The following is a 60,948-nucleotide window of genomic DNA, read 5'->3' on the forward strand; positions in this document are numbered from 1 at the left end:
TGCGCCCTCCCGGCGGCGAACGAGTTCGCTCGCCTGCTCGCAGAATTCCCGGCCCTCACGCGGCCGACGTTTTCGGCCGTCGCGGTGCGGCACGGGATCGAGCACCACATACCCACTATGGGCCCGCCGGTCTACGCCAGGGCCCGCCGCCTCGACCCGGCCAAGCTCGCCGTGGCGAAGGCCGAGTTTGACGCGTTGGAGCACCTCGGCATCGTGCGGCGCTCCGATAGCGCGTGGGCCTCGCCACTGCACATCGTGCCAAAGCCGGGGGGTGGATGGCGCCCGTGTGGCGACTACCGCCGTCTCAACGACGCTACCACCCCCGACAGGTACCCGATCCCGCATATTCAGGACTTTTCCGCCCGTTTGGCAGGACGGGTCATCTTTTCGAAAATTGACCTGATACGGGGCTACCACCAGGTACCTGTCCGGGCGGCCGACGTCCCGAAGACGGCCGTCATCACGCCGTTCGGCCTGTTCGAATTTTTGCGGATGCCGTTTGGCCTCAAGAACGCGGCCCAGGCGTTCCAGCGCTTGATGGACGGCGTGCTGCGCGACCTGCCGTTTCTTTTCGTCTATCTGGACGATATCCTCGTCGCCAGCACGTCCCGCGCCGAGCACCTCCTCCACCTCTGAACACTGTTCGGTCGCCTCAGCGAGCACGGCTTAATTGTCAACCCGGTCAAATGCCACTTCGGCGCGACGACCGTTGACTTTTTGGGCCACCGAATCACCAAGACCGGGGCCGTGCCGCTGCCGACCAAGGTCGAGGCCATCACCACGTTCCCGCGTCCCCGTTCCATCAAGGCCCTCCAAGAGTTCCTCGGCATGGTGAATTTTTATCACTGATTCGTGGCCCGCGCTGCTCAGCTCATGCGGCCCCTTTACGAGGCCCTCTGGGGCAAGCCGGCCAAGAATGACATTGTTTGGTCCGCGGCCATGGACGCGGCCTTCGCCAGCGCCAAACGGGCCCTCGCCGACGCAACGCTGCTGGCTCACCCGGTGCTCAACGCGCCCATCGCCCTCACTACGGACGCCTCCAACTACGCGGTGGGCGCCGTCCATGAGCAATGGGTGGACGGGGTTTGGCAGCCACTCGCTTTTTTCAGCCGGCAACTCCGGCCGAACGAGTTAAACTACAGCACGTTCGACCGCGAGCTGCTCGGGCTATTCCTGGCCGTTCGCCATTTCCGACACCTCCTGGAGGGCCGCCCGTTCAGGGCTTTCGTCGACCACAAGCCGTTGGTCTACGCCAGGGGCGGGCAACCTTTTCAGAGTGAGGGCCAGATGAGACTTTTGGAAGGAGATCGCGGGCCGGAGTGAAAAACGAAATCTCAGAATTACTATATTTTGTTTACATGAATAGATTGTACAAAAATTGCATTGAACACTCTACAAATCAATGAGACTGCTGGTGCTGTTTGCCATGAAGAAGTATTTCCATGTCTGGCTCGATGGTTGAGGTAGACAACAGAAGAATGTCATTGAGGTGGCGGTCCGAGAGTTGGGAGCGAAGGTGAGACTTCGTGTACTTCATTTTCGAGAAGAGCTGTTCACAGCAGTAGGTGCTGCCGAACATGGCCACAATGCGTTGGACATGGGCAATGTATTTTTGAAAATTGTTAGAAGGGAGAACGGTGTCGCGGAAGAAGGACAATGGAGAAGAGGTGCGGAACTTCGCCTTCATTTCATCGTTGCACTGCAGCTCCACCAACTCCATCTGTAAGGAGGCAGGGGCGTCTTCCATGGGGAAGTCAAAGGGAGCAGTGAAAAGCTTGAAGTCCGCAGCCAGCACCCTGACTCCTGCAAAACGGGAAGCAAATTCCTCACGTAGAGAGTTGACGACACTAACGCAAGTGCCCAGGTCCACATCGTCAGGGGCACATGCAGCAAGGCGAGGAAAATGCACAAACTGACCAGAAGCCAATTGAGCCTCCCACAAGCGCAGTTTAACCTCGAAGGCAGTGATGTGCGCGTACATGTCTGTCACGAGAATGTCTTTGCCTTGCAGCTTTATGTTGAGGGTGTTCAGGTGCGCCGTGATGTCCGTGAGCAGGGCCAGGCGAGCTAGCCACCGCGGATCAGAGAATTGATCAGCGTGGGGAAGGTTCTTCTGACGTAGAAAGGTGGCAATCTCCTGCTGTAGGTCGCACACCCGAGACAGCATGGCCCCACGACTCAGCCAGCGTACCTCACAGAAGTAGAGCAGGTCGTTGTAGTGCACGTTCACCTCGTCCATCAGTGCCTGGAACTGACGATGGTTAAGGCTGCGGGAGAGGATGGAGTTGACGACCTTCACCACGACAGACATGACACCAACGAGGTTGGCAGACTTAGCGCACAGGGACTCTTGGTGGATGATGCAGTGCATCTTGTTAATGGGCTGAGTGTATCCGGCGGCTGCACAGTGACGCACTAGCAGCGAAGCGGCGCCCTTCTTCTCACCAACCATCGCCGGGGCACCGTCGGTCATCACACACACAAGACGGGAGAGGTCCAGGGAGTGCTGATCAACACACAGAAGCACGGCGTCGCAGATGTCTTTCCCAGTGGTGGTGTCGCGCAGCGGGACAAGCTGGAGGAATTCCTCACACACTTGAAAGTCAGCGGTGACGCCACGGATGAAAACGGACAGCTGGGCCGTGTCCTTTGTGTCGGTGCTCTCATCCAGAGCGAGGGAAAAGGCGACGAAATTTGAGCTGCGTGTTTTGAGTGAGTCGTGCACGTTTTCCGACATATCCTCGATGCGGCGACGAACGGTGCGGGACGAAAGGCTCACGTTCTCAAAGGCGGAACGCTGCTCTGGACAGACGGAGTCCACTACAGCGAGGAGGCATTCCTTGATGAAGTCCCCATCCGCGAATGGCTTCATTCGGCGAGCAAGGATGCGGGAGACTTCATAACTGGCGCGCGTCACCTTTTCGGCCTCAGTATTCTGCTTGCGGAAGAGTGAAGTTTGTTTCTCCAAGTTGCCTGATAGTCTAACCATGGCGTCCTTCCTTTCGGTGGCAGACACCGACGCGAAGTTTGATGAGCGGTGCTCTGTCTCCCAGTGGCGGCGCACGTTGTACTCTTTTAGGACAGCCAAAGTCTTCAAGCATATGAGGCACTGGGCCTGTCCAAAGCGCTCGATGAAGAAGTACTTCTCCCACTCAGGGTTGAAGATCCGACGCTCGAGGTCCACTTTCCTCTTCTTAACACGCTGGGTCGCAGACATGATGAGCTGAAAAGGAAGAAAATTAGGTATATCAGCAATGAATAAATGATGTAACAGCAAGCAATCTGGGGCACAAAAAATCTCGGAAGACGCATTGTACAGATGAATGTATTTATTTTGCGCGCACGTGGCCAACGCTGAATATGACACAGTTTCACCGTAAAACTGAAATACAGGAAATGAATCAGTCTGCATACTTTTTTTTTTAAAGAGTTCGTTTTCCTTTTAAACAAAAGTTCGTCAATTTCGTTTTCCTTTTAAACAAAAGTTCGTCAATTTCTTTTTTCTTTTACAAACAGAAAGTTCGTTATATATTTTTTTTCTTTACAAATAGAAAGTTCGTTATATTTTTATTTTTACAAATAAAAAGGGAGAATAAAATTATTTAAACGCAGCAAATGAAAGATAATAACATGTTCTAACAAACAAAACAAAGCAAATTGAAAGAAAGTGAAAATTGAAATAGGTTTAGAGAACTCTGCGTCGCTTACCTCTTTGTTGCAAGTTATTTGTCCCAGACACCAACGTTTGTCGCAAGCTGACTGAATCGGAAGGACGTCCGTATCACATGCCGGCTGATTTGAAAAGACCGCCTATCAGCAAGCAGGCGGTGTCTAGGCAAGACAGTTCCCCGTGCGCATGTCTTCCGGAAGAGGACGGTGCTGAAGACAAAATGTCCCTTTCTTGAATTCAGACCGGCTAAATATAAACTCTTACATTTACAAATGATATGAGTTTTACTGGGAGGTCCGCGGGCCGGATTGCAATAATAAAGCCTAGCAGGGTGGCGGGCCGGACGCTAAGCCTTCGCGGGCCGGATGTGGCCCGTGGGCCGGGGGTTGCCCGCCCCTGGTCTATGCAATGGCTAAGGTCACGGAGCCGTGGTCGGCCCGCCAGCAGCGCCACCTCTCCGCCGTGTCGGAGTTCACCACGGACATCCGGCACGTCGCCGGCAAAGACAACGCCGTGGCCGACTGTCTTTCTCGGGCCAGCGCGAACGCGGTCCACCTCGGCGTGGACTTCGCGCTCATGGCGGCCGACCAGACCACCGACGCCTCGGTGCAGGCACTCCGTGCGGCGGACACGGGCCTCCGCCTGGCCGACATTCCCTTCGCGGGCACCGTCCTGCTCTGCGACGTCTCCCAGGGCCTGCCTCGCCCTATCGTGCCCGTTTCCTGGCAGCGCCGCATCTTCGCCTCCATCCACGGCCTTTCTCACCCGGGCCGGAAAGCTTCTCAGAAGCTGGTGTCGGCGCTTTTCGTCTGGCACGGCCTTCGACGAAACATCCGCGACTGGGCCAACGCCTGCACGGCCTGCCAGCGGGTCAAGGTCCACCGCCACACCCAGGCCCCGCTGGCACCTTTTGCCGTGCCTGAACGGCGTTTCGACCACGTCCACGTGGACCTGGTGGGTCCCCTGCCCCCCTCGCGGGGGTTCACCCACCTGCTCACCATGGTGGACAGGACCACCAGGTGGCCGGAGGCTGTGCCCCTCGCCTCCACCACCACCGCCGAAGTGGCACAGGCGTTCATCGCCACCTGGGTCACGCGCTTCGGCGCACCAGCGGACATCTCGTCCGACCGCGGCCCACAGTTCACGTCTGAGCTTTGGGGCGCGGGCGCCCGTTCATTGGGGGTCACGCTGCACCGCACCACGGCCTACCACCCCTAAGCCAACGGGTTGTGCGAGCGGTTTCACCGCTCCAGGAAGGCCGCACTCATGGCCGGCCTTCAGGACGACGGTTGGGCCGACCGGCTGCCGTGGGTCCTTTTGGGCCTTTGCACGGCCCCCAAGGAAGACCTCCAGTCGTCCGCCGCCGAGCTCGTCTACGGCCAGCCGCTCCGCGTCCCGGGCGAATTTGTGCCCGACGCTACCAGTCCCTGGTCCGCCGCTTGCCAGCGCTCGGACCTCCAGGAGGCCGCCCGACGATTTGCCCCCATGCCGACGTCCCGCCACGGTGGCCCCCAGTCCTACGTCCCCCCAGCACTTCGCACAGCGGAGTACGTCTTTGTGCGTCATGACGCGCACCGGGGGCCACTCCGACCGCCGTACGACGGGCCCTTCCGGGTCCTGCGACGGGGCGACAAGTCTTTCATCGTCGACTTCGGCGGCCGGCCGGACCGGATTTCTGTGGACCGCCTCAAACCGGCGCACATGGACGTCGACCGACCACCACGGTTGGCCCTTCCTCCACGGCGAGGTCGCCCCCCGTCCACAGTTCCCCCCGCTCGACCACCCACCACCACGTCGGACCCCTCCCCACGACCCTCCAGGGGTCGCTTCGGCCGGGTCATCCGGACCCCCCTTAAATTGACCCTGCCGGTGCAGGTCGATTCTGGAGGGGCGTGTGTAGCGGTTACCGTTGGATGCACACAATCGCCTTGCACCGGCCAGAACACGGCCAGACGCGCCTCTCCCGGGCATGCCCGGACTCACTGTTCCCGGGCACGCCCGAACCTCCCGGGCACGCCCGGTCTCGTCTTTCCCGGGCATGCCCGCTCTCGCCTTTCCAGGGCTCGCCCAGAGCGTCCGGGCATGCCCGCTATCGCCTTTTCAGGGCTCGCCCAGAGCGTCCGGGCATGCCCGCTATCGCCTTTCCAGGGCTCGCCCAGAGTGTCCGGGCATGCCCGCTATCGCCTTTCCAGGGCTCGCCCAGAGCGCCCGGGCACGCCCAGCCTCGACTTGCCAGGCCGCAGCCAAACACGCCCGGGCAGGTCCAGACTCGCCTTTCCAAGGCTCGCCCTTGACACCCGGGCATGCCCGGTATAGCTTTTGCCGGGCAAACTTCCCGACATAAATGTGTATATATATTGCTGCCCGATAAACGGGCTTGTCAGAATACCTGAGCTGTTTTGTTTCAATAAAGCAACTCGGACGAATTCCGTCTTTGGTCGCGTCAATTCTTTCGACTCGCGTTGGAGCGCAGTTCCTTCAATCTGATATTAAAATCCTGTTCAAATTTCAAGTCAATCGGATTTTTTTTTTTGTGTGTGTGCAAGTTCGAGGCTCGTGTAAGAGCAAACATTAATCACATAAAAACAAACCGACTCAAAAAACATATGATCAAGGGAGCGGGAGACAAGATGGGGAGAGGGAAGCACACAAGTACAACTGTGGAGAACAGGGACATCGGGAGATCTGTGGGAGCGAGAGGGCTTGGGGGGAGGAGGAATGGGAAGAGGGGGGGGGGGGGACTTATGTTAGAATTGAGTGACCTGATATGCAAATCCTGTTCAAATTTTAAGTCAACCGGATGAAAATAGATTTTAGAAATTACACCTAAGTTGTTGACCTTTGGCCTATGTTGACCTTCCTACCTAAAAATCAATAAGCTTCTTGCTTCTGATCAACTCTACCATTTTGTGAAGTTTCATGAAGATCAGTTTAAAATTGTGACCTGTCGACAATTGTCATACAGACAAACAGACAAACACAAAAACTCACACGAGCAATCAATATACGTCTTGAAAAAGCTTAACTTTTCTCAAGCAACAAACAAACAGGTGAAAACATAACCTGATGCACCTTCGGAGGTGGAGTGTTGAAGAACAATTTTGTGTACATAAACAAAGCCATGAACACTTGTAAATATTTTAATAACACTGGGAAAAATACTCATTTGGTTACAAACAGAAATACATTATAAAACTCACAGCACAGGATTCACAGCACAGGATTCACAGCACAGGACCCGGGTCGGAAATGAACATTCTTCCTCGATTACACGAACCTAGCTCAATTTATATCATTTTGAACAATAGGGGAATGATGACTGTGTCTCCACCGTTGGAGGGGATAGGCGGGAGGAGATCGGGGGCCGAGGGATTCTGATAATAGATTAGGGAGGGGTAGATCTGGGGGACCGGGATCACTGATTTGGAAGCATGAACTGGGGAGGGGATTGATCGGGGGCCGGGGAGTTATTGAAAACACATTAGGAAGTAGGGAGGGGGGAGATCGGAGGACGGGGAATTCTTGATAACCCATTATCTCACCAGTTGGTCACTTCAATCAGGAGTGTCAGAAGATGCTCCGTTTTTGTAAAACAAAGCATTAACAGATCTTATCCCCAAGTTAGTATTTACACAGCACTGCAAATAAGAGAGATGTGTCTATCTTTCCATCACAAGGCAACTTTTGAGTCTACCAGGGTCCGAGATATACTCTTGAATTCCTAAATTTGTAATGCATAGAAATACACACATCTCAATAAGATAATTACTCCTTTTCTACAAGATCATTATGGACCAGAGCATAGTATTATTAAGATTCAGTAAATGATGAAACTATTTCTGATTTTTGTCATTGCAATACATTTTATTAATTAAGTGGGTCAGGGACAAGTTTGAATTTGACTGCCTGCGATAACTTGCCGACTCCTAACAAATGTAGAGGGTCTTCATAACTTCTACAATTCCTCAATTTTTTATTTTTGTTGAAATTAAACAACTAATTTAAACAACAATTTACAAGGCACTCAAATTACAAAATTTGGGTGTTCAATCTGCATACCCATGTTCATGTTCAATCTGCATCCCCATGAGAAGATCTGGTCGACCATAGGCGTTTTCTTCTTCGTTGCTCCATCCGTTGTTGACAATTCAGTTTGTTGTATTCAGGTGACTCACTGTTGACCACGAAGCCATATGACGTTATCTGCAATGACTGATAGATGTTGTGCCAGCAGAAATCATACCACACACTACTCCATTGCTTTGACATCAGTAAGCAGCACAAGTATCTCTGCAAACAAACCTTACCTTTTGCACAAAAATGCACACAAATGCAAATGCACAACAATTTTATCAGTTCAACATAAAATCATTCCTGTTATTTTACTGTCAGCATGATTCAATATTCAAAATAAAACATCTGCAACATTTGGCAATTATGATTCCAGGATGCTTTGCTGCAGAGAGAATGTTGGAACTCTGTTTGAGAAAGAGACTGATCACTTGTGTGGTTGAAAATCAAGTATGGACCTTCTCCTTCTGTCGTCATGGTAGCACCTGCATAATTTTGCGTAGAAGGTGGGCAAGATCATAAAATGACCCTGCTCCGTAGGTAGCATCATTGCCACTCTTGCAGTGAGCCTTAGTAGACCTTGACCAAGGCTGTCATCCAGTTGCAGTTGATCTGCCTTTCACACAACGTGAGTGGGCAGAGGGTGCAGATGAGATGTTGCTTGATCATCCAAACGATGCCAGGTGTGGGCCTGAGATGAAAGGTGCATCGATGGAGACATTAGGATCATTGTGTCCAAGTGGTCCGTAGCCCATGCCAGAAACATGGAGGCCCAGTGTTGAAAAGGCAAGGCCATCCACTTACAACTCCACACTGGTCAACAGTCACAGGCAGGACTTCATTTCCTGGTCGTCGATGGAGTAATGACATCCAGCCCAAGCATCCAATAGGAGTAGAAACGCCCTTGACTGTTGACATTAATTCCCATTTGGCTGCTGCCTCAATGGGTCTTCCAAGCACCGAACTGAAGCAGGTGGCCGCTCTTAGCTCATGCATAACAGTGTGGTTCAACTGAATGGTCACATGAGTTCCCCGTGGTGATGGAGAACATCATTTCTCCAAATCTTCCAGAGGATGGTACCTTTTCCATGCTTTGGAGCGAGGTGTATACCTTTAGACCACCTTTAGACCACCTTTAGAGGCCATTTTTCCCCGCAAAGCGGGGGTTGGCCTTTTTCGGGCACCGTGGTTGTTGTTGTTTTTGTTGGTCCCCTTTTTGAAGCAATGTTTTACGGCCGGATGCCCTTCCTGCCGCCAACCCTGTTTGTCGCCTTTTACGACAAACAGGGAATTACCAGTGAACTGGTACTCAATTAGCCGACCTCGGAAGGATGACAGGCTGAGTCAACCCCCCTGGCGTTAATTCAGCGATCGACCGGGATTCGAACCCAGGATCCTAGGATCCTAAGCTGGCACCCTGCGCTAAGCCAACACCAGGCTCAAATTGTATGTATTGTATTGTATGTATGCCCTAAATTAAACCCTTCTGTCCAAATTTACTGCTCGTAGCTCATCCAAAAGCAGTTACCACTTCAGTTCTTTAAGTGCCAGCTGGTCTCTTCACCCAGCCATATATGAGTCTGCTCTCCACGCACTCTGAATCAGACAGAGTGAGTACACCTTAACATTAAGTTACCATGCTCCAACTGATCATGTTTATCTTATTACAGCTTCATTCAAACATTCAAAGATCATATTTTCATATATATCGCAAAGACAGAAGGTCCAACATCCGATGTATATTTATAATGGCAAAACACCAGATGTGTTTAATTTATGATATCTCCACCAACTCAGATATCTCTAACCTTCTGATTCATTAATTGAGTGTTTGTGTGCTTCCCCTTCTCTTGTCTTCCGCTCCCTCTTTTATATATTTTGTTTGTCTGGTTGATTTGTTTGTGAAGTAAATGTCAGCTCTTTCACGAGCCTCGATTCAGTATACAAAAAAAAAGAAGAAAAAAAAAAAAGAAGTTATTTTCACAATCTTCTGATATCCACTCTAATCCATTTCCCTATCAAATCTTACCGAGGAACCTGGAAGAGAATGGAAAATCAAAAGCTCTATAAAGTGAACAATATTGTCTTGTTGAAACCCACCAAAAAAAAACAAAAATACATCAGCAAAAAATTCCCAATAAAATCCAATAGAACACCATTTAGCTCAATGCAGCCTGATTCTTCATTCTACGAGTAGGAAACACAATACCGCTTCCTGGGGGCCCTCCAAGAAGCGACATATGCCTCTCTCGTCCTATTACCTCCGTCAAAAGAGAGGATATTACATGTAAATCTGTTTGTTTGTCTGTCTGCACAGAACAATTTTTATTTTCTCTGCATTCATTCATATGAATGACAGGAAACTTTCATCACAGGTGCAACATCACCTGTACAAGTTTGTAAAATCATGGTCATGTCATATATCACATGGAATAGGCACCATAATTGTTTCAACACGTCAGTCTTAAATCACTGAAAAAGACATCCTGACGAAGATCCGCAATCTCTAATTGCTGTTTCCTTAGCTCCTTACAATGGTGATATTACATACATAACATATTGTTGCGGTTTTCTCGCCGGCCTTCTGCCCTTAACAAGGGGGGATTAATCCCCTTGTCTTTACTGACCTGGCGCGAACCGAGACCTATTACATCCCTTCCGGACAGCGCAAAATAGGGTTTCGGGACCAAATACTCGCTCGTACCTAAGTACTCGCGCTGCCCTGGAAGCGAGGAAACAAGCCTCGCACGAACCAAGTGTGGTTGGAGTACGCCGAGCGGTTTGCGTACACGTGATCCGCGCAGTTATAGATAGTGGAATCCGATTGGAGCGATCTTATTCGTGCCACGCTTAGTCAATGGAGAAATCACGGGAACGATCGAATTCAGAAGAAAGGAAGAACAGAATGATTTAATGGTTATCACACGTATATACAGTTCAGGACGAAGAGACACAGAGCAATCCTTATACAGGCTTAATTATCCCAAAGACAACGGGCCGTCTACACAGTCACACGGGGTATTGCAGATGGTCAGGTGTTCCCCAGCACATCCAAGGATGGTTCTCGTGCAGCTCTCCACGGTCCCCGGCACGTCCGCGAAGATGGTGATCGACGAAGACAGGGCCACACAGCGCATCTCTTGAGCGAAGGCGATATATCGGGGCGAACGGCAGGGAGGGCTTTTATGGCAAAGGCGGGACGGCTTTTATGGCGAAGGGTGGTTACGCAGCCTCGTTCACTCGCTTGGCTGAAATGCGCAAGTTTGTTATAAACGCCCTGGCTGCGCCCGCGTATCTATAGCGATAGTCAAGTTCATACAGTGCGAGTGATGCAAGTCCTCTCCCTCTCCTCTGCAAGTGCTCTTCCCCAGCAAGTCCTTCCCTCTGCAAGTCCTTCCCTCTGCAAGTCCTGTTGAGGGCTTTGCGCATCGGGTTATATAGGCCCGCCCGCAAACCTTCTTTAACTCACCAGACTCTTCTCACCACGCCCTCTGACGCCGCCACCTCTGAGCTCTGATTGGCGACTCATTCTTACCGTCATCGCCTCTGCCGCTCCGACCTCAACACCGCCCCCACCTATTTAGGCTTACCTCGTGTTAACTCGACTAGAGAGCAAGCAAAGGGCAGCGAAATGAATCGTGCCTGTAGAGGTAGAATGGTTTGCAGAAGTGGGACCTATTCTCCTATCTTTACACAACGCAGGATTAACATTGGAAAGGGCCTACTCTCACACATACTAAGACATAACTATACTACAAACAAGGCGACATGTTGCTTTTGTGACTATCTATGGGGGGCAACCTTTAACCTTTATTGAGCTCACTGTACAAATCTCAAAACCGTAGCACTGCCCCCCTCCCTCGTCAGACTCGTCCCCGAGTCGAACCTACCCAAGTGGGAACGACCGGTTTTGAGAAAGACTTGGGACTAGCTTTTAATTACGTGTGACACTTAGGTGTGGCTCCACCTAACATTTACTCTAACCCGTGTTTGTGACAGTTTTACAACACTAGATATGTCCCACCTACTGCGTTGTGTAACTAACTAACAGATTCGCACCCACAATTAACCGAATTGCGGATTTAATTTCAAACTAAACATAAAGCCGGTGGGTGGCATCTATTTACAACCACAAAACCTAATTATTTACATTTCTATAACCCAGGACCTGTTCTTTGTGGAAAGAAGATTGGAGGGGAGAGAAAGCACATCATAGCACCAAGACACATAACACAGTTCAAAAAGCTCACAGTTCACCATTTGCTGCTGGGCCGCATCTTCTTCTTGCTTCATATTCTGTGTGCAATAAAAACTGAGAGTTCTTCTTTCCTGGCACACCAAGAATAAAATGTACAAAAACCCATGTTTGTTTTTATTTGATTTGCCAGCAGGGCCAACCCTATGTGGTCCAACTGCGTGACATTTATGCCACTGAAAATACGTGGTCCGAAGATGCGAGGGAGGTTTGCAGAAAAGTGTAAGGCCACAGAACGTGTGGTCCATTTGTAATGTGGTGCAGCAGAGTGTCTGTGGCAGCAACTGTGTACATGTGCAGCAAAGTTCTAATAAAGAATACGGCAGCAACGTTCTGCGCAGTTCATCTGCACAGGTGTAGCAAAATGCCACATGGGTGCTGCACAGGTGTAGCCATGTGCAGCTGCACATGTGAAGCGATGTGCAGCTGCACCGTTCGATGTTGCTGCACATCTCCTCCTCCAATGTGGGTCCATGGGTGGGGAGCAGAGACAAAGCACAGTCAGCAAAGCAGAAAGGGTGCAAAGGTACACCAAAACACAAGGTAATGCAGCATGAGGGGCGCGGGCGAGCGAGCAGAGCAAGCTCGTCGCTAACCGTCCGTGCCCCCCAATGTCAGCTTGCACTACCCTGGCCCTTCCCTATATTTACAAATTACAAATCCGTCTCTACGTCCTGTCTCCCATATCCCCCTCTAATCCAAATTCGTCTCCAATCCCTCCTAAGAAGGAGGAGATGGACCCAACACATTGTCTCATCACGTCATGATGCGTCTTACTCACTCAAATCGTTCACTTGGTGCTGGTGCGGAGCTTTGTCACCTTGGTGAATGGATGTGGATGGCGCGAATGGATTTCTCAATTCCTAACTACACTAATGACATTAACTTACTTACACTACCCGGGGTCATACCCTGCCAATCGGCCTCTTTAAACTAGGTGGTTCTAAAAACCTGATTCCCATTGACCACCTGGTGCCTTCCAAATTTGGGTCTCACTCCCCAATTTTTCACACTGTGCCTTTGCACAATTTCGGGGCTGGGTTGTGTGGCTCCACTAGCAGGTCTACCTACCTCCGCACCTCCGCCACTGAAGTCGCCACATGAGCTTACCTTGCTCCTTGTGACTACCTAAATTGGGGAAGGCCCCTCCTGGCTCTCTCACCCCCTGATGCCCTCTCTGGCATTGGGCTACCCGGGTCCTTCCCTAGGATCCTCGGGCCCCACTAAACACTACTCATGACTCTAACTGGCTCCCGGAGCCTACCTGCGGCCTTACCTGGCCGACCGACTACCAGTGACGGAGTACCCCAATAACCATACGCACCAACAAAGCCCACACGCCCAGCCATTTCATACACTCATGCACCCAACCAAGTACTTCTTGCTACTTCCCACACCACAGATGTCAATATCCAAACAATTTACCTAAACGCTCTACCTGGCTTTACACTACCCACCCTGGGTATTCATGAAGGGGTCCATCTCCCCCCATTCACTCCTTCGCACCATGCATTCCACACCTTTTATCTCCCACCAAGCATTCCACACACCATTTATCTCACACACCAAATCCTCACACCTTTTGTGCTCTTACACCTTTTCCCATACACTCCAAACACCACTCCATCTGTTCTCCATACAATTCCTGGTTACTCTCACCAATTCCTCATTTGCTCAAGCTCAGTAACAGCCTCACACACACAGCATCATCTAACTAACTACTTCCCCGAAAACTCGTGCTTCCCCGTCTTCCCTTACACTAAACACACCCTTCGTCATTAACATCCATCTAAGCTACCTACGTCCCCTCTACCTGTACAATGTCCCTACTTAACTCTCATGTCCTCTACTGTCATTTACTAAATCCCTAGCAATTAACCTAGCCCGCCCTTGGCGAGCTTCGGTGCCCCATGGAGGTAACCATCGCTGGTCCCTCCATGTGCATGTCACTGCCTTCCCCATACTCTAATGCACATGAGCCCAAAAATAGTGAGGAATGGCGAAACCACCACTCCCCCATGTAGGGTACCATTCGCCAACACTATCGCTATCCATCCACTCCACTTGAGCCTCTCGGTGCGGAAATACATTTTCACAGCTCGGCTTCAGAAAGCCGAGCGATGCATGCAGGAGGTTGATCGCCTGTAGGTTGGGTCCGTCCGGCATTTTCGATTCAGGGGAGGAGGCATGCTTGGGCCAAGGTTCAAGGCGCCATCCCTGCGCGGAGCCTTGCGGTCCCATGCACGATGGCCCAACCGCCCACGGTCAGAGCACCGCACCGGCCAGGGGGCGCGGTTCCGACCTCTCCTTCCTCCCCTGGAACCGTGCCGATCGCCTTTCCCGCCAAGGCGCGGCACCGACCACACAGGGCGGGGCCCGGCGAGAATCGTGCACGGCGCTCCTTGCGAGACCGCCGCGGCAATGATCCCTGCCGATCCCCGCTGCACAGAAAGCACACCATGCACCAAGGGCTCGCGTCGGCAAAACGTCGTGCTAAACGCTGCCCCGGTCTGCGTCGATGCTCGGGCCGCGTTCTCACGACACGCCACCCGTTCCTCACTCGCACAACGTGGCGCTCCAGCGCCTCTCATACACCCCCTGCATTCGATTACCGCACGCTCCCTCTGCACACGGTCCGGTGTGCCTTCTTCCTCGTGCTCTGTACTCGCATCTGCACACCAAGGCGCACTCATACCTTCCACACACTCCCTTACCGCACACTTCTCTGTTACACACTCCGTAACACACTCGGCCATCGCACACCCTCACGCACACTCTTTCGTTACACACTCAGTAACAACCATGGGTGTGCACTCTTCCGGTACACACCCAATCACATGCTCTGGTGTGCACTCCTGCACACTCTCTACAACACGCTGTGGTGTGCATCCTCTCTCACTCGTCTCGGCCATTGCGCACTCTGTTTCACACTCGTCTCCGACACACTCTCCCCGACACACTCCGTCATACACTCGCGCTCCGGTGCACACTTCTCTCACACATGCGCGCCAGTCACCCTCACACATCGCACCACGGACCTTCCACGAGCGCCCGGGCTCCGTCTCGTTCCCAAGCGCGCCAAAAATCCTTTCCCGCCATACACACTCCTGCTCACCTTAAGGACCTTCTTCCCCGGCAGCACCACCTGCAAACCTTCATTTTTGTTAGGAAGCACAACATCACAATTCAAAGCCAAACTTTGTGCAAATTCCATTTCTTCCCTCGATTTAATTTCTATCTCTGCCGTCTCTTCAGCCCCAATTTCAACGATACACATTTCTTTTTCCTCGACGACCGCCGGCGCCAATAAAATTTGCTTTTCCAATTCGGCAGCCGTCGGCTTTTCCACACCCCAAGTCGCGATTTCCATACCCTCGGTCCATGTAGCCGCGCCCTGCTCTACCCTGCTCTCCACGCGTTCCTTGCACCGCGTTACCTTGTCACGTACCAATGTGACCTCTTCGCTCAACATGTGCCCAATGTTCTCCCCCGTTTTTTTTTATTTGACCACTCATTTTATTTTCCAACCTCTTTAACCCATCTTTCATTTCACAACTCCATTCTTTCATGAGCACTGACAGTTGTGTCATGAATGATTGCTCGACTGCTCGTCCATAACCCCCACTTGCACAGTGGCTCGAGCCTTCGCCGCCACGTGTGAGGTGCCGCCATTTTCTACCCCTATGGCCGGCCCCTCAAGAATGTCCTCCTCTTCTCCCAATTCTTTCCGTGGGTCCTGGGTCCTCGATTCTATCTCCTCATCTACCTCATCTTCTCCTCCACCGGCATTCGACCACTTTGGCTAGCCATGGCACGAACTTGAAAATTTTGATTTAAAAAACTAAATTTTGGTCGCTCGTAATTTGAGTGCGTTAAGCGCACTTCGAGTCCTATCCCAAACTCCTGACACCAATTGTTACGGCCAATATGTACAATTTGTGTCCAAAATTTTGTCTAACAAATTTTGTCCCAGGTTCCAAATCCCACTCCTGACACCAAATGTTGTGGTTCTCTCGCCGGCCTTCTCCCCTTATCAAGGGGGGATTAATCCCCTTGTCTTTACTGACCTGGCGCGAACCGAGACCTATTACGTCCCTTCCGGACAGCGCAAAATAGGGTTTCGGGACCAAATTCTTGCTCATACCTAAGTATCCAAGCTGCCCTCCAAGTGAGGAAACAAGCCTCGCACGAACCACGTGTGGTTGGAGTACGCCGAGCGGTTTGCGTACACGTGATCCACGCAGTTATAGATAGTGGAACCCGATTGGAGCGATCTTACTCGTCCCACGCTTAGTCAATGGAGAAATCACGGGAACGATCGAATTCAGAAGAAAGGAAGAACAGATTGATTTAAAGGTTATCACACGTATATACAGTTCAGGACGAAGAGACACAGAGCAATCCGTATACAGGCTTAATTATCCCAAAGACAATGGGCCCGTCTCACACACTCACATGGGGTATTGCAGTGGGTCAGGTGTTCCACAGCGCGTCCAAGGATGGTTCTCATGCAGCTCTCCACGGTCCCCGGCACGTCCGCGAAGATGGTGATCGACGAAGACAGGGCCACGCAGCGCGTCTCTTGAGCGAAGGCGATATATCGGGGCGAATGGCAGGGATGGCTTTTATGGCAAAGGCTGAACGGCTTTTTTGGCGAAGGGTGGTTACGAAGCCTCGTTCACTCGCTTGGCTGAAACGCGCAAGTTCGTTATAAATGCCCTGGCTGCGCCCGCATATCTCTAGCGATAGTCAAGTTCATACAGTGCGAGTGATGCAAGTCCTCTCCCTCTCCTCTGCAAGTGCTCTTCCCCCGGCAAGTCCTTCCCTTTGCAAGTCCTTCCCTCTGCAAGTCCTTCCCTCTGCAAGTCCTGTTGAGGGCTTTGTGCATCAGGTTATATAGGTGTCGGATTGGGACTTAGGACTTGGGACTCAGAAGGACTCAGAAGAAAGGAGCAACGGATATATTTATTGGAACTCGAGTACTCAAGCTTGAGGACAGCAAAGTTGCATTGAAACTCACAAGGAATGACCAACAGTACAACAAGATGCTCTGAAATAATTCAATTAACATTGCTTTATATAAAGGAAAGTCAGGGGTGGAGTTAGCTCACAAGACACAGAGACAGAATGGGCTCATTGGGCCTCCCACCATAGTCCCATCCTGTTGTTCAGTTAATTAAAGGAAGTTCATCCAAGGCCAGTCATGGGTTAGCTCTGATAAGGAGATGGTCAGCATTATGTGACAACATGTTTACAACTTTCTGTATAGCAGCTGGCTTGGGAAAGTACAAAGGGGAGTGGACACTCGTAAAACTGTCAACTTGCAAGATAATGGCAAAGTCAGGAAAAAGGCAAAGAGAGATAAGAGTTGCCTCCAAGGCCTGGAAAGGGGAACTAGAGATTGTGCCCACGCAGGCCAGAGCACACAGGCAGAGAACTCCTTATTAGGATATTACACATCCTCAATGCAGTAGAAAGAACTCAGTATCATAAAAGAGTACAGTAGCAAGTCAAAACAAAACATATAATTGGTTATACTTGGTAATTGGTAAAGCAGCAAGGATATACAAAGGGGGAGGGGCATTACAGCTCCCTACATACCGCCCTTTTGGATCTAAGATACAAAGTTATCTATGAGCCAATCAAAGGCCTTTATTTCAAACAAAAACAGAAAAATCATTCAACATATCACGCGAAGGCAGCCCCGTAAGAATGTCCCGTACCAAAGCACCACACAAACTCAGTAGGATGATTCGCGTCTGTATGTGAGTATGCAATGTAAGGCCGTAAAAGCAGAGTGATCAAATGGCACACAAAATCCACCAAAAGAGGTGGGAGAGAGAGAGAGTGTAACTAAACGTAACGTACCACACGAATGCAGCCCAGTGAGCATGTCCCGTACCCAGTACCGCACAACGAACCCAGCAGGCTGATCCGCGGGTGTGTGGGTGCAAGTGGGTGTAAGTGGATGTATGATGTAAGTCGGGTGTAGATGGGTGTATGAGGTGAGACCGTAGAGACATGAAGATCGAATAGCGCGCCAAATCCACAACGAAGACCTCTGGTTCCACCGGGGTCCACACCCAGGAAGATCTCCGACCCACCCTTGGTCCACAGAGGTGCAGCCGGACTCCTCCCCAACTGGAGCTCGCCCAGGCTTCCCCAAGTGAAATCCTTGTAGATCTTCAGCGCTCAATCGATATTCATGTTCATGAGGTCTCTTACGTGCTGGTGATCTGGGGAAGACACAACATCGTTAGTATCAGGTGGCTCAAACCTATGGCCATGAAACAAAGCATAACGATCCAAAGGTGGGAGAGAAACTTCCTTTGGGTCAAAGTCGAGATCGTCCGAGGCGATGCTGCTTGCTTCGCTGTTATTCAAGGGCGAATCTCCAAAACAATCAGACTCGGAACTCAGAGTATTTTCACGATCGAGTTCCTCTCCATCCGGGCTTGGGTTCACAGCTGGGTCCAAATCCCGAACTGGGTCAGTGGCGTTTGACTCACTGTGGGCTTGTGAGACATAAAGGTGAGCTCGTGAAACATGGAGAGGCAGAGCCTGCATTGAAACATAAACATCAGCCGGGGACCCTCGCAAGTGGCCCACATCATCATTGGTAACATCATCAGTAACATTATTCTCAGGTGGCGTAGGCCTGCGGAGTGGACGGCCCATAGTCATAGCCACGGCATGGCATATCGTGAAGAAACGAGAGGAATCCTTCAGGAAATCGTCGATTTCTTCTTCCGACGTGTCGGGGCCCAGTTTAAACGGCCTTCTGGTAGCCTGAAATGCTTCGAGGTCCGCATAAGTGTACTCGACATCATTATCGGTAATATCAGCAATGGAAGAACAATCTTCGGAAGCGAAGATCTCATTGTCGCGGCCCAGGGACTCGTTCAGGTCGTCGTTCCAGGATCCGCGACTGGCAGTTGAGTTGACAGCTGGTGTGTCATCCGGACCCGCGATCCGCTGGTCGATCATCACCATGGCCTTTTCCGGTGTCGTCTTCAGTGTCCATCCTGTGGAAAACTTCCTCACACACGCAAGGACTAAAGCCTTGATTATCACACAACTAACCACGATTCCAAGGACTATTGCCAAAGCGGTTAGTACCCACTTTACAATTGTGCCTGTCCACCCTTTGAACCAGTCGGTAAGCCACTGGTGGGAGGCTACCCGATCCAAGCGATCCCTTGTCAATATGTGAGCACTTTCTCTTAACCTTATAATAGCAGCACTGACCCCTTGTGAAGGGTCAGGAATAAAAGTACAACATTTACCCTTAATTATCCCACATACCCCTCCTCGTTCTGCCAGTAGCATATCTAACGCAACCCTATTTTGCATAACCATTGTACGCAGGTGGACAACCGTGTCCAACATTTCGTCGTGTGCTGTAGCGGTGTCGTTGGCCACCCTTTCTAAGATTAACGCAATTTTGTCAATGCGGTAACTGTTCATGACCGTCCCAGCCCATGGGAAGAAGAAGCTAACGGCTTTCTCCCAATCAGCGCCGTGTAAAGTAGTGGTGTCGTCGTCGTGCCAATAGGTGCTTCGTTGTGTCCTTATGAGTGCGGTGGTATTATGCAAGTGCTGTCGCATTTCCATCTCTGGGAAAACTGATCCTAAATAGCAAATTCCTCCCCAATTATCAGGTAAATACGGGTAAGCTTTATTCCCGCATACAAACATGGTCCCGTGCGGAGCCACCAAATGGGTGGTCATGCAAGTGAGAAGGCCTGGGATAGTGTTTGTCCCGTTTTCCCCTTTCCATGCCAACTGGAGGTGTGTGAGGTTATGCAAGGGCGAGCTTGTAACGTTCACTAGCAGCGTGTGTTTCCCTTTTCTCGGGTCCGCGGGAAGGGTATCTCTACACACGGATTTGCCTACCATTACTTGGCCCTTTCCTTCTAAGCAGAGGGCCCCCCATGCCGGCTTGACCCAAACCGGCGCCGGACGTTCCTCAAAGTGTCGGGACAGAATGGGAGGGGAGTACTGGAAAACTCGTTTACACGCGGTTTCATCAGAACCTTGGCTTGTCAGAGTTGTACTAATGCATTTGGTATCTAATGGCATCGAGCACAAATCATTGAGTGATAGGGGTAACACTACCATTGGTATGCCTGCTGTGCTGGTGCGGGGAAGGTGCATACACATCCAACACTGTGTCCTATTCTGTACTGTGGCCATATGCCGTGCGACCTTCCAGTATGTGTTCTCCTCTGGCTTCCTTCTTACTTCCTGGGCAGGGGGGGGTTTAATAACGTAGGCGGCACAACTAGGCCGGAATTGGTGTTGGGTCTCTCCCCTCTTTTTGTTCCTTCTAATCAGCGTGCGCGGGGGCCATATTCCACATTCAAGTATTATCGTGGTGTGTGGGCCGACGAGGGCATGCGACAGTAGGAGAGTAGTATTGTCGATGCCCGTGCCCCATTGATATCCTGCGGCGGCGTGACTATTCACGGTCCCAGTAAACCTTCCATTTTCCACCTGTCTAACTTTAGTTAAGACTATGCGTGGGGTTGTCATGCGTGCCTGTGGTGTCCCATTATGTACCACCATGGCTTCCATCCATCTTACAGATAACCACTTGAAATGTGTCTCCAACTCACAGCAATGTACTACTATCCCCTGTCCCCGGGGAGCCGTTATGTATTTGACGGAGTAAAGTTTAAATAACGTGTAGTTGTCGTGCCCTGGGTATTTGGGGAGATCCTCTCTCAGTGGGTTAAACTGCAGAAGCCTATCCTTGGCGGGGTTTGTTAGGCAGCTGCCCAGAATTCCCATCATCATGACCGTCATCGCCGCCCTTAGGAGACTGTGGTGCCCTAGACGGTGCATTGTCTTCAGCGGTGTGAGGTGTGGTGTCTGCAGCAATGTGAGGTGCGGTGTCTTGTGTGGCTTGTGGTGCGGGGATGGACAACTTACAATGGGTGGCGTGGATCCACGAAGGTTTACCCTCGCAGAAGACTGCCGTCGGTGTGACCAGTAGCACCTGGAATGGTCCCTTCCACCGTGGCTCCAAAGCAGCCTTGCGGGTGAAGTGCTTCACGAGCACCCAGTCGCCGGCCTGAAAGTTGTGGATGGCGTGGCCTATTGGTTCAGGCAGCACCTCTCGTACTCGAGCATGGATGCTGCGTGCCACATTCGACAAGCCTATGCAAAATCTCAAAAGCATGTCATCCATTACTGGCAAAGCAAGGGTGGACATGTCTGTTGGTGCTGAAACGGGCAAGCTCATAGGTCGTCCCATTAATATTTCGTGGGGGGAAAGGCCCGTAGTGCGACCCGGGGTGGAACGAATGCTCATCAATGCAAGCGGAAGAGCCTCTGGCCACCTCAAGCCTGTGTCTGCGCAAAGTTTCACTAGTTTATTCTTTAAAGTCTTGTTCGTTCGTTCCACAAGTCCTGAGGACTGTGGGTGGTAGACGCAATGGAAGGATTGTTTAACGCCCAACGCCTTCAGGATGCCCTTAACCACCTGTGCCGTGAAATGGCCTCCTTGATCTGACGAAATTATCTGGGGAATGCCAAATCTGCACATAAAATCCCGCACAAGGCGCTTCACTACTGTCGGAGCATCGGATTTGACGCATGGGTATGCTTCGACCCATTTGGTGAACGTATCTACGATTACCAACACATAGCGAAACGACATGCTTGGTTCCAATTCTGTAAAATCGAACTCGATAGTTGCGAACGGCCCACTAGGCGGGGGTCGTCCCCCATCATGTGCATGTCTCGGTGGCGCCCCTCTATTGTGTTGCTGGCAGACCACACACGATCGGCACACTTCGGATACAATCCGTGACAGTCCTGGCGCTGCCCAAGTGTAGTCTATCTGTCCCATCACCCCCCTCTGGCACACATGACCATTCTGATGAGCCATGCGTGCCAGCCAAGGCAGTAAAGCCTGGGGTGCTATAGGTTTTTCATCAAGGGTCCACATTTCCCCTGGCCCAGGGCGTATCGCTCCTCGTTTGAGCCAGACCTCGTGTTCGGCCGTCGGTGCAGCATTTTGCAAATTTATGATATCGTCCTTAGTTGGTGTGGCGGGTGGTCCCGCAGTCGGTATGTCGGCAATCTGTGCGGCTGTCTTCTGTGCTCGTGTCACCATCGGCATGTTGCGTTCTATCTGCTGGTTGGCGGCCTTTCCTGCCGCCTCGTCCGCCCTTGCGTTGCCCCGGGCAACGTCAGTGTCCGCCCTTTGGTGGCCACGACACTTAATTACCGCGATAGCGCGGGGAAGTAAAATGCTTCGGAGGAGCCCTTCTACCAACGCGCCATTCTTTATCACTGAACCGGCAGATGTGAGAAAACCTCTCATCTTCCAGATGGCTCCTTTATCGTGGACTACGCCGTGAGCGTAGGCCGAATCTGTGTAAATGTTGACGGCAAGGCCTTCCGCCAAGCTGCACGCTCTGGTCAAGGCGCACAGCTCCGCCTGCTGTGCGGAAAATGTAGGTGGAAGACGCCCGCTCTCTACCGTTTCGCTATCCGAGCACACGGCGTACCCGGACAACAGGGACCCGTCCCATGCGCGCCTAGCTGATCCATCGACATAATATGTACAGTCGGGATATTCTAAGGGATTGTCCTTTAAATCCGATCGCACCGTGGAGACTAGCTGCACAACGTCGGTGCACACATGAGGTTCGCCCTCCTCAGGAGTGGGCATCAGTGAGGCTGGGTTGAGCGTCGTGCAACGTTCGATCGTGATGTTGGCTGCAGTGATCAGTGCGGATTCGTATTGCATTAATCTAGTGTTAGACAAATGCTGTGTGCTTCGCTGTAACAGCAGCAAAGTGACGCAATGTGGTACCCGTAGCGTTACTGGGTGTCCCATAACAATGTCCGCTGTTCTTTCTACTGCGTACCTGGCCACTGCCACGGCTTGCAAGCACACCGGAAACCCTTGTTCGACCGGGTCTAACTTTTTACTAAAGTAGGCCACCGGCCGCTCCTTATCCCCATGGGTCTGTGTCAAAACTGACTGGGCGAAACCTCCCACGGCGTGAGTGTAAAGGGTAAATGGTTTCGCATAATCCGGGAGTCCTAATGACGGTGCCGTAACCAGCGCCTGTTTCAGCCCGTCAAAACATCGCCTCAATTCATCCGTCCATATCAATAGGTCCGGGGCATTTGATTTGGTCGCCTCGTACAGTGGTTTAGCCAGCAGCGCAAAATCAAGTATCCAAGTGCGGCAGTATCCCGTCATACCTAGGAAGCGCAGCATTTGCCGTTGCGAGCGAGGGCGAGGCAGCTCCGTGATAGCGGTCACTCGTCCAGCATCCAATTCTCGTTTTCCGTGCGAAATGGCGTGTCCCAAGTAAGTTACAACCTGCCGCACAAACTGAAGTTTTGGTCTGCCTACTTTGTGGCCTTTGGCCGCCAAGGCCTTTAATAGGGCCAAAGAATCCATTTCGCACGCCTCCTTTGAAGGGGAGCAAATCAACAAATCGTCAACGTATTGCAGCAACACTGACCCTCCCTTCAATTCCACATCCGCCAGGTCGCGGTGCAGCGCCCGGGAAAACAGAGTGGGGCTATCTGAAAACCCCTGAGGTAGTACTGTCCAAGTATACTGGCGCCCCCTATGGGTGAAAGCGAACAAGTATTGTGACTCAGGCGCGATGGGCACAGAGAAAAACGCAGAACAAAGGTCGATGACCGTGAAGTATGTTGCGTCCGGCGGAATTGACATCATGAGGGTTTCTCCGTTTGGAACTAGTGGGTGTATGCCCTGTATCACCTTGTTCACCTCCCTTAAATCCTGTACAAATCTCCATTTGTCCTTTGACGGCTTTTTAACTGGCAAAATTGGTGTATTACATGGGCTGTTAGTTTCTACGATAATCTTCTGTTCCACTAGGGATTGAATCACTGGTGCTATGCCTACGTCGGCCTCAGGTCGTAGCTTATACTGTTTTACGTTTGGCAAGCGCATCCCCGGCTGCACTGCTATCACTAGAGGCTTGGCGTCTCGCATCCGTCCAACCTCGCCATCGCTTTTGGGCCATAAATTGTCTGGCACCTCCGCTAGGAGGTAATCCGACTCACCCGGGTCCGTCAGCACTGCCCTCATGGCATAGGTGCCTTTGGGGGGCAACTCTGCCTCTTCGAACTTTCCGTCCCTCCGTTCTGCCTTAATGTCAATTGAGAACCCTTCACCGTTTTCGAGCTGTTTCAAAGTCCAGCGGCCCCTCTTCCACCGATAACCATGTAAGGGAACTTCTCGTAACCTCCCTACCATCCAACCTACACTTTCCGGCGGCCACCCTTTGGCAGTAGTGAGGGTAACATGGGCGACCGCTCCTTCGGGGTATTGGGTCAGCGCATGCTGACTCGGGGTTAGGACTACCTCAATTCCTATTCCCTCACGCCCGATCCATACCCGTGACAAGTGTAGAGGCATCCATTCGCCCAGCTTTTCCTTAACCCTTTCCCGGTAGTTCTCGTCCTCACCCGTTGCATCATAGTACGCAGTGCAATGGGGTGGATTATCCTTTAAGTCCTTTATCGAAATTTGGTGCTGTTGCATCCAATCTCGCAGCACTGAACTGTCCAAACACACATTATCTATGATATATGTCCAAGCAGACAAAGCCCCTGGATCCAAGCGCCACCAATACGCGGTGGGGCCGGGACGAGCCAGTGCCGTCATCAACAAGTCGCGTTTAGACTCCGCGACATCTACGAAAACTCCCTCCTCGGTACATGAGATTTGACAACCCAAACGGCACAATAAATCCCGTCCCAGCAAATTCGTCGGGGCGGTAGTGGTCATCAAGAAAGCATGTTTAGCCTCCAGCGGGCCGCATGTTACTCGCACTTCCTCCGAAATAGGAAGCGCTTGGGGTAAACCCGAAACACCCAGTATTTGAACGTTCCTGGCCGTAGGGCGCAAAGAGGGCAATTGCCCCTTGTTAATTGTGCTGCGAGTCGCGCCCGTATCTACGAGAAATTCTAATTGTCTTCCCTCCACGTCCAACATCATGGTTGGTTCCTCTGCCGGTGTCATGGTCAAGAGAGGACACTCCTTGGGCGACTCGCCAGCGTCCCGTCAATAGGCCCCTCTATTGTATTGGGGCTGAAACCCCTTACGAGCCTTTGGGCAATCACGTATCCAGTGTCCCATCTGCTTGCAATAATGGCACGGTTCCTGCGGAACCGGTGGTGCGGAGGGCATAGGTCATCCCTCTACAGCTCCCCTTCCGCCCTGCCTACGTTCTGGCGGCCCCCAAAGTGACTGGTTCACTGGTTGCCACTGCGGCGGACCCCGAGGCGGGGCCCAGTTCCCCCTTGGTCCGTTCTGCATCCCACTATTGGGGGGTGGTCCGGGGTTTTGGAGAAGGGGTCTTGGTGGATACCAATTTTGGGGAGGGGGCCCTTGCACATTCCAAGTTTGAGGGTTTTGAGGAGGAGGGGGGAGAGGGGGTGGTATTGTCCATTGTTGTTTTATTTCGTCCATATTAATTAGTCCAAAATCTTCCTCAGTACAACCGTCGCGGTTTTCATTTTCGCTGTGGATCCACTCTCCGTTGGGGAATTGGCCCTTATAGAAAAAAGGATAACAACTCCTCCTATGTTCCTCTGGACCTCGAACAGGTCCCCACTTCTGGCACTGTTCGTGTATGTAGTTCTGACTCTGATCCCCTTTTTTATTTTGGTTAAATTGAGCCCGTTTCTCCTGGACAAACATTTGCAATATTTCCTCCTTAATATCCTTCTTCTCCTCTAGGGAGGAGCCCGGGCATTGTTCCAGTTTGTCGCATAATTCGTTGGTTGTCATTCCCTTCCAGCCGAAGAGGACGGTCTGTACCTGTTTCTTTAACACCGGCCGAAGCCCCTCGATTAGATATTGATTTACCAATGGTTGGGGTAGCCCTCCCAGCTGCATCGGACCCAGTCCTCCCCAGCGCGCAATGGCCTTTTCCAACCTTTCTCGGTACTCTCCAATTGGTTCTCCTGCCTTTTGTTTTATGGCCCCGATCTTTCCCCAATCCGGACCTCCTGCTGGCAACAGCGCCTGCTCAATAGAATCTAGCAGCAGGACCTTTAGAGCATCCCATTGCGCTTGTGTTAACAGGGGGTTTGCACCAGCCCTTGGGTCTGCCACCGGCCAGTGTGCTCTTTGTCTAGCCCTTTCCCATACCTTGGGTGGGAGCACGGACACTCCCATATGGGTTATGTCTCGATAGTCGCACTCGCCATCCAAAACCCAATTCGACATGGTCGGCACTATCTGCCGTGGATCCTCAATAAGCAAATGTTGAATCCTTGCCCGCATTACAGTTAAAGAGGATTCTTTCCATGGTACTCTTTCCCGAACCCCATGACCTGCTGCGTCAACCCCGATAACTTGTACAGGGCACAATGTTTTCCTTTCCTCTATTTCCTGACATTCCGATGGGGTAGTTTGTGAGGTCCTTTTCCCCTTACAACCTACCAGTGAGGGGTATAACCCATCCGGTCCTATCGGTGGCGGGAACCCTGCGATGTCGGTCCCGTCATCTATTCCGTTAGCCCCGAGTTGTGCAAACGGCCTTCCCTGGCTCGGGTGGTTCTGGGGTATCTGGGGCGCGATGGTAGCGGGGTTATAGGGAGGTGGTAGCGGGGGCGCAGAAAGGATAGGTGGTGCCTGAAACCCCGGGACAGAGCTTAGGACTGGGGCTGGGGAGGGTAGATTGGTCACTGCCTCCCCTCTCGCGGGGTCTGGGTTTTCAACGAGCGGCATCAGTCGCGCGTTGGCCTGCCTCTCTATTTCCTTAAGCGCTTCATCCTGCTCTTTATTCGCCTGTTTCCTCAGACCCTTGAGTTTTGTTACCTCACCAGCCAAGCTGGCCTGTTTCGACTTTGCGTGTCGCTTCATCGCTTCTTCCTTCCACCAGCCAAAGACTTTCCAATAGTCAGGCGGAAAGTGTTTCGTGGCCTGTTCGAACTTTTCTAATGTCTCATACAACACGTCCAATTTTTCCAGCGCAAAAGACCCTCCTTCGGGCCACGGTTCTCCTAAATCCTTCGTCAATGCAACCCATGACTTCCCTGGTCTCACAGCAGCATAGCCATACCTCTTAAACATAAAAAATGCTGGGGTATGTCTAAGCGGTTCACCTGCCTTTACTGTCTTATTACCTATACTGTTACCCATCCTAAGAAACCTTAGCTTACCGACGTAGCCTTGTACTCGTGAGGATCTCCCGCCTCGCGGCACAGCTACACTACCTACCTCTGAGAGGCTCGCAGCCTCGTACCCGTGAGGTTCGCCCGCCTCGCGTGGTACGGCCGCGCTACCTACTCTCCTGAGAGGCTCGCCCGCCTACACAGCCGTCTATCCTACCCTTACTGCACTTTCCTGGCGTCCTACGCCCGTATAATAGTTCTGATCTTACTTAAAATCCCAACGTCTCCCGGGTAGGCCTCGGATCGGGACGCCGCCCTTATCCTTACCCTCACAACCCAGAGATCTATTACCCCTTAACCTCAGGCGCCCAACGTGGGGCACTTCTCCTTACGTAACGTTACCCTAACGAGTCCATAAACAATCAGTTGCTCCAGGACCCAAGCGGTCCGTAATTAAATTTAGGTTCGTGGAACAGGTATGAGCAGGGAACGGAACGTACGGCGACCGAGCAAGAGAGAGTGGGTTACAATTTGGACTGACCCCCGGGCTAAAAAGGAAAAAACAAAAGAAAACCACAGCTCACCTGACCCGGATCAATTGCCAGCTGGTCTCTCACCACTCCCTTGCCTGGGACCGCGTCCCGGACTGCCCAGACTGATCCCACCGCTGCCACCAGTTGTCGGATTGGGACTTAGGACTTGGGACTCAGAAGGACTCAGAAGAAAGGAGCAACGGATATATTTATTGGAACTCGAGTACTCAAGCTTGAGGACAGCAAAGTTGCATTGAAACTCACAAGGAATGACCAACAGTACAACAAGATGCTCTGAAATAATTCAATTAACATTGCTTTATATAAAGGAAAGTCAGGGGTGGAGTTAGCTCACAAGACACAGAGACAGAATGGGCTCATTGGGCCTCCCACCATAGTCCCATCCTGTTGTTCAGTTAATTAAAGGAAGTTCATCCAAGGCCAGTCATGGGTTAGCTCTGATAAGGAGATGGTCAGCATTATGTGACAACATGTTTACAACTTTCTGTATAGCAGCTGGCTTGGGAAAGTACAAAGGGGAGTGGACACTCGTAAAACTGTCAACTTGCAAGATAATGGCAAAGTCAGGAAAAAGGCAAAGAGAGATAAGAGTTGCCTCCAAGGCCTGGAAAGGGGAACTAGAGATTGTGCCCACGCAGGCCAGAGCACACAGGCAGAGAACTCCTTATTAGGATATTACACATCCTCAATGCAGTAGAAAGAACTCAGTATCATAAAAGAGTACAGTAGCAAGTCAAAACAAAACATATAATTGGTTATACTTGGTAATTGGTAAAGCAGCAAGGATATACAAAGGGGGAGGGGCATTACAGCTCCCTACATAGGCCCGCCCCGCGAACCTTCTGGAACTCACCAGACTCTTCTCACCACGCCCTCTGACGCCGCCACCTCTGAGCTCTGATTGGCGGCTCATTCTTACCGTCATCGCCTCTGCCGCTCCGACCTCAACGCCGCCCCTACCTTTTTAGGCCTACCTCATGTTAACTCGACTAGTGAGCAAGCAAAGGGCAGCGAAATGGATCGTGGCTGTAGAGGTAGAATGGTTTGCAGAAGTGGGACATATTCTCCTGTCTTTACACAACGCAGGATTAACATTGGAAAGGGCCTACTCTCACACATACTAAGACATAACGATACTACAAACGAGGCTACATGTTGCTTGTGTGACTATTTATGGGGTGCAACCTTTAACCTTTATTGAGCTCACTGTACAAATCTCAAAACCATAGCAATATCAATATTGATTTGTAATAAAACAATAAAATTGAGATATGATATCTCATGGGCAAGGGGCAATGCCATCTCATGCCATGCCTGATGGTTCAGAGAAAACAGCAACATTTACCTCCAGGACATATTCCCACCCCAGACAAGACCAACCGTCAGTCAGGTCAACAAAGCCCCCCCCACACCCCCCCCCAAAAAAACCCATGCATAATGCTGATCTGGACCACACCCTACCATCCACATCGTTCACAAACCACCCACCAGCCTTTTTGGTTGGGTGGGGCGGGGGGTAGGGGCTATTTAGAAGCACCTGCTGCTTCGAAGCACCTGCTGCTTCTCTTAAAAAGTCCACAGTCCAATTTAATTCGAAAGCATTTTCTATTCTATCATGGGACTTCATTTGTGACCGAATGAGCATGATGCAATTTTCATTCAATCGCCCTGCATTATTAAAATTCTACATGTACATGAAATGAGATTCCCTCATCAATTTTCATGCCGTTCGGGTAAAATTTGCCTGTCATCCAACATGGCCGCTGGAACAAAACCCTCGAAAACAAAATATATATTTTCTTGATCTGGATTCAGATATAAGGATGAGATGTTATAACTGAAATAGCTTCAAATTTTGGAATGACATCAGACAAAATTTTAGCATCTGGATTCCGAGAACAAGTGAATATCAACTTATTCTTTTCAAGCAATGGTGTGGCTCTCATCCCAAGCCACGACATTGCATAAATTAATACCAATAATGTTACAATATTAACGAACTAATAACTAAACTGTCACCCGTCAACGAACGAATTATGAACGAATTTGGGACAGAAGAAATCCAACATAATGACGTCACAGGCACGTACACACTCTGAATCATCACCAACCGAGTGTGAGTCAAAATGAATTGACCCACCAATGCCAATTACACACTGGTCGCCACCTCACGACCACCACATCCAGAACAAACCTGGGTTGAAGGGGGTGGGGTGGGGTGGGGTGGGTCGTTGATTCAATCCCGTTTTGATTACAAATCAAAATATCACACATCATATGCTAATACGGTTCATCCCTTGTCAGAGAAGAGATGAAAAAGAAGATGAATGAAGAGAACAAGAGAGGCCGAGGGAGGGAGAGAGATGGAGAGTGGGAGGGGGAGGGGGAGAGAGGAGAGAGAGGGAGAAAGGTGGGAGGGAGAGAGAGAGAGGGGGGGGGAAAGGTGGGGGGGAGAGAGAGAGAAAGAGAGGGAGAAAGGTGGGAAGGAGAGAGAGAGAGAAGGAGAGGGGGGAGGGAGGGAGTGAGAGAGTGAGAGAGTGAGAGAGTGAGAGAGTGAGAGAGTGAGAGAGTGAGAGAGTTAGAGAGAGAGAGAGAGAGAGAGAGAGAGAGAGAGAGAGAGAGAGAGAGAGAGAGAGAGAGAGAGAGAGAGAGACTGACTGTTTCTTCCTTTTATTACAAGAGTACAAAAAATCAGTTATGTTCAGTCACAAAGAAACAAAACACAATAAAATGGTCTCAAGGAAAGGTTATTTTCAAATCATCATCATCAAGTGTGCATATGACATCATTAAAAACCCACTTTTCTTTAAAACATGTTAAATTCTTGTTCATTTTAAAAAACCGGTACTCTAGCTTTAGTCTTGCATTTACAAGAGCCTTAAAGGTGAGCAGTACATCATATGACGAGTCAGAAGCGTTTCCCATTTTTTTCTTCCTGGATTTATAAATTGCAAACTTGGCCTGGCCAATTTAAAAATTCATTAAAACCACATTCCTAAGGGAAGACGGTCCTAAAACACCATAAATAAAAACATTGTGATTGAAGAGGGAACCAAGCTTCACAAAGCGTTCCTGAAGGAATGTAAAAAGAGGTTGCAATCGTTCACACTCCAGGTATATATGCGGTAGGGTTTCAATGGATGCACAGAAAGGGCATAGATTAGAGTTAGCAGTAGAAAACCGGTTCAGTAAAACATTATAAGGTAAAATCCAGTGTACAAGTTTCCATTGAATATCTCCAACATACTTTGGAGTAGGCAAGAGATAAAAACTTCGCCAATTGGGGCAATTGGGTGGTATTGGGGGTAAAACATCCCGCCATCGAAGCCTCGGGTGCTCAGAAAATGTTTTTGCGTATAAAATTTTAACGTACGCGTTGTACAGAGTTTTCTTTGGAAAGGCGGGAAGGGATAATGCAGTATCATCAGGGCTGTTCAGGCCAGGGGACAGATTAAGTGGCGGGCTGAAAACTAGGAGTTTGGGGAAGTCACCCGCTGTTTCCTCGGGGGAAGGGCCAAGTTCCTCGCAGGTATTACGATACGTTGTGGATATCCCTTGAAGGAACCGAGAGATGATCCTGACAGATTTTATTCCGGTTTTTTGTGCCACAGCGGCAGCACTCAGCCGGCAGCTCCCAGACTCTGTCATGAGGTCTTTCACTCGCAGCAGCTTGGCATCAACAAAACGTTGAACGAGTCCCCTATTATTCAAGCTGTTTTCCAGGAAGGGGTTGTAGCATAGGGGCTCGTTCAACAACATTTCCATGTTGTATGTTGCCATTTCACGGGAAAAGGACAGGGCTTGCCAGGCGTTCATCACCCCTTGGTAAAAGGTGGGCAGCAAGGATGAATCGATTTGATGAGGGTTCATTAAGAAAAGTTCTCGGTCGTAACCCAGCTTGCATGTAAGCTGTAATATGCAGTTAGCCAGAGGCCTCCAGAGTAGGGCTTCATCTCCATATACAAGTTGGCGCACGATATGAAGCCGGAAGACCATAATCCGGCTGCGGATATCAATAAGACCTTGGCCACCTTCAGCGAGTGGCAAGTATGCCACGGGGGGTTGGAGCCAGTGTTTCCCGCTCCAGAAAAAGTCGACAATGCTCTTTTGCAGTGTAATAAGAAGGCTCCCAGGCGGTTGTAGGCATATCATCTTATGCCATAGCATAGAGGCGACAAGATTGTTAATGACGAGAGTTCTTCCGCGGTACGAAAGTTGGAAAAGAAGTCCTTTCCAGCGGGCCAGTTTTGCCATTACCTTGTCTGGTAATCCCACCCAGTTCTGCTGCTCAAAGGTGTTGTCTCCGAGGAAAATACCGAGGTATTTAATGCCACTTTTCTGCCAGTTCACTCCTCCTGGTAGGACAATTGGCGGGCAATCTCCAGGTCCTATCCAAAGGGCTTCACTCTTCTTCCAGTTTACCTGGCCTGAACAAGCCTGACAATATGTTTTTAGTGCCTGAGCCACCGCAGTGACGTCAGTACTATTTTTTATATAAATGTGAAGAAGCAGCTCTTCGTTTGCAAAAGAAGTCCACAAATAGCCTGAAATGACGCAGCTTTTATTAAAAACCAACTTATACAGATCCGGAAGAAGCCAGACATCTACAGCAAGAACCAGCTTCATGCCACGTCTAGCCTTCCTGGAAACGCATTGATTCTCATTCACTTATATAGGAATACGATTATCAGAAAATCTCCGAGAGAACAAAGCGACTGGCGAGAGTCCCTCACCGCCATCCTAGCCCCCACCGTCATCCGCTCTGTCATTCGGGGGAGTCAGCCCTTCCTTATCATTCGGACCAGATATAGTTTCAAAAGCTCCGAGGTGACGAAAAATGTAACTCACAGAGAGAAGAGTGCATGCTTGGCCAGATAAGACCATGCTTGGCCAGCCAGATAAGACCATAAAATATATGGGTTTGTTCACATGAGTAATTCAAAGCATGTTTATACAGAGTCAGGCGTCGCTGTGATTAATACAAAATATATATGGTAAAAACAATAGGTTTATGTCTGCAATCTAATCATTCTACTAGCGTTACACAAAATCACGCGCATGTGAGCGTGATTTTACGACCAGCCTTATCTAGCCTCGAAAAAGCACACGTATACAATTGTCCAGCACGACCGAAGCGAGCCTTTCCTCATTTTAAACACAAACTGAAGCATGTTTATTGTAATTCAGGCGCCGCTATGATTATATGGAATATAATTAATGTTTTTTAAGTTTATATCTGCAATTCGAGCACTCCACTTGAAACTACACATTCCACGCGCGTATAAACGTCCGCCAGCCCGCGGCTCGAGGCGCCATCTGCGGACCGAATCAGAGAATCTATGACCGGGCTTTATCTTGCCTCGAGAGGGCACATGGAGGACGAGCCATCCGTTCAGCACGAAATGCATCGAGTACTTTCCCATTTATCCCCAGCAAAGCGAAAAACCCCTTTATTTACTTATGTAAAACATTAAGCAACATTTTAGATCAAAACATATTATTCGACCGACGTTTAAAACAGAATTCTAAGCAATAAAGAATCTACGACTTGACATTCCTTCCTCTTGTCTCGTCGAGACAAAGTATCTTAAGAGACAACGTGCCACATCGGGCTTTATTGAAAAATAATTGTGTAATGCGGGTATTGAAAAAATAATTGTGTAATGCGGGTATCTCCCAAGGGCATATCGTGCGCCCAAAGCGCCTCGCCCGTGCATTTGGCGAGCGTGTCGTGTGGTGCGTGCTTTGAACCTGAGGGCTCAGAACATGAAAGTCCATTAACGTTTCGGATCCACAACGAAGGTGTCTGGTCCAGATGAGGTTCTGCTCCGCCAGAGGGCCCATCACCTCCCCTGCGGAACTTGCTCCCCCCACCCTTTGCAGACTCAGTCCTTGCAGATCTTCGAAGTTAATCAACGATCATGCCCATGAGGTCCCTCACGTGCTGCTGTTCTGGGGAATACATAATATTGTCAGTATCTTGTGTCTCAATTTCCTGGTCAGGGTACAGAGCGTAAAAATCCGATTCACTTGAAGCATTTGAACTTAATACATATGGAGCAAAGAGAGGAACTTCCTTTTATGTCAAAGTCTCCCTTGGGCGCCTGGTCGGCTTGCGGGTCTAGGATATCCACGTCGGGTCCCTCGATCGCCAGACCCAGCGTCGCAATCAGATCCATAGTTGGGTCGGAAGGGGGCGTGCAGCTGTCAGCTTGTAATACATAAGCAGCGTTAGCCAGTACATGCAAGGGGTTTATAGCACAAGTATCACAGTCATCACAGACACCGTTACAGGCAGCAGCCAGTTCCCACATGGGATCCGCACAAGTATCACAGTCGTCACGAAATTCAATACAATTTTCTGGAGCGCTGGTCGCAACTGCCTTGTTGAAGGACCCGTTCAGGTCGACGGCCTCTGTGGTCAGAGCCATAGTCGTTGTCGGCGGCTTCTTCACTTTCCATCCTGTAAAATACTTTCTCATACAGAGGAGGACTAGAGATTTCATTAGTGCCCCCCAAATTACTACCCCGATTATCACAGCCAGTGCGGTCAATAACCACTTCACTATGGTGCCCGTCCATCCCCGGAACCAGTCAGTGAGCCAGCTAAATTTATAAGAATTTTCGCGTGCGATCCGATCGATCGTCAGGGTGTGGCTAGTTTCCCTTAGTCTCACTATTGCGGCTGACACTCCTTCAGATGGATCGGGTATGTAAGTGCAACATTTTCCCTCTATAATTCCGCATACCCCTCCTTTCTCTGCCAAGAGCATGTCCAAAGCCACCCGATTCTGCATCACCATTGTACGCATGTGAATTACCGTGTCCAATAGTATGTCATGAGCCGTAGCGGTGTCGTTTGCCACCTTTTCTAGGGCCAAAGCCAATTTGTCTATCCGGAAACTATCCATGACTGTGCCCGCTCCTGGGAAGAAGAAACCAAACACCTTTTCCCATAGACTCCCGTGTAGTTTAGTGGTTCCATCTTCGTTCATGACTGACCTCTTATAACGCCTGTCCAAGGACTTTGGGTCTAGCTCATCCAGTATCTCAACGTCAGGAAGGACTGAACCCAGATAACATGTGCCCCCCCAATTATTTGGTAAATAGGGGTAAGCCTTGTCGCCGCATATAAACATTGTCCCATGGGGTGGGACCAGGTGGGTGGATAAGCACTGGAGTCCCTTTACCACCCCATTAATCCTACTAACCCCCCTAGAGAATGTTATAGCCGTTATGTTGTGGTTGTGTTTATCTTGCAGTGTAGTGTCTGGTGCTTGTATGGCCAACTTACAGTGCGTGGCGTGGATCCACGAGGTCTTGCCCTCGCAAAAGACTGCCGTTGGTGTAGTCAGCAACACCTGGACTGGTCCCTTCCACCTTGGTTCCAAGGCGTTCTTGCAGGTGAAGTGCTCCACGAACACCTGGTCTTTTTCCTCTGGTGGAACACCTGGTCCACAAGTCTCCTGGGAGCGCCTGGTCTACAGGTCTCCAATTCATAGATTCAATTCATTCAATTCATAGTTTCATAGAACACCTTTTCTCCAATTTCCTAATCCACTTTTTTTAAGTGGATCCAATTTTATCCAATATTCAATTTTTAAATTCAATCCCATTTAATCCAGTCCAATTCAAATTAAATTCAATCCTTCTCTCAGCATCCCATTACCTGTTTCCAACATCAATAAAAATAAAATTATAAAATTAATAAAAATCAATCATCTCAAATCTCAAATCAAATCAAAATCATAAAAAAATCAATAAAATAATAAAAATAAACGAAAATTACTTCAGCTAGAGTTTCAACTAGAATTAACACAAACAAACCACCATTAACCTCCATTAACACAAACAAACCACCATTAACCTCCATTAACCTCCCCCTATTGTTTATTTATTTTCACGAATAAACAAATAATAGAAATAACCTGGTCTACTTCCAATTTCAATTCTGGTCAGTTCTGGTGTCTGGTCACACACAATGTTTTCCTCACCCACTGTGATTCGCTCAAAATAGATTCTCACTGTTATGTCTGAAATTCGTCTCATGAAAACCCATTCAAGAGTCCGGTGTACCCGACGGCCAAACACATAGACACGCCGAAGACCCCAGGGTACCCATCAAACTAGCTTGTCCCCAGATCCACAACACAGCGAAACATGTAACTTTACTAAAACTAGAACGGGCACTCGGTAGAGCGCATACCTTCGCCGCAGCTACTTTTGTTGCCAAAATAAAAGACTACAAGATCTGTGTAGCAAAGCCACACCTACGTTGTCATGCGGGAAGATTTGTTTCAAATTAAACCATTCTATCCCGCCAAAAGTTTGATATTGTAATCACATCCATGACCTTTTCATGACCTTGACCTTGACCTTTGACCCGATCGATTCCAAAATCTAATCAAATGGTTCCCGGATAATAACCTATCATCCCACCAAATTTCATGCGAATCGGTTGAATACTTTTTGAGTTATGCGAATAACATACACATACACACACACACACAGACATACAAATAAATACACAGCGATCAAACATAACCTTCCGCTTTTGCGAAGGTAATAATCACTTACTCATAACTAATACTCATAATAACTCATAATTACTTATGTAATTACTCATGCCAATACTTACTTAAAATAATGTAATATCCCAATCTTCACCCCCTATGCAAATCGAAGCACCCCGGACAATCCACAACCAATATCAACCACTGTAGCCGCCTTCCCGATTCCAGGCAGCCACACGCAGCCACATACATCTCCCTCCACGTCACACAAGACAACAGCCAACGAGTGTGTCCACCACACAGAAACCTTTGGCAATGCAACAACCGAACTCCCAGACAACCAACAACAAAACCCAATCCATCTCCATGGCTCATCAAGCAGTTCCAACTTAATCCAGCTTCACATACCGATTTCCCCAAAAACTCGTGAAACTTCACCCCCATTCTGGAAAAACCCTGGACTAAACCCTGACACCCTAAATAACTTCAGACCCATCTCCAACCTACCCTTTCTGTCAAAAGTTTTGGAACGTGCTGTGGCCACTCAACTCAAACATCACCACTCTGCCAATAACCTGTATGAAACATCCCAATCCGGATTCTGCTCCAGCCACAGTACTGAAACTGCTCTCCTCAAAATCACCAGCGACCTTTTCTCTCCTCTGGCGCCGGCAACCTCAACATTTTCATCCTCCTCACCTCAACGCCTCCTTTGACATCATCAATCACACCATCCTCCTCACCCTGTTTAGACCAGCTTGTGCCTATTAAACCCAAATCAGTTCACTCCCAAGCCTACAAGGACCACCTACTACTCTCAAATTATCCACTCTGGCTCCGGAATCCCAAAAGCACTCTTCTCTACAATAAACAAACTAAATAAACAAATAAATAAACAAACTTTACAGCGTGAACAAACTCCTCAGCGCCCTGGATACCACCACCTGTCATTCAGAGTAGACAACAGCATCTCCTTTCTCCTTTCTGGCATCCAAATAAAATTCTGGCTTCAAATCAACTTCCTCGAACTTAACTATGATAAATCTAAATTAATCTTCGTTTGCCCAAAACCACTCACCAAATCCACCCATAACTTTGCCCCCAACATCGATGGTTTCCCAGTATCCACCTTTTATGAATTTTATGAATCTTCTCATTATTCGAAAGTTTACAAAATGTCCCAAATCTGTATATTGTTTTCTACTGTGGTTATATTAAACCATTATTTTACAAAATCCAACTTTCAATAAACTGAAAAATGCTTCGCCATGGAATAGTCCACCACTCATATAAATAATCATAAGAGTTCTGCGAAACATCTCCATCTTTAAAACTTAGCCAACCAATTTTAAACCACATGTTTTCCCCCCAAAAAACAAGTCACATTCTTTGTATATTGCCAACATTGTTCATCGTTTAAGTATCATCCAGAACTAAATTTTTATAAACCATCAACTTGTAGATGCATTTATTTATATCCCATTAACCCAAGAACTCTCAATTGCTTGGTTATATTTTAGTAATGTCATATATCCATATTTCTTTTCCAAAATGTTCCTGATATACACATTAATCCCATCTGTCTTTGTTTCCAGATGAACTCAAATCAGGAAATCAACACAAATCCTTATTACCTCCAATCAATCACACTGCACATCATTCCCCGTCCTTGATGGATAATTTTACATCCAGATGGGCACAGCATCCCATTTTTGGCGACCCAGCCCTGAAACAAGCCCCTGGACTCCTTGCAGGCTGGACCAAAACCCCTGGACGAGGTTGCATCCCAGTACTGACTCTGCTGCCTTCTTGCAAACCACTTCAACTCCATGAATTTTACATGTTTCGTGAACAGAACAAAGCCCTCTGTAATCGTCAGATTGAACCTGCCCCAAACCCGTCCATATAAACTCCATTGTTGTCCTGTCCATCTCTCTGTGTTACATTTACATTTTGTGACTCACAGCTCCACATCGCAAAATGCTAGCTTCTACGAATCCAACAACCGTCACAATCCGCCCAGGAACTTCCAGGCGTGCTCTACAATGCAGCACCTCTCTACCTGGTGCACACCTTTCGCACATCCCTCCTCGTTCGCACAACGCTTCATCAACACACCTCCTCGCGCCCACACCTTGGCACAAGCCACACCACATACCGACAGTTGAAACCTCGATATTCCTCTTTCCTCGGATAAGCGTTCTGTTGAAAACGTGACATTTCTGCTCAAATTATTGAATTTCCAAATACTCTCCCTGCAGCGCCCGTGAGGCAGCTTGTCCCACATTATCTGCCCCCAGACCCATATGCGTTTTAATAACAACCTTACCAGCATCGCTCGCCAGCAAACCCTTTGTCCGGCGCATCGATCAACACAAATGCATCGAGGCATCTTCCAGCCGCCACTCCGCACTGTACCTCACTTACTGTATGAACAAGACTTCCTGACTCCTGTTGGAACTTGTCACCGGAAATTAATTACTCTGTCTTGAAATCGTTTATTTTAGCGTTTAGAAAATCATTTTTAGAAATCGAATTTTAGTTTAGAAATCGTTTCTTCCCCTTATATAAATCCATCTTAAATAACGTATTCCTTCTGTGACATTGCATGGCATGTATGTCGCAGGCTCACTATTCCGACATGGCTCATGACTCATGTCTAATTCTGACATGAAGATGAAGGACAAGAAGATGAAGGATGAAGGACATGACATGAAGAAGAAGATTCTGACAAGATACTGACATGAACGTCCGACATCCAGCAAAGTCGAAATGACCCACAATGCATTTGGGCACACATCCTCCTCTGAGAGTGGGCGAGTTATCGCCGGCACTCTGAGCAAATCTCATCCTCTGAACCCAATTCAACAAACTCAACAACAACTGCTCTTATTTCCCATCCTGACAACAACAATTACAACGACAACTGCCCAAAACCGAGAGCCCCCATTCAGCGCACACGTGACTCGCGGTTCGCTCGGCTCCTGCCCGAACGCACAATATCCCTCTACCCAAACTTCCACGGAGCCGCACGGCGGAAACACAGGTTTGTACCACACTTTAATTAAACGAACATCGCCAGGATTCTCGGATAGACGTTAATTTCACAACACACATGACAAAAATCCGATTTAAATTCAGAGATCGCCGATCGACCTGGCACAACCATCTCAACGCGACGACGCCACGCCGCCCTCCGTCCTGGCGCGCACCCTCGTGCCTCCACACGAATCCCAACACTCCCGCCTCGCGGTTTCCTGCGAGGCTCGTAGCCGTGGCAACCAAAACTGCGCGCCGCTCTCGAATGAGGGCCGTCATAACAGTGAGCTGTCAGAACTCATCCCTAGCTCGTAAACATCGCAAAAAAACAGGATCTCCGACGCTCCACCTCCCCGACCCCAAATGCACCACACGACACCAATTCCAAAGGTGAGCTGCCTCAGCGATACATCCCACACATACAATCCACAATATCTGCCATTGAATGAACTCTTCGATTCCAGTCAAACACACACTTCGACCCAAACTCTGAACCTCCAGTTCCACAAACTCCAAACCTCCGTCCGACTGCCGCTCGAAAGACAAAGCAGCCCATCCTACAACCATCTCCAAGAAACCGCTTCATATCAACAGTAGGTCGACAAGGGCACTCCGAGTGCTTTCCTGACCCGATTTATATCAATCCGCTTCCCAAACAACTCCCAAACAGATGAAAATCCGGACTCAGTTCAGGACCTCGCCTGTTCTCTCGGATAGACGCTAAAATGGACATTCCCGGCCTGAATTTCCCGCACGTCGAGCAGATCACTTACAAAGCTTCACACCGAAACCCTCTGCTTTGCATATGTCATACAGACAAATACATTGGCTAGATACACACGTCAATTAACATCCCAATATACATTCATTCCTCATTCATGTTACGTCTCTTATTCAAGGGAAAGGATTTTTGGGACGGGTTGGACGGGGTGGGTTGAGGTGAAAAAGGGAAGGCAGGGCGGGGGGTGTTGGGGTGTTGCCTAGAGCCCCGGGACTGAGCTCAGGTCTTGGGGGGGGGGGGGGTGGGGGGTCCTTTTGCACGGCCCAATTCTGCGGCTGTGGAGGGGGCCCTTGTATGTTCCGAATTTTGGGGAGGGGGCCCTTATGGATTCCTGGGCAAGCATTTGCAACATGTCGTCCTTTACATCGGCCTTCTTATCGTCGCCCATGTCCCACTGCTCGGCCGCTTCATCTAATTGGTCGGTTAGCCTTAGTGCGATGTGTACCCCGGCCAACAACAGGTCGACCAGGGCCCCCCAATCGTCGAGGGTCTGGGCCGGGGTTGGTGCTACATTCGGCCAGCGTGCGTGTACTTTGGCCTGGTCCCACACCCGCGCTGGCAATACAGCCTCTCCCATGTGGCAGACGTCCCGCCAATCTGCGCCTGTATTTTGTATCCACAAACGCATAAGTTCCGGTACGTGACCGGGCTGTTCAGCCAGCAAGGTTCTCACCCGCTCCTGCATAGCCGCCAAATCTGGTTCTTTCAAATGGTTTTTTAAAGGGACACATCTCGATTGTAGGCTGTGAGTTCTCCGATTCCGTGAGCCCTTCCACTGAGGGGTACAATACAATACTCCTAGCCCTTCTGGGGCCGCGAACCCGCTGTCCGCCCCATTAATTTCTTGTCCTCTAAAAGGATTGCCCGGGCTAAGGTGAACCTGAGGGGCGGCTGGTCTAGTTTTCTGGGGGTCTAACCCCTGGGGGAACAGGGGCGGGGGTGGGAGAGGTGGCGCCTGTGGCCCTGGGACAGGGCTCAGGGCTTGGGGGGGTGGGGGGTCTTGGTCTGGCATCTGGTCCAGCGGCATCACTCGCTGATTTACTTGTTTAACTGCTTACTTACTTGTCCTCTGGCCAGGGATTATTTAAATCTTTAGTTAACACAGCCCAGTCCTTTACTGGTCTTACCGCGGCAAAATGATGCCTCTTAAACATGAAAGATGCCGGGGTTCCCTTAAGGGGTTCCCCTTCTTTCATTAGCTTGCTTCCCATCTTATTGCTCTGGGCTGATCCTTCCTGGAAAGTTCTCGGCCTGGCTCAACCTTTACGGCTGTCCGACCTCACTTTTCCCTTTCCCTTGTTAACTTATAACGTTCCTACCCTTATCGAACGTTATCTTTACCGATATCCTGCGCAAATCCTTTTACTGGCCATGTTTTTATGGCCCTCTTAAGTTAGCCACAGCCCTTCGTTCCCTGGCATGCAATGGCATACCCCATCTTGTCTCTGGGCTGTTCCTTCCTGGAAAGTTCTCGGCCTGGCTCAACCTTTACGGCTGTCCGACCTCACTTTCCCCTCCTGGTGCTAACTGTAACTTTAAGCTTACTGTTAAGTCCTTACTGGTATCCTTACTTGTTTATCCTGGCTTTAACAAAGCCACGTCATTCTGAGGCCTAAAATGAGCCTTTACTTACAATTTCTGTTCGAGTGCAGGCCGCGCGGAGACAGGGAGACTGAAACCGCTCGAGGGAGGAAGGTACGAATTTGGAATAATAGCCCTCTGATATAAAACAACTCCCACCTTTAATCAAATCCGCGTGCCGGCGCCGGCCTCAGGCAGCCTTCCTCCTGTCCCTCGGGCTCCGTTTCCCGTCGTCCGGTGCTGACCCCACTCCTGGTACCATTTGTGAAGAAGCAGCTCTTCGTTTGCAAAAGAAGTCCACAAATAGCCTGAAATGACGCAGCTTTTATTAAAAACCAACTTATACAGATCCGGAAGAAGCCAGACATCTACAGCAAGAACCAGCTTCATGCCACGTCTAGCCTTCCTGGAAACGCATTGATTCTCATTCACTTATATAGGAATACGATTATCAGAAAATCTCCGAGAGAACAAAGCGACTGGCGAGAGTCCCTCACCGCCATCCTAGCCCCCACCGTCATCCGCTCTGTCATTCGGGGGAGTCAGCCCTTCCTTATCATTCGGACCAGATATAGTTTCAAAAGCTCCGAGGTGACGAAAAATGTAACTCACAGAGAGAAGAGTGCATGCTTGGCCAGATAAGACCATGCTTGGCCAGCCAGATAAGACCATAAAATATATGGGTTTGTTCACATGAGTAATTCAAAGCATGTTTATACAGAGTCAGGCGTCGCTGTGATTAATACAAAATATATATGGTAAAAACAATAGGTTTATGTCTGCAATCTAATCATTCTACTAGCGTTACACAAAATCACGCGCATGTGAGCGTGATTTTACGACCGGCCTTATCTAGCCTCGAAAAAGCACACGTATACAATTGTCCAGCACGACCGAAGCGAGCCTTTCCTCATTTTAAACACAAACTGAAGCATGTTTATTGTAATTCAGGCGCCGCTATGATTATATGGAATATAATTAATGTTTTTTAAGTTTATATCTGCAATTCGAGCACTCCACTTGAAACTACACATTCCACGCGCGTATAAACGTCCGCCAGCCCGCGGCTCGAGGCGCCATCTGCGGACCGAATCAGAGAATCTATGACCGGGCTTTATCTTGCCTCGAGAGGGCACATGGAGGACGAGCCATCCGTTCAGCACGAAATGCATCGAGTACTTTCCCATTTATCCCCAGCAAAGCGAAAAACCCCTTTATTTACTTATGTAAAACATTAAGCAACATTTTAGATCAAAACATATTATTCGACCGACGTTTAAAACAGAATTCTAAGCAATAAAGAATCTACGACTTGACATAAATACAGACATCATCTGCATAGGCAGAGACTTTTAGCGGTGTGGTAAGAATTGATCCAGTGAAGCCAGAAATGTGCGTACGTAATTGGAGCAGAAGAGGTTCGATGGCAAGAGAGTATAAAAGTCCAGATAGCGGGCAACCTTGCCGTACTCCCCGTTGTACAGCAATGGGGCTACACAATGCTTGATTAATTTTAAGAACACTGGATATATTACAATACAAAAGTTTAACGTACGAGATAAAAATAGGTCCAAACCCAAAATTCTCTAAAACTCTAAAAAGGTACATGTGGTCAATACAGTCAAAGGCTTTTCCTTGGTCAATAAAAAACAGACCAACATTCATATTAAAATTGTTACAAAACCGAATGGTATCACGGATAAGAAAGATATTATTAAAAATAGTACGTCCAGGAATACAAAAGGATTGATGTTCTCCTATTAGTACATTCATAAAAGGTTTCATTCGATTAGACAAGGCTTTGGCTAAAATTTTATAATCCGTACATAAAACAGAAATAGGACGCCAGTTCTCTATAAGTTGAGTGTCCGCTTTCTTAGGAATTAAGGTGGTGACTGCTCTCCGGCAACTCCACGGCAGTTGTCCATCCTCTAAACATTCATTCAATACCCGCAGTAGGTGAGGTCCAATGGTGTCCCAAAAAAACTGGAAAAATTCACTTGTCAGCCCATCCAGTCCAGGGGCTTTATCAGGTTCCAAGGCCTTCAAGGCAGCGGTGAGCTCAGGTAACCTAAGAGGATCCTCCAACTGCTGCTTCTGATCCTCCGCCAATGTTGGAAGGTTAGAAACAAGTTCCGATATTGCATCCTGGTTAATGTCATGTCGCATAAACCGTTGTTTAAAATGTTTCCGGGCACATTCCCTGATTCTGCCATCTTCATAAAGGAGTTCCCCATCATGGAGCAAGCGTGTAATCATTGACGAAGAGGCCCCCCTTTTAAGGCTGAAGAAGAATTTGGTTGGAGCATCAAGGTCGTGTATGTACCTCATCTTCAGGCGCAATAAAGCATTTTGTGCTCGCCTTTCGGATATGGAATTCAGTAAGGCCGTTTTTCCATGGATTTGTTGCCTCATTCCCTGGTAGCTCACACTTGCGGTTCCCTGAAGCTGTTCCTGTAATTCCAGGATTTCATCTTCAAGTAAGGTTGTGGTTTTTCTTTCCTCTTGAACACCATACGCACGATATTGTTGGCAGAACAGTCTGATGTGCGTTTTGGCATTATCCCACCATTGTCTGAGGTTTGAGAAATTCCCTTGGGAGGCAACCAGAATATTCCAAATTTCCGGAAAAATGTCCTTAAAGGTACTATCATCAAGTAAGTTGTTATTAAATTTCCAAAAAGCACTCTTGTGTTTCGGGCAGGGGGCAGAAATTTTGAGAAATGTTGCGCTGTGGTCCGAGAATCCTGATGGGCAAATTTTGGATGACAGAACGAGGCGTTCAAGTGGAGGATTAATATAAAACTTGTCCAAGCGAGCAAGTACAATATTACCCTGAATGCATCGACACCATGTGTATTGCCTGATTGTACCCGCCATATATCTGTCAAATTCATTTGTTTTAAAAATTTGGTGAGAGGGATTGTGGAGGCAGGATGGGGCTCTGCACTGTTCCTGTCGAGTTGGGGTTGGAGGGTGCAGTTAAAATCTCCACCAATACAAACATGATTGTCTTGGTTTTTTAGGGCGTTTTGACTGTCGAGGGACGTTAGGTGTGTCCCGAGGTCATTAAAAAAAACTCGCCGAGCTACAGGCGTACTTGGGGCATAGATATTAAAAATAGTATAGAATTTTCCATAGTAGTGGAATTCTAGGGATGCTAGGGATCCCTTGTGTATTTCGCCGAATTTAAGCGATGAAGGCGAAAAGGAGGGGCTAAGAATTATTGCGACACCGCCTTTGCGGGAGTCACCGTTACTAAAGAAGGACAGGCCGGGGAAGAGCCTACACCACTCTGCGACACAGCAGTCGTTGGCATGGGTCTCTTGTAAGAGGGCAATGTCAACTTTCTTCTGTAATAAAAAAATCCCTTACTTGAACTTTACGGACAGAGCTACATCCTCCGTTAATATTCAGGCTACAAATGGAAAAACTCATTACAGCTATAAGGAGGAGTGACCACCACTCAATTTTTTGATAGCAGTTCATTCTTAGCTTTTTGCAACCACTTCTTTAAACGGTGACGTTGGGAGGAATTGAAATTAAAAACGTGGGGCCGTTTTACCATCAGTTTAGCGGAATGTATAAAATCAGGTAGCTCCGGAAAAAAAGGTTTCTATTACAACATTCCTTTTTCGGAATGTGTCCTTAAGAAACCTTTTTATCTCGGAGGGAGGGATTGGAGGGATTTCTTCTTCCTTAAGGCTACCACATTCACTAACAGAGTCATCTATATCAGATGGCTCAGATGGTGTGTCACACTGGTTTTCATCATTTATCTCCTCACCGTCATCACATCCCTCCACGTTATCGGATGGGGCATAGTCCATAGAGGGGGGGGGGACGGGGAGGGGGGGGCACTAATTTTTGTGGTTCAACCATATCAGTTTCTAGGTCAGTAGACAAGGGCGAGGATTCATCCACATCTATGTCCTCCAATACCGAGAAACGATTTTCTGTGACGAGGGACAAATCTAGGCCAGAGAGGAGGGGCTGTCGGTTTTCAGTTGTAGGTTTTTTAAAGAGGTGACCGTTTTCATCTGTTGTTTGCAGATGTCTTTTTCCTTTTGGGCAGACTAATTGAAACTCGTCCTGGTTAGTGGGAAGAGATTGCAAGGGTTTGGGGGGAGGGGGGGGGAGGGAGGACGTGATCATCGGGAGGGGGATCCCATCGGCTACCACGGCGGGAGAGGTAGGATCAGTTATAGCAGGCAACAAGCTGTGATTGGACGATGTCGCCTGGGGGGTGAGATCTATAGTTAACAGGAGATGGCTGCAATTAGATCCTTCAGTAGAGGGAGGGGCCCCTGTTTCAAGGGGAGGGGAGGGGGGTACGGCGGGGGGGTTTGGATTGGTGGTAAGAGGGCTTGGGTCGGTGGTGGACAGATTGGGATCAGTGGTGGTAAGGCTTGGGTCGATGGTGGGAAGGTTCGGGTCGGTGGTGGGAGGGCTTGGTTCGGCGGCGGGAGGGCTTGGTTCGGTGGTGGGAAGGTTTGGTTCGGTGGTGGGAAGGCTTGGGTCGGTGGTGGGAGGGCTTGGGTCAGTGGTGGGAGGGTTTGGACCGGTGGTGGGAAGGTGGGGGGGTTGCTTATTCCCGGTTCGGAGGGGAGGTTGCACTTGTGGAGAATTCTCTTTTCGGGGGCAGTCATGCTTAACATGCCCAAATTGTCCGCAGCCAAAACATTTTAGAACGTTGGTGGACACGTACACTGTATATTCGTTCTGTTGATGTTTTAATTTTATTATAAGGTTTAAATCCTTCTGGGAATTTTTTAAAATCATAAATACTTGCCGCCGGAATGAAACCACGTGCCTTAAATCGTTGTTTCGTGACCCGAAGGGAATCATGGAGATACGAGACACGATGGTACCGTATCGGGACAACTCTTTAATTAGTACATCGTCGGATACAAATGGGGGGCAATTTGATATCACGACTTTTATCGCTGGGCTATCTAGTGGGGAAATCATTACAAATAAATCTGGATCGATTGTCAAACCCTGTTCGACAATTTGTGGGACACAATCCACGTCGGACAAAAAAATAACGATCCGCTTGTTCATCCGCGAAGCGGCAACAACCTTGTCGATCCCGACAACACGACCGGTTGCGAGGACAACGTCCTCGACACTAACCTCACGTTCCGGAGGTACACAAAAGAACCCGTGCTTACGGGTCAGGCTCTGAAAGGCCGTAAATCGAGATAGTGCAGCTGCCATGCTGGAACAGCTGCACTTACAACCCCTCCCCAACTCGGGGAGGGTGAATATATAATACAATCTTCCCTACCCGAACTCCGGGAATGGGAAGCAATCAGACCTCTCCGATTTCCCTAACTTCGGAAAAGGGAGGCAACAAAACAAACTGAAGGAAGGATAAACGAAAGGAAAAAAAGGAAATAGAGGTTTAAGATGAAGGAGCAAACACCGATCGGGCGACGCCCAAAAACGGCGAACCCTTACCAGCGATCACCCTGTGCTCTCCGGCTCTCTCTCCCGTCTCAACGTATATGGGAATCACCAGGAAGACTCCACGAACAGGTACAAGGACACAGAGGGGGGAAAACGGGGGGGGGGGGGGGAATGGAGCAACAACACAGAGCACTCACAGGCCTCCACAAGCAGACGCCATGACAGTACAACCAGCATGCAAACGACCAGCAGGGGGCGCGAGAGAGAGAGAGAGAGAGACGGAGAGAAAGAGGGGAGAGAGGGACAGAGAGAGAGGAGGAGAGAAAGAAGGGAGAGAGGGACAGAGAGAGAGGAGGAGAGAAAGAAGGGAGAGAGGGACAGAGAGAGAGGAGGAGAGAAAGAGGGGAGAGAGGGACAGAGAGAGAGGAGGAGAGAAAGAGGGGAGAGAGGCACAGAGAGAGAGGAGGAGAGAAAGAGGGGAGAGAGGGACAGAGAGAGAGGAGGAGAGAAAGAGGGGAGAGAGGGACAGAGAGAGAGGAGGAGAGAAAGAAGGGAGAGAGGGACAGAGAGAGAGGAGGAGAGAAAGAGGGGAGAGAGGGACAGAGAGAGAGGAGGAGAGAAAGAGGGGAGAGAGGCACAGAGAGAGAGGAGGAGAGAAAGAGGGGAGAGAGGGACAGAGAGAGAGGAGGAGAGAAAGAAGGGAGAGAGGGACAGAGAGAGAGGAGGAGAGAAAGAGGGGAGAGAGGGACAGAGAGAGAGGAGGAGAGAAAGAGGGGAGAGAGGGACAGAGAGATCGGCTGGTTGCATCATTTTCCTGTGGGCAACCTCAATCCTAGCAATTCATTCATCTCGTCACAAACCATTAACATTAAAAGATATTAACAGACAGACAGACCATCATTTTATTTAAACATCAAGCATTCAACAGTCTTTTGCATGGAACTACAGAATTATTCAAGCGACACGATGACTGTTACAGGTGTTAGCTTGTGTTGATAACACCGCCCAGTGTACTGTGCACATGTACTTCCGGAGTCACCTCCGGGCCGGGAGTGCCGGACGCGGAACATAGATTGCATGAACCATAGATATATTACTAGATGCCGCATGGCCTATCAGCGCTTGTTGTCGCGATACGTCGAAAGCACCGCCATCTTGCGGAGGTACAACCAGCATGTGTGATCATTGGATCCAAGGCTAAAAAATGGACTCCTTGACCGTAGCTCGGTTAATAATGAACGTGTGGCCACTGATCTGTATATACTACTGGATAGCGGGTCGGACGCTTGAGTTGAAGTCAGCGCCCGGCCACTGGACGCCATGTTGCCACTCGCATAAATTTTTCGTCAACACGCTCCGCTAACGTATTATGAAATGCCGGCTTGTGCTGCTATTAATTGCACAAAGAGACAAATACGAGGATGTGGAAAGACATTTCATCTGTAAGTACTGAAAATTAACATTTATTTGAGAATGTTTTATTTAAAAAACGTTGAATTTGAATGTTAAATTATGATGTTTGCACAACCGCGATCTGGATTCAAGTTTCAACTACTGAACTTCAGAACTAGTTTGACTCAACCGCAGAGTACGCAAAGTCACTGAGCCTGGACATATTTCATCAATATGCGGTCCCTCAGGGCTAAGTTTGACCCAAAGTCTTTATCTATATATAGTTATCGAGGACGAGTATAAATAGCATGGTCCCGTCTAATAATGTGTACCCTGGATGATTCTAAGTTGCAAAACTCAATGCAGTTAAACTTTGAAACCAATAACTGATTCTGTATAAGTACATGGTAATTGAGTGTTTATATGGCTAGTATGTTGAGCCTTACATATTGAATATGTTGTAAATTGTTGCTTCGAGTTGTACTTTCATGACTATCGGCTAATTTCTTGAAAATATTTTTTTCAGATTTCCATTCAGTCGTCCAGATGTTCTCCAGAAATGGGTTGTGAATGTGAAACGTGACAAATGGAAACCTTCAAAGAAGTCTGTCCTTTGCTCAGACCACTTTGATGACTCATGTTTTGACAGGACAGGTCAGACCACAAGACTCCGAGAAAATTCCCTGCCAACCATATTTGATTTTCCGACCCACCTGCAGAAGGTACATAATACAAGAGTTTCATGTTGTGGTGGAGTAACTGAGATATAAATAGTGTCATGTTGTAGCTGTCACTGCCAGCAGTGATTTTCACACTTGTCTACTTACATGCCAATTTATGTGTCAAATATATAAATTTTGCAAACATATTGTTACAGACACGACTTTGATGTTAAAGTGGGCCGAGCGGAATGGCCGTCGTGTCCGCACAAATTACCCGACTATACTCGACGTTGACGAAGTCGCGCGATGCTGGCTCAATAAGAAAAAGAAGACACCCGGCTGGGTTATAATGACACAATACGACACCAGGGGTTCAGTTCTCAAGACCTCCGGAGGAGGTTATATTAAGGCGGAAGGTTAGATTACAACTACAAGAGGGACAGCATAGAAAGACAAGCACTTAGACACACTCTTATATTAACCCCAACAGACGACAGATAAACGGGACAAAATGCTGACTCACACGGGGATTGATGGAAAGGACAGGCGGGTAGCGATGGCTCCAGGTGCACCTGGGCTCAAAGGTCAGAATCGACTCGGTCCGGTCCAGAGATGCGGGGAGGTCGCAGCGCTCGGATGGCGTCTTGTCTGCTCAAGCTGGGGGCGCATCTGACTCAGCGCTCGCAGGTGGCTTTCCTTCTCCAAGCTGGGTGCGCATCTCTCGTCACATCCGGCGCGGGGCCGCGTATATCCGGCGGGGAGTGACACGCCCTCGGCTCGTTAGCTCCGCCTCGTGGAATCGGCACGTTGCTTCTCATTGGGTGCGTGCGGGGGGGTTTACCAGGCTCCGCCCTTGACGAGGAGCTGACAAGGAGCCCCTTCGTGGTAACCCCGTGGAGCGCATGGTCTATGGCGCTAATCGAGCCGGTGTGAGGACGCATCCTCCCCCGCTCCGCCGCCATCTCCTCTGTTGTTGTTGTAATTGTTGGGGAAGAAGATGGAAGGAGGTATGGGAAAGGTCCTAAACTCACTACTGATGCCATATAATCACATTCTGGTGCAACGAAGAGTCATAATTAATGGAGACGAGGCCTTAACTGACATAGAATAAGAATAACTAGGAAGATGTCCGAAAGTTGTCTACGTGTGGTGCGGTGGACCTGGGCACGACATTTAATGGGGGAATAAGGGGAAGGTCGGCTCTACTGATTGTTATTTACATGCAATGGGACTAGGGAATGGGGGATCGGGGAAAGTTGGGGAGTATTGGAGAAAATAGGGGAATATTTACAAGCGGATATGGAGGCCAAATTCCATATTCGCAACATTGCACCCTTCTCTACCCTCGGGGCGTCCCGACCCGATAAATTTTTACCTACTTTAGTGTGGCACGCAATGTAGTTCCCTCTACTATTAACTCTACCCTGAGTGCGACAGTTTTACAGATATTCACAAATGAGTAAATATGTCCCCCTGCGACGTTGCACCCTTCTCCTCACAGAAACACACCCACAGGATAACCGAATCCGGAAAGAATCCTCAAACTAAACATACAGCCGGTAGGGAGCATTATTTACAAGATTACGCTGATATCTACACTACGATCCAGGACCTGTCTTTGGAGGAACACATGCAGATGTTATGCATAGAGAGAGCGCGCTTGCCAGCATCGATACACCAACCCACGAGTGCTCTGTGGCCGACGGCCTTTAATAACGTGCAGAGCACCCTTCCCGAGCATCAAAAGCACCACCCCACCACCAATCGGTGCAGTCACCATTGTTCATTGGAATAAAAATAAATTCGACAACCCCTAACCCTGCAGGTGTCTCTTGCTCTTCTTGTGGTGCACTTGGTGTTAACTAAAAGTGGTTCACCTGTATGGCATAGGTGCCACGTTGACCCATAGGTCCATCCCCGGGTGGTGCTTGGCCGCAAACGAACTGCGGTCCATTGTGGGTGGCCACAAACATTGCGGTCCATATGGTGTATCGATCCCGGCAGCAAACAGCGAAAGTGCAGGCCCACAACTGCGCAGCCAGCACCTCTCTCTCCTCTCTCTCTACCCCAAAGCCAGATCCTCGGAGGTGGGAGACAAAAGAAGCAGACAAGTGAGTAAGGTGGTAAGGGCGCAAAAGTGCACGCAATGTAAGGTGATGCACCCTGGGGGCACATGGGAACCAGGTGAGACAGGTACGTTCCTATCGTACGCCCCCCCCCACCAGGTAACCTACATGGCCCCTCCCTTACCCCTTACTGTATCCACAAAACACAACACTACCCATAAACATCTACTTTACAAATCAACAAACATCCCTACTGTCTTCCCCGTTCCTCCCATATACCAAATTCGTCTTCTCTCCCTCCTAACCAATCAAATTTGCCATTTTCAACTCTCATCAAAATTTGCCATCTCCAACTCACATCATAATTTGCCATCTCCAACTCATCATCAGTCCCTCCTAAGGAGGGAGAGATGGAATCACCCCAATGTCTCATCCACGTCGTGATGCGTCTCACCAACCCACACAGCAATTCATCTCCTGCAACAAACAAAGAAAACACAGGTGTGGAGTCATCATCATCACCACAGGTAAGTGGCTGCGTATGGTGCGACAGGTTCATCAATCCTAACTATTTCCTAAATGACTTTAACAACTTTACACTACCCGGGGTCTTCCTCCGGCCAAACCATTGGCCCTCTTACACTATGGGTTCTAAAAACCAATTCCCATTGGCCAAACTGTGGTGCTCTTCAATTTGGGGTCTCACTCCCCCGATTCATCTCCCGGTGCCCTCGCACAATTTCTGGGCTGCGGCGTGTACCTCTCCCAGTGGGTCTACCCACCTGCACACCTCCACCACTGCAGTTGCCTCCGAGCTTACCTGCTCCTCACCCTAACCTAACTACCTGGGGAAGGCCCTCTGGCTCTCTCTCTACTCCGTGCCCTCTCTGGCACTGGGCTGCCCGATCCACACCCGGGATCCTCAGGCACCCACTCACAACTACCGGCTCCCAGAGCCCACCTGCGGCCTCACCTGGCCGACATCCTCACAGTGGTGGAGTGCCCAACCAACTACACACACTAACAGGCTACACGCCCAGCCATTTCCACAACACTAATGCACCCATTCACAACACCATTCTGCAACCGCACCACAAATGCCAATATCCAACCACAATTTACCTGCACCCTCTACCTAACACTTACACTACCCGCCCCGGGTGCTCGTGAAAGGGGTCCACTCTTCCCCCATCCACACCTTCGCACCATGCACACCACTCCGTACCACTCACTCCAACTCTCTCCACACACCTGTACCTGCACACCTGTGCTCTCACACCTGGTGCCACCTGCACCCTTCTCTCCCCAAGCGCATTCGCGCTGATCCACACACTCACTACTCATACACTGCTCCACACACCTGTCCAATTGCACACCTGTGCAATCACACCTGTTCCATCCTCACACACACGGCATCATCTCAGCTAACTACTCCCTTCTGAAACTTGCGCTTCCCAGTCGTCCCTTTAAACTATTGCGCTCCCACGTCATTATCATCCACACTAATCTACCTGCGTCCCCACTACAGGTATCAGTCACTAACTAATCTTAACGTTACCTAATGTCATCTTCTAGATCCCTACACACAATATCCTAACCCACCCGGGCTAGTTTTCACTGCCATACACCCCATAAGCTATTGCTCCTTTGCCCCACACATGGGAAGGATGGTGGATTTGCCATCCCACCACATCGGGGGTCTCTCACTACCAATTTTGCACCTCAAATTGCAACAAATTAAAAATTTGCCAATCATCTGCCAATCACTGTACCATTACCAATCATCACTCTGCCAATCCTTTGCCAATCATCAAATTTTGCTTTTCTCTAATTTTGGGTCCAAAACACTAACCTCATCACCCAGTCGACTCACTAATACCTCTCGGTGCGCCAATTCCTGTCCAAAGCCCGGCTTCGTAAAGCCAAACAATGGATGCTGGTTGTTTTGTGCCAGCGGCTGGATGCGTCCGGCACTCGGTGCAGGGACGGGGGCTTACCCGGGCCGAGATCCCACTACACGCATCACCTCGGCGTGGAGCCATCCAATGTCCCGATCTCGACCTGCCGGCACGTCTCAACACAACGCGGTCGCCATAACGACCCTTCCTATCGGGCTGCCAGCTCCGCCTAGTGGAGCACGGACGCGGCCGTTCAAAGCGAGGCCCAGCACGCACCGAGGGCCTGCTTCGGCTAAAAGTCGCTCTAACCTCTAACCCGTGTAACGTCGATGCTTCACCTGGACGCTTACACCCCGCAGCCCGTTCCTTGCTCACACATCCAGCCGTGCCCATGCTCCTCGTACCTTTCCTTACACACCCAGGTACACTCATTCCACTCACAGCCTTGGTCACACACCTGACCACCGAACATTTTGGCACACATTCGTTCGTAGCACACCTCACCAAAACACCTCTTCGCGCCCCCTCCTCGGTCACCTCCTCTGTGACAATCACAGGTGTGCCCTCATTCACACACCCAACCACGTGCCTCACCACCAACTCCAGCGTGCATTCCCACTCACGCTCTACCATTCCAGGTGTGCATCCTTCCATCCCAGGTGTACATCCTCGCTCACCTGTCACAACTAACTCACGCTCCATGTCACTCTCACTACTTTCACCTCCATTCCTGACAGCGCACTCACCCTTACTCTTGACAGCACACTCTTTCCTCATGCACCTGTCCGTCACACACCTTCCTCGCGCACACTCTCCCGTCACACCCTCTGTAACACTCACCACAGGTGTGCATTCTTCCTTGCCTTTGACAGCGCACTCTTTCCCCATGCACCTGTCCGTCACACACCTTCCTCGCGCACACTCTCCCGTCACATCCTCTGTAACACTCACCACACCGCGCTTCCATGTGCCCCCTCGCACACGCGCTACGACCGACTCACTCTCGCCAGCACCCTCACTCCTTGGCACGCACTTTTTCCTCACACACCCCAGAGTCGGACTTTCTTGCACACCTCCATTTTCGCACACCAGACCTGTCGCACACTTCACCAACGGCCTCTCACGAACACCCGGGTCTATCTCGACCCCCAAGCCTCTTAAATCACCTGGCGCATCATACGCACGACCATATTGGTCACCACTTACACCGGGTCCTCTTCCTCTTCGCTTCTCCTCCATCACCTGCGAATCCCTCATCCGGTTAATGAGCACATCATCACGATCCAAACACAGACTTTGGACCAATTCTTTTACTTCCTCTTTTATCTCTTTGTTATCCCCTCTCCGTCGCTTCTTAATTTCGCTCATCCCTTCTTCCACTTCTTCTAATTTCTGCTTCACCTCTTTTATTCCCCGGTACGTCTCCTCAAGCTCGTCCTCCAAGGCTACCTTGACCGTTTCCAGGTGCGTCCTCACCTGCCGGTCCTTCGTCTCCATTACCTCTACCACCTCGTCCAACCTCGTTGTCAGTCCCTCACGTACCATCTGACATTCCCTCTTCGTCGCCACCAAGTCATCTTTTAGTTCTCTCTGTGTCGCTTTTAAACCTCCTAATACCGCAGTGTTCCTTTGAACCTGCTCCACTAACTCCGTCTGTCCCACTGTCAGTTGTTCTACTCCCAGCGTCAACTCCTCTATACCACCTTGCAATTTTACAGTCCCCTTTCTCACCTCTTTCTCCATGCGCTCCTTACAGTGCCTCACCTCCTCGCGCACTCCTCCGACCTCCTCACTCACTCCTCTTCTGATCTCCTCTCCCATCACTTGCATCTCCTGCCCAGATGCCACCCTCATCTGCTCCATTTCCTCCCTGTGAGCATCCAGTTTGGTTTCTACCCCCATTCTGACCCCCTCTATCTGCTGCTCCATTTGTTTAACTTCCCTTTCCGCTTGGTCCCTCATGTCCCTCAATTTGCCTTCCATACTGTTTTCTAACCCCTCTAACCCATTTTTCACTCCCTCTATCTGATTCTCCTGGGCAGCCATTCTATTTTCTACCCCCATTAACCCATTTTTCACTTCTTTTATCCCGTTGTCTAACCCCTCAAAATTATTGTCTAACTTCCCAATTTTCTTGTCTAACTCCTCAAAATTATTGTCTAACTTCCCAATTTTCTTGTCTAACTCCTCAAAATTATTGTCTAACTTCTCACCGGTACCCCTCGCTTCGTCCCTCATTACCCCCATTTGGTTTCCCATTACCCCCATTTGGTTTCCCATTACCCCCATTTGGCCCTCCATTCGCCCTCTATCAACCCTCATTTGCTCACTCTGAGCATCCATCCGGTTCCCCAATTGGTTACTCTGCAGTTTGAGGGACGCCTGCATTTGCGCCATAAATTGCTCCATGAGGACCTGCATCTGGGCCATCCCTCCCACTTGTGCAGCGGGTGCGGCCGCCGTAGCTATGTGCGAGGCGCCATTTCGCGCGTCTGCTACCCCCGCTGTTTCGCTCTCCTCATGTCCCTCATGTCCCTCAATTTGGTCCTGGACCGACCCTGCTTCACTCTCCCCTACCGGACCCCAGCCGTCTTGATCCGCCATAGCGCGACTTGCAAAATTCGAGTTTCGTAAAACAAAACAAATTTCGGCCGCTCCAAATTTTGACCAAATTATTTTTTTTCCTCTATTCGTTTTTTTTTTTTTTTCTTTCAAAATTTGGTCGGGCCTCGAATCCCACTCCTGACACCAATTGTTACAGACACGACTTTGATGTTAAAGTGGGCCGAGCGGAATGGCCGTCGTGTCCGCACAAATTACCCGACTATACTCGACGTTGACGAAGTCGCGCGATGCTGGCTCAATAAGAAAAAGAAGACACCCGGCTGGGTTATAATGACACAATACGACACCAGGGGTTCAGTTCTCAAGACCTCCGGAGGAGGTTATATTAAGGCGGAAGGTTAGATTACAACTACAAGAGGGACAGCATAGAAAGACAAGCACTTAGACACACTCTTATATTAACCCCAACAGACGACAGATAAACGGGACAAAATGCTGACTCACACGGGGATTGATGGAAAGGACAGGCGGGTAGCGATGGCTCCAGGTGCACCTGGGCTCAAAGGTCAGAATCGACTCGGTCCGGTCCAGAGATGCGGGGAGGTCGCAGCGCTCGGATGGCGTCTTGTCTGCTCAAGCTGGGGGCGCATCTGACTCAGCGCTCGCAGGTGGCTTTCCTTCTCCAAGCTGGGTGCGCATCTCTCGTCACATCCGGCGCGGGGCCGCGTATATCCGGCGGGGAGTGACACGCCCTCGGCTCGTTAGCTCCGCCTCGTGGAATCGGCACGTTGCTTCTCATTGGGTGCGTGCGGGGGGGTTTACCAGGCTCCGCCCTTGACGAGGAGCTGACAAGGAGCCCCTTCGTGGTAACCCCGTGGAGCGCATGGTCTATGGCGCTAATCGAGCCGGTGTGAGGACGCATCCTCCCCCGCTCCGCCGCCATCTCCTCTGTTGTTGTTGTAATTGTTGGGGAAGAAGATGGAAGGAGGTATGGGAAAGGTCCTAAACTCACTACTGATGCCATATAATCACATTCTGGTGCAACGAAGAGTCATAATTAATGGAGACGAGGCCTTAACTGACATAGAATAAGAATAACTAGGAAGATGTCCGAAAGTTGTCTACGTGTGGTGCGGTGGACCTGGGCACGACATTTAATGGGGGAATAAGGGGAAGGTCGGCTCTACTGATTGTTATTTACATGCAATGGGACTAGGGAATGGGGGATCGGGGAAAGTTGGGGAGTATTGGAGAAAATAGGGGAATATTTACAAGCGGATATGGAGGCCAAATTCCATATTCGCAACAATATCAACATCAGCAACTTATCAATACTTTTCCACCATCTCTTTTCTCAAGAACATCCCAAATAAATAATCTTGTATAATTTCTTCGTTCATAATTAATTCTGATCTATTATTCTGATGGATTTCCAGGATGAAAGGAAGCGAAAGCCACCCAAACCACGGTCTTTCCCGCAAGAAGCACTGGTCAATCTGCAAGAGCCACTGGACAACACACCCAGTACATCAATCATCACCAGCCCATCAAAGCTTGCAGCAACGACTGGTGCTGATCACACATATGCTGTAACTGCCAGTCCACGGAGTGTGAAACGTAAACTGGACTCTGTGCATGACAATCTTTGTAGCGTCAAGAAAAAGCTCAAATTGACACAGCAGAAATCACGTCGCTGCCGGAGGAAAGTCAAATCTTTGACCACAGTTGTTCAAGCACTTTGTGATGAGCAGCTGCTCTCTGAGAATGGAGCTGACCAGTTGGCAAAGACCTTCTCTGATGTTCCTTCTGGAATAATGGAAAGAATGCTCCAAAACAAGAAAAGTGGCAAGGTGACAAGGAAGACGTATCCTCCTGCACTCAGAGCATTTGCTCTGACCCTTCAATTCTATTCAACCAAAGCCTACATGTATGTACGCAAAACTTTTGACATGGCATTGCCACACCCTGCAGTCATCAGGAAGTGGTACAGTTGTATCAGTGGTGAACCGGGATTCACACAAGAATCCTTTGTGGCCTTACAACTGAAAGTGAAGGAGGCTGAAGCTGAAAAGAGACGTGTTGTTTGTGCCCTCATGCTCGATGAAATGTCCATCAGAAAGCACGTCAGTTGGGATGGTGATAAGCTGCGTGGCTATGTTGACATTGGAACAGATGTATGCGATGATTCAACTCCTGTTGCAACTGATGCACTTGTTCTCATGGTTGTGTCATTAAACAGCAATTGGAAAGTTCCAGTTGGCTATTTTTTGATACATGGCATGTCAGGTGCTGAAAGGGCCAATTTGGTGATGCAGTGCATACAGAAGCTGTGTGACATTGACGTTGAAGTTGCCTCTCTTACATGTGATGGACCATCATGTCACATGACCATGTTGAAGCAGCTGGGGGCAAATATGGACATTGCTCGGTTGGATCCCCCATTCCCTCATCCCAGTAAACCGGAGTTGCGTGTGAGTGTCCTTCTTGACATATGTCATATGTTGAAACTGGTGAGAAACACACTTGCATCCAAGGGAATTTTGGTTGATGGATCGGGAGGGAAGATTTGTTGGTCTTACATTGAACGTCTACACGTGCTGCAAGAGGAGGAGGGCCTCAGAGCTGGTAACAAGCTGAGGTCGGCACACATCCACTGGGACAAGCAAAAGATGAAAGTCAACTTGGCGGCCCAAACTCTCAGCAGCAGTGTGGCTGATGCACTGGAGTTTTGCGATAAAGATTTGAAGCTGAAGAAGTTTGAAGGCTGTGAAGCAACGGTCGAGTTCATACGTACATTTGATCATTTATTTGATATAATGAACTCGAGAAATCCCTTGGCCCGCAACTACAAGGCACCAATGCATCCCCGCAACGAGCCTCAGTGGCGTCCCTTTCTGAGAAACGCCTTCACATATGTATTGTCGCTGAAAGATGTTCATGGCAAGCCAATGTACGAAACCCCAAGAAAAACAGCCTTTGTTGGATTTCTCGTGGCGATCAGGAGTCTTCAAGATATGTATGAATCTCTTGTTGGTGCTGCAGAACCAAAACTGAAGTACTTGCTGACGTACAAAACAAGCCAAGACCATCTGGAGTTGTTCTTCTGTGCTGTACGAGCGGCTGGAGGTATGAACAACAACCCCACCTCCAAGCAGTTCACTGCTCTGTACAAGCGACTTTTGATTCGCCACGAGATATCCGCACTTGGTGGAAATTGTATTGCCCAGGATACAACCGGCGTTCTTCATTTTGCTGGTGAGGAAGTATGGCATGGAGCCTCACCCATCTGCTCCTCATCACGACCATGATTATGCTCATATCCCCGACATTGGAAGGCTATCCCTCTACAAGGAAGAAGTCATATGCTACATAGCTGGATATGTTGTTCGTATGGCTGCCAAGCGTTTGTCATGTCCAGAGTGTATAGATGCGATGACTGATGGTGGTGTTGCCACTGGTTGTCTTCTTTTGGACAGAAAGAATAGAGGAGGTCTTGTGTGGGCGGCGGCTGATGTGATCACAGTGTGTACTGCCACAGAGCAGTGCATACAGAGGATGCTGCACACCACTGAAGGTGCTCTACCACAGTCCAAGAGGATTGCTCCTGCCATCATGTCAACCGTGTTGGGTGAAGTATGTCAGCGGGGTGTTTTTGACAGGTTGGATGAGCACGTGCTCAGTGGTTCTCCAGAATGCAACCATGTCCACCTTCTTGTCAAGTGTTTGGCCTCTTGTTACATCAAGATACGAATGCATCATCTGACGAAGCAGCTGAATGAGCAGATCACGGGGCCCAATGTGCGCAAGCGGCTCACCAAGCTAATTCTCTTCAAACACCAGTAATTTTGTTTTTATTTCACAATTTTTGCATATCAGATGTTCCTTTTGAAAGGACTATGGTATGTAAATTAACATGATTGGTCGACATATGCACACATGTATGCAACTAAGGTTAACTAACTATGCTTGCCATGTACCCATTTTAAATTATGATGTTTTTATGTACTTCAAGAAATACTTCTGAAGCGTTCTGCATTCAAGATGTGCTCTTGCCTCTCATTAAATTTGTTCACCTTATGCTTGTGACTAACAAGTGATTTCAAATAGTGTATTGACTGTATTCTCTTCTTTGTGTTTGTTGTTTGCAACTGGGAGACAATGGAGCACTGACAGGCTGCTCTTTTTGGCTCGTTCAAATGTTAGCATTTTGTGCTTTTTGTATCCTGTGCATCATCGCATTTTGTCACCATATCATCTGAATATGTGGATCAATTTTACTTCAAATGTGGATTATATTGTAGGATAATTGTTTAGATCTGGATTGTTTCTTTGTGCAAATTTGTTCTGTGAAAGAATACTGGGAAGCGACAATGAGTCTTGAGTGAACTGAATGGATAATGCTTGCTTGGTGGTGTGACAGTACTCCGGCTAATCCTCTGGTTGTTCACTGCAGTGTTCGGTCAGGCATGTCGGCTGTGGTGCTGTCTGGTCTAGGGATTACCTGCTTGCTGTGAAACAACATGTGGCGGTGACTTTTGGTGGTCGTGCCTTCTCCGACGTGGCACCCACACTGTGGAACCATTCCCAGAGGAAGTCGGGCATACCTCCTTCATCAGTATCTGAGCGAAATGAAATGTGTGGGACTTTAGGCCACATTTCTGCAATCTGTGTGCCAAACCGGGCCAGAGAACTGTCTGGGTAATGAGATGAAGTGTGAAACATACCCACGACAGAGGGTGTCGAAACCCTGACCTGGCGGTCGCCAATCAAACGCATTACCACAAGAACAAACTGAAGACACTTGTTCAATGATGATTTTGGTGACAAAATGTTTGTTTCTTTTGTTGAGCCTCTTTGAAAAGGGCACACTACATATGTCGGTCAATATTATTATTATTAATTGAGGCTTTGTAATAAAAGGTGCCTTTTTATTCCAACTTTAAGCTTTTTATGTTTCATTTGTCTTTCAGAAGACTTTGTTTGTTGTCAACTGATAAATTCTTGACATAGAATGAGTAAATGACCCAACATTGAAACCATCACATATAGACATCCTGGAGAAAGTATTCCGTGAGAACAGCGTTGACCACAATGCCCTTAAATTGTGGACTAATTTATTGTATCAAGGATGATAAAATCTTTGAAAAATTAGTAAATTTTAATAATAATGCTTTATTCTCAAGCAATTTGGATTATACACTAAATTCATACTTAAATCGAGAATTATTTGAGAAAAACACAAACATGGACAAGAAATTTGCGTTGAAATTGTGAGGAAGGTTGGCAAAAAAATCAATCAGAATTGAGTTTTCGAGCTGCTAACCTGGAACGTACAAATAAACATTAATTTGAAGAATTAC

The 60,948-nt window shown here is 49.2% G+C and overlaps 1 long non-coding RNA gene across 1 annotated transcript; it reads left to right on the forward strand.

Moving 5' to 3' along the window:
• The first annotated feature begins 48,269 nt into the window (after window positions 1-48,269).
• Window positions 48,270-60,187, forward strand: LOC144892320 (uncharacterized). The gene is made up of 3 exons (XR_013623510.1): window positions 48,270-48,447; window positions 48,924-49,119; window positions 60,042-60,187. It is a non-coding gene; the product is annotated as an uncharacterized LOC144892320 (long non-coding RNA).
• The last annotated feature ends 761 nt before the right edge of the window (window positions 60,188-60,948 follow it).

Source organism: Myxine glutinosa, chromosome 5, assembly GCF_964187855.1.
Source record: "Myxine glutinosa chromosome 5, kmMyxGlut1.1, whole genome shotgun sequence".
NCBI lineage: Eukaryota > Metazoa > Chordata > Myxini > Myxiniformes > Myxinidae > Myxine > Myxine glutinosa.